We start from the raw sequence: 58,476 nt of genomic DNA on the forward strand, positions 1-58,476 counted from the left end.
CTACGTTAGGGAGGCAATAAGTTCGGTCACTTGTTACTCGCACAAGTATTCTGTGCATTGCCAATGAAGTTGTGAATTAAACTTGCAAAAATTGTCCTTTGATTTGATATGCAATAAAACTTTGCTGGCAAAGCGACAAACCCCCAAGGACTTGTAGTGGATCAAAGCGCGTTGTGCTGTGGCTGACTACAGCCAAAAAGCTTGCCAGTGGTGTCAGTGGTGTCAGAGTTGCAGTGGTTTTTGGCACTCAAAGCCAAAACTGCATACATTTTTCCGACACACTGCCATCCTCTTGGTTGGCTACACGACTTTTCACAGTGGTCTTAAATTGGACGTGTTCTTGTTTTTTTCCGCTCCAGCAACAACCTTTTGATGTTTTTCTTGCTGGTCGTAGACTTGGCTTTAAGCTATTTTAAAATGATTGGCTTTTATGTCAATATGGAACTTAACTACTCGTCTTTCCATTTTGTTGTGCTTGTTTTCGTGTCTGTTTTTTTATTTTTATTTTTATTTTTGCTTCAGTATTTTTCTTTATATATTTATTTTCATTTTTGCTGCTCAGTATTCTCTTACAGTTTGAATTTTGAGTGCCCCAATAACAGACAATAAATATACAAATAAATTTTTATACGCTTTAGCTGGCGTTCCGCCTGGAGGCGAATGTCGCGAAATTCCTGTCGCATTTTAATAGCGCTCAGAAATGTTGGTAAAAGCAATTTGGCAAGGGGATGCTATTCAGCTTAAATGGGGAAACTTTTGCCGGCACTTTAAGTTCGGTCAGTCCATGTGTGGGCCTTAATAAGTGGAAGTTCGTAAACGAGTTTTTTTTTCCTATATTGAAATTCGGCTTATATATTAAAAAAACATTTCGATTTCTCCCATACGTTTTCATCTCTGGTTCTCTGCCTCTTCATAACCTTCGAGCGCAGCCGGCGTTGGTAAACGGTCTGCCATAAATCTTCCATCGCACATGTAAAAGGCAATAAGAATTCACGCAGAATTAAATTAAAACGGCAGCTTCTGCTTCAGGGCACAAATCAAATTTTAGCACCGTGACGCCGAAAAGTAAAAACGAATGAATAACAGAATTTGGCAACGAAAATCACATTTGCGATAAGTTGTCGAAAAGTGAAGCGTAAAATAAGCATTCGTCACTAAAGTTTATTCTTTACATTTGGCTGCGGCGGCCAACTTGAAATAATTGTGTGCACATAAATTTAGGTCTAAAAAGACCTACAAAAAAAAGTTAAAAACAAATAAGGGGCGTTTGGATTTGGATTTTGAGTTCGATTTGTTGGGCAGCAGGTGGGCGGACATGGGGAGTGTCAGTTAGTCAGTCAGGCGCGTTAAAAGTAGCACGCACAATTGATTTATGAAAATGAATTGCACACATGTGGCGTATACGCAATGTTTGCCAGACCTGACGCCTTGTGGTATGCAACACATGTTGTTATATCCTTGCGAAGGATATAAGCATGCATATCACAACATAGCACGCCCAAAAACAGGACAATTAACGGCGACAGCTTTGCGGTGGAGTTTTAAAAATTAGAGCATATGGGGAGAGTATATACATGTTTCAGTAAGACCAGCAAACTATTAAAACATATTTAGGAAAATTTTAATTTGACATCTCTCTAGTACGGTAAGAAACTGGTTTTAAAATGAATTAAAATTAAAATAAAAAAATTAATATAGAATCTGGTATGTGAATAAGTAGCTTTCAGATTGGGTTAGCAAACTTTGTTCTCCTGTAAGTATATATAAATTTCGTTTGGATAATTAATTTGATTTTTGTGTTTCATTTATTTACTTAAGTGTTGCAACGAAATCATCTGAATAGCTACTATTGTAGTTTGGCATCCGACTGCTTTTTTAAATGTAAATAGCATGTTTGATATGTCGCATCCAGCGGCATGCCCCAAACATTGTTGTACATATGCGCAATAAAATCCGAGGCATAAAAGCTAATGAGCCCGAAAAAACAAACACAAATTCGTGGCTGTTGTTAGAGCAGCCACGCCCAACGCTGCCTTCATCACATCATGAAAATCTTTGGCATATTGCGGAGCTTACATTGCTTCATAAAATCGGGGACAGTCCAGGCTCGGGCAAGCTCATAAAATGTCGACGATCGGCGGGTTCTACGACTTAGATGGCATAAAATTTACGCAAATCGTTGTTGTTGTTGTTAGTGCTGTTATTGGTGTGAGCGTCCATAAATTTGAGACAAATATAAACAAATGTGCAGAGAATGCGAGTCAGCAGCTGATTTATGCGCTGATAATAAAATGAAATTGTTGCGCATACGCCTCGTTGAACGGCAACACAACAAGTGTGCATACTTACTATAAAATAGTATGCTAGACTAGGCACCATGGCAATGCTTGTCAGACAGACACTACTTAGGAGTACATTCTTCGAAGCACTAAATAACAATAATAGAAATTCCAAATTTTTTCGAATAAGCCGCAACATGGACACAGACGCAGACAGTAATCAGCGTGAGAACGGACCATCGCTGGATAGCTCCTTCTTCGAGACACTGTGGCCGCTGATACTGGACGATAATAAGTGTCGTGTGGAAAGCGAATCTGTTGATTTCTTTGTGCCACGTAAGCCATTTGATCAGCTGCGTTGGCATACCCTGCTGGCTAATGTGGGCTTCCCGGACTACGAGAAGCCGCATGATCTGCGCTGCTGTGAGGCCGCCAAGCAGCAGGAGGAGTCCGAGCAGATGGCCGAAAAGGCGGTTGATGAAGCCGTTGAGCGTCAGAGTGCTGTTGCTGCCGACTATGAACCAACTGGTTCGCGGGCCATCAGGCGTGTGGACAAGGAAGTCGAGTTTCTACAAAAGCAGCAGCACCGTCGACAGCACTTGGCCTATTGCTTTGCCAATCGCAAGTATCCGAGGGCCATGCAAACGCCCATCCATGAAGTCACCTTTGTTCTCACACGTGAGCTGCGCGCTGGCTTCCAGTGCCCCATGGAGCACGAGATCCTGGAAGGCATTTATCAATATAACTGCAAGCTGATTCTTATTGATGCGAGCACGGACGTCTGTGTAGATGACTTTCAGCGCTGGATCAAGTTCCGGCCTTATGCCCAAATGCTTTGTCTTGTTCGCTGTCCGCGTGTCGAGCGGCACTTGCAGTTGCTCAAGGTCTTTCACACGCTGCTGGTAGAGGAGGATGCCCAGAACTCTTGGCACGAGGAGCTGGAGTGCTCTATCCGTGCGGGTCTCAAGGAGGCCAAGAGGCTGGAGCTTTTCCCCAACTGTGCCGATGCATTTGTTTTTGTCTTCTCACGCTATCGTAGTCTTTGCACTTGTGATACCTACAAAATTTTGCGGCGCATTTAACTTTTGGATATGCAATGCAAAAATTTACAATTTTATCAGTTTTCAGATTCATGTTATAAGTGTTGCACAGTGTGTTCTTTCCCAGAAAAACGTTTTAAAATCTGTACGAGTATACGAAAAGGTATGATTGCTACAAACATATTTAGAGTTGCTAACTTGTCTTATCAACGCAGGTTAAGTTAATCGATTGCCAAAATTCTGTTGAAGAAAAAACATCATAACGAAAAAATTTGATATCCTTGTCAGTATGAGTTGGCGAAGCGGGTTAATTTAACAAATCCTGTCTGCATAACCATCCACGTATTTCATTTTGAAGAAAATTTTAAAGTGAAATGGATAAATTAACTGCTCGGAAATGATGAATGCATCTCATAATTCATATGTTGATAACTTTAAATTGTCATTTATACTTTGCACTTACTACGAATATGTATCAACTATTTTAAATGAATGTATTGATTATATTATATTTTAACTGATGAATATTTGCTTCTATTATAACTTATATATTTTATATTGCAGTAACAGGCAAAAGGGAGCATGTCCCACCGTCTTAAGTGTTCAGGCCGAGATCTGCTGCCTATTAATATGAACGCATCGATTCAGGGAAGACACTCATTTCGATACTGATAAATATCGGTTTGAGACATGGTTTTTTCGCATACTACTTATAATTCATAGATTATAAGAGCTAGAAATTTCAAACATGTTTTGCCGGTTCTCGTATAGAATACATAGTTTAATAAAAATGTTTAGAATATATGGCCCTATTCCTTCGAAAATTAAATAAACTCATTTTAAAAGGCAAGACCTACGCTTTGGCTTAAATACAAAACTGGGTGTCAAATGCAGCGAAATAGTCTTGAAGGTCTGACCATAATAAGTTGCTGGGCATCAGCAACTTGTTTGCTTATTGGTATGGACTTATGTATAATAATAAGTGCTTATGTAGTGGCTGCCTAATGCTCCAATTAACGTTTCCCATAACGCCTCAATGGCAATCAAAGTCCTTCAAGTGCGCACAATTTACAACGCGCATGCACTTCCTGCAGCTGGTAATAGGCAGCTGCCATTGACTGGGTGGCTGTTCATAGCGGAAGCAATTCACCTTGAGGAGCAGTCAAATTGGTCGGATATGTGCCGTACGAGAATGCGGGCTGTGGCTGGGACTGGAGCTGTCACGAGTGCCAGCAGCGCCAACTTTGTCGGCCATTAGCCCCATAACTTGGAAGCAAGTTGCGGGCCAACAAGTTGTATATTTCATTTCATTTATTTGGCAAAACGAATGAAATTTACGCGAAATCCCCACAAATTACCACAAAAGCTTAACAAACTTGAGCTGATTATAAAAGTTGCTGTGAAAAAAGAAGCCCTCTAAGCCTGAACAACAAAGCCACCCACCCAAAGGTGGAGGAATTTTGTTCCTTCAGCTAAACATCGAGATTGGGTGCGTTTATTGTTGTTCAAAAGTTTTGCCAACGCTTTGCTACTTAAACAAGTACATACTGACACACTCGTGTACCATTATTTTCAATATTATATTTGCATGCAAACATTGCGTTACAATATTAAAAGTTGCCTTATCGTGTGACAGGATCTTTAACTTTTCATCTAATAAGCGAAAATTGCGGTGCCAAAGCAAAGTTTTTTCAATGACAAAGTTTAGGGATAAAAGCAACGAATTTCCGTCTAAGGTGGGAATTGATGAAAAACGGGAAATTCATGGCGGGGTATATAAATATCTTTATTCGCACGATTACATAGCATGATTGCATCTGCCGCTAAACACGTTCTTCTCAAGTGCAACTATGCTGCAACTAAGAGCGAATTGATTGTACGCAAAGAGCGAGAAAGAGATATAGAAAAAGCGAGAGAGTTAAGAATTAATTAAACGAGTTTTACGGCAAGATAGAGATGAGAAAGGTTTTTATATTTATACCTGAATTGAAACGTAAACAAAGCGCCGTCATAGGCTTATTACTTTGAAAGTATACCCTACTAGAAAAGACGTCAATATTATCTATCTGTTCTGATACAGGTTCACACCGTCGAGGGGCTGACGGGTAAAGCCCGCAGGCCAGTTAAAGTATAAGCGCCGCCAGTCGCGCTTAGGTTCGGCTATTTCACAGCAAGCAGAGAGCTAAATGATGCCTAGCTTTGAGCGGGCATGTAAGGTTATCAACTTCAGATGGAATCTAGCAGCTCAGTTCTCGCTCAGCTGCTATCAGCAGCAGTTCTTATGCGACATTCGATGGCAATCATTGCAACTCAGATGTTTAAGCTGCAGCTGACGCTGTTACTGTTCAGCCTCAGTTTACGCATTGCGTTGACCCAGCGCCGATCACCCTACGGGTGTTCCAGTATCTTCAGATATCAGCAGCAAAGCGATCATTGGATAGGGATTCTCACGCCCCCAGAGGATGGACTGAAAAGCGTCAAATGGCTGGTGCGTTTTGCGTCTCATGGCATAGACCAGGTACGTGTGTAGGGAGATCCAGAGATTCTCATTCAAACTGACCCCGACCTGACTTTCTCTGCGCTTACAGAATGGAACAGTGAGTTCACTGGATCCTTATCCGGATAAGCAAACCGCTCTCCAAACAATGCACAACGGCGGACGAGCCGAATGCTTTGTGCGCTTCGATGGCTACGTTCAGCTGGTGCCCAAGGTAGAATACGTCGAGCTGAATGGGCAAGTGTTGTGCACTGGCAGTGGATGTGAGTAATCGATTGTGTATGATTGGCGATGCAATTATTTTGTCGAATGACATCAAAGCAGATTATTCGGTATATAATATATTGTTTTGATTATATGATTAGACGTAGACAGTAGAGGTTCAGCTGCTCATGCTAATTTTCTTTTGCATGTGTCCATTATATACAAAGGTGATACATTCAGCAGGAAACAATTCCGACTTCTAGAATTATAAATTCTTTAAATCAGGATGATAAACTGTACATAATGCTCCCCTATTTGACTTGATCGAACCATGTAGGGAACACGGTATTTCCAAGTTGATTTTGCTAGCGACTCCATTTTTGTATCGTACTAGCTACATTTTTTCAGTTCGACTCTCGTTTGATTGGACCTAGACTTGTTGTCACAATAACTAGTATTGGCTTAGAAATTATATATAAACTTGATCAGCAGCCCCTTTTCACGTCTGTGATAATGCAATTTGAAATTAAATTAGCTTAAATCATCAATATTTATTTTTGCTTGCACGACTTCAAATGCATCGGCAATTCCGGCCCACGGAATTTGCTCGTCAGTTAGTCTTGATCAGAGCTATTTTACCTGCTAAAATTACAACTAAGTCTCAATCTCTTATGTTTATCAGACGCAGCACCCTATTCATCGATGACGCGCGAGCTGCACATGGCTCTTACGTCACAGACTACGCATGAGCACAGGAGCACAGGATTAGTTAATGCACCCATAACTCCTAATCCGTGGACGACAACGACTACAGCAAGATTGGCTACATCGGTTGGGTCAAATGGTGGTCGCTGGGATGCCAATCCGTTTTTGAAGCCGCTGAAGAACAACAGAACAGAACCTGTTGTCACTGTGGATGCGCGTCGTGACCCGGCAGAAGAGGAGTGCGGCTTGGAGGGTTATGTTGCCTTACAGAATGGAGGTGAAATCGTGCCCAGAGGGCGTTTTCCGTGGCTGGCTGCGCTCTATCTCGACACCAATAGCGACCCCAATAAGATTGAGCTAATCTACAAATGCGTGACTTCACTAATCTCTGCCCGCACGGTCATAACGGCGGCCCATTGCATCTACGGCTATACGCCGGCCCAGCTGAGAGTCTATGTGGGACGTCATGACACAAGCTTGCATCCTGAAAAGGATGCTACTCTGATGACTGTGGAGAGCATGCGCACGCATCCCGACTTTGTAGGCAATGTGGTGCCTGACTGTGATGTAGGTCTACTCGTGCTCGCCGAGAAGGTGCAATTCTCTTATTACGTGCGGCCCATTTGCCTGTGGAGCAAAGGCATCTCGCTCGACGAAAATGAGACTACTGTCGCCGGCTGGGGCAATGATGCCAATTTTAAGCCAACGCGCTTCCCTGTAGCCGTTAATGTAAGCCTGGTGTCCAGGGAGAAGTGTCTGTTTGATTTGCTGACTGCCAGGGACTTTCTGACGCCTCGTACACTCTGCGCGGGTAACAGCCAGGGGCATGGGCCCTGCCTGGGCGACTCCGGAGGTGGATTGATGGTGCTGCACAATGATCGCTGGTACGTGCGAGGCATCGTCTCCCTGGCTCAACGCGCGGGACATGGCTGCAACTTGTCGCGTTTCGTCATCTACTCTGACGTTGCCAGTCATCTCAGCTGGGTGGAGCGTAATATTGTGAGATGATAAATAAAATTAAAAAAAAAATAATCAAGACGCTGTCCGTGTATCTAATCTAATGGCCACGCTTATGTGTTGTTTACACTCAATACGCTAGACTCAAGATTCACTATTGAAGATCTTAGTTGTGTTCTACTCGCTTCATTAGCCTCAGCACGATGCGGAATTTCCAGTTTGCTTAGCATACTAGCTTTGCAATGCCGTCGACGCTCACCGGGACTGAGCGCAGTCGATTGCAGTTATATTCGCCCATTGACGCTCGTCGCGTGTGCATTAAACAGACAAGATTTCAATTAGACTTTCGTACCTTTTGTTTTTAGCTCAGTTTTCGTTGTTTTTTCTTCTATACTATAGCTGGCGATGAGCACGCAACTGCCGCTGCTGCTTGTGGCCATGGTGTTAATGGCATCCGTGGCTCAGCGTCTGCCGGAGAACTCGTGTGCACAGTACTTCCAGTATGTCCAAAATGGCATTGGCAGCTATCAGGGCGAGGTGACGCTTGCCTTGCAAAATGGTCGCAATCGCATCGATGTGCGGTTCTCGATGCGCGGCATTGTAGATGTATGTACTCGATAAGCTCTAACTGATTGTCTTGTTACAATTCAAATACTGATCACTGATCTGATTGCGCTACCACCCCCCAATAATCGGCAGGTAACTGTATTTGGTGCCCTGCAGCCATATCCCGATGAGGCAACAGTGCGCGCCAGTTTGGTTGCTGCTAAGTTCCGGCTCAGCCTCTGGCCGGATGCGTCGGGTGTGCTGCCCAAGCTGACGAGGTTGGCATTCAATGATTTTACGCTTTGCACAGCCAGCGAATGTAAGTAATAATTCTTAAACAGTTTCGGTTAGAAAATACGCTGATATTGGCATTTGATTTTTAGATGATCCGCCCACCAGTTTCTTCAATCGCTTTTACGAGTTCCACATTAACACTCTGCCATCACCGCGTTGGCTCGTTCCCACACCAGTGGGGCAAACGTTTTCGCGGGGACAGACCGATGTGGAGATCAAAACAGTTATCTTTGATGGATCGGAGGAAGCAATAGCTCATATTCTGTCCGATTTTGTCAATGAACAGCGCTCTACCACTGCTGCTGCTTGGTCACCTTGGCCGACGGCAACAGTAGGGAGCACTACAAGCGCTGTTTTCCGACAAAGCTGGCCCCCACCGACAACACCAACCGTACCTATCGCAGCCCCCGCACCTTGGCCCTTAGCAACGCCTGCGCCGCCATTAATTCCAACTGCCAATTGGTTGAATCCTAAAGCCTTGCCCTCACCAAGTGCTCCCAAGTCAACATTCGAGTGTGGCCAAGACGACACGTTAGTACCCTTCATACAACGAGGTGAAGGATATCCGCGTGGCAGGTTCCCTTGGCTGACAGCTGTATATTACAAGCAGTCATTTTCGTTTGACTTTAAGTGCGGTGGCTCGCTGGTCTCGACCAGTATAGTTATCACGGCCGCCCACTGTGTCTACAATGTAAAGGAGGATCGCGTTAGGGTGGGGGTGGGTCGTTATGATTTGCGTGATGACAAGGAAGAAGGTGCTGAGGCGCGCGACGTATCACGCATCAAGGTGCATCCGGAATTCTCCTTGCGCGTGCAGCTACAGCCGGATTCGGATATTGCGCTGCTCACATTAGAAACTCCAGTCATGTGGGTGCAATCAACAAGTAATTGTATTCCAAACCCTGGCACTTAATCCTTTTATCTTTTTTTTTTCAGCTTCAATGACATAATCAGTCCAATTTGTCTGTGGGAAGCAGCTGGGAACGAAATTGCAGCCGAAGTCGGCTCCATTGCCGGCTGGGGAACGGATGAGAAAGGCAACGATGTGACACGTTATCCGCATGTTGTCGAGGCGAAGATTGCCAGCGAGGCGGATTGTGCAAATAGCTGGAATGGTCAGAGGGTTCTCGTCCGCACGCTGTGTGCCAGCAACCTAGATGGTTCTGGGCCATGTCTTGGTGATTCCGGTGGAGGTTTGATGGTAAAATACAACAACCGCTGGCTGCTCCGGGCTGTTGTGTCTCAGGGCAAGCGGAGCCCAACTGAGTACTGCAATCATACCGTGTATGTGCTGTACTGCGATCTTGCCAAGCATATGACCTGGATTAGCCAGAACATAAACTAGAGTCTACCAAATTGTTTTAGATATATCATTAAATATTGAAAGAGGCTATGCCATACAAAATTCACGCTAGAATCAGGTAAAAACACGTGCTGGAGGAAGGTTCCCAACAACAACAATAAACAAATGCAATACAACATTTTTTATATTGAGTGTAAATTACGTATTATGTTAAATGTTAAGCCGTACGTAGGAAAAGGTATTTGCAGAAAATTTAAAACGACACAACGACTCTTCTATGCTCTTATCTTTTGCAATTATTAATAATAATAAATAACAATACAAGTATGCACTACCTTTTATTAAAAATGTCATAAAAAAATCGAAGATTTTCATAGATATTGAGAAAAATAAAAAGTGTCTTATGTCAGTGAAATTGATGTCTCGAAACTTAAGTCTATAAATAAAATAATAATAAGAGTAAATATAATAATAATATCAATACTTATATTAATAATATAGGTAATAATAATAATAATAAAAATAATAATAATAGTAATAATAATAATAACAATAATAATAATAATAATAGTAAGAATAATAATACTAATAATAACAATAATAATAGTAATAATATAAAATAATAATAATAATAATAATAATAATAATAATAATAATAATAATAATAATAATAATAATAATAATGATAATAGTAATCTTTTGATGCTTATTACAAAGTTAAGTTTGAAATAAAAAAATGTAAGGTATTCCGAATATGTCATTTTTACTTATGCTGATAAAAAAACGTTCACAGGATTAAAAAACAAATAACATCACGAATCGAACCTAAGGGCGAGGTCAGAGCCATGAACCGACAATTATATTTTCCATTTATTCTATACAAAATAATTAAAATAATGAAATTAAAATAAAAATAAAAATAGTAAAAATAATAAATTTGAATAATCTAAAAAAAAGTATTGATATAAGTATAATTTTAGAATATTGTTTGAAATACGTTTGGACCAATATATAAATGCAAACGTCTTCAGCCAATTGGGAGAACTAACTAAAAAGAGTATTATTCTTAAAGAGCTGGTGTTCGCTATTTAAGCTATCCGGTTTCACCCGAGAACTCAGAGTGTACCACATCGATACTCGCTGATGGGACAGCCATAGAGACTGTGATTGATATTTAATGAGTAGAAGTAAATACAAATCATTCGTTCGTCGAAGTCCAGAGCGTGAGGTTCGGTTGCGGCTCTGCTTTGACAGTCGGTTTCGTTTAAGTGGCGAGAAAAGTTTGCGAATACTTTTTGTTTTGGTTTCGAGCAGTACAGAAAGACGCGGTAGATAATATGAAAATGCTGTTGCTATTGTCCAGCATCTTCTTACCTCTTCTTGGGTTAATATCGCCAAATTCTGCTCAGAATTTGCCGGATGTCGCCTGTCCGCAGTACTTCGAGTATTTGTCATTCAATCAGCAGTTTATAGGCCACATTTCGATACGACATGACCCTCAATATGAAATTAACGAGCTTTTTGTGGAGTTCTCACAGCGCGGCGCTTATCAATGGGTATGTACATAACTACGGTTGAAACAAATTACGGAGACCGTTTGCATACACATTTCTGAATCAGCGGAAGTTTATTTGTAGTTTTTTCCCAGCTGTGCTCATCTTTCTGCTCTTATCACACATTGACCCCAACAAATCTATTTACTCTGTGTGTTTTTCCCGCCGCCTTAACAATATTGCATTTGCAAACGCAAATGGCAAAAAATGTGCGAATCTCTATGTCGATAGCTGACTACACAATGCTCTGTGAGTGCAAAAATAAAAAACAATCGTTTGTTGTTTTTGTTTTGCGTGGTGAAACATGTTTCGTCAAATCGATTGGGTTATCCTCATTGAAAATGGGCATTCCGTTAACCGAATATATTCTGACCACCGTAGAGAACAGAGTATAAAAGCAAATCGTTGCAAGCAAAGAGAAGTAAATAAATGAGATGCATAATTGATTATGTCAATATGAGAGCGAGTGGGACCTTTAGGAGAACCTTAGAGAACAGTTATAAATAGCCACTAAGAGCAAGCTCCACAAGCTGAAGAGGTTCGCCAGTTTGCTTCTGGTACTTTTTGTGTGGTTTGTCTCGACGACATGGTAATAATTATGCATGTATTGATTGTATGGCCAGCCGTGTACACAAACAACTCGACCAGTTTCAATAAAGTTTTTTTTTTGGTTTTGCCAACTCAAGTGTGGGTTCCCGGCATCTTTAAAATTCAATAAAATTTTTAAATCGAAGCAAGTTTACCCTTTCAATTCGAGGGATAGCCATTTTTACATTCAATAATGATAGTTTAGTAGCAGATAAGTTTGGAATGCTCGAGGATTTCAGCTACTTACTCTATTGCAAGCAATTGTAATTTGCCTTATTTTATTTATGCTTAAATAATGTTACGCCCACGGTATTTTTTTCGTTCACTTAGGATTTTGCTGGCAATATAGCACTGCTGGACGATCAGGACACAACAAAATCGCGTTTACGCGATGGCGAACCCATTAACTATCGCGTTGACTTTCCCATACCCAGCTTGCCGCCCAAATTAACACAAATCAGGCTCAACAATGTGGTGCTCTGCAGTGCATCAGGGTGTAAGTAAAACCCGCAGTGGTTTGTACATCGCCAGGCAATAAAAGCATTTAAATTCTCACGCAGATCCGCGACCGAAAACAGCAATCACACTCATGCATTCATTGCGTTCCACAACGGTGCCGCTTGCCTTCTTGGACACACGGCGTGTTACGCCGGGTGCTAACCAACAGTGGCAATTCGGACCGTCCGTTCAGCCCCAAGAGCAGACTGTTTATAATATTGAGGAGACTCAAGTGCCGGAGTTGGCAACTCCCAGACCAACCCCTGTGGTACGACCGCAAGCTAACTTCAGCAGTAGAGTGGAGCCAAGGCCTGAGCTGGTTGACCAGTCGCTAAGTACTGTTTGTGGTCGCGAAAGAGCCGTGACGACGCCGTTGATCTTCCAAGGGGAGCAGCTGCAGCGCGGCCAGCTGCCCTGGCTTGTTGGTCTCCTTGAGCGTGGTACGGACAATGCCCTGATCTTCTTCTGTGGCGGCTCGCTTATCTCGTCCTGGACAGTGTTATCGGCGGCACACTGCTTCCGATTTCCAGGCCGCGATCTGCCGGCCAGCCGAACAATCGTTTCCCTGGGACGCAACACCATCGATATCGTTTCGGATGGCGAGTTGCGCGAAGTAACGCAGCTGCTTTACCACGAGGAATACATCCCGTTTAGAGCAAATGCAGATATGGTGCTCATCAGGCTAGCCAAGCAAATCACGTAAGTAGACAATAAGGTGCGGACTACGGTTGTTGTTTTATTTTATATTATTTGCTTGACAGCTTCAATGATTTCATTGTTCCCATTTGCCTTTGGAACGAGAACTTTCCGCTGCAGCTGCCGTCAGGCTATAAGACCTACGTGGCCGGTTGGGGCGCCGATGAGAATGGCAATGTCAACACGAAATTCTCTAAAATCACAGACACAAACATTGTCACAGAATCCGACTGTCTACGCGAGATGGTACGTTCCCTGGTTCAGCCGAACACGATCTGTGCCAAGCGAAATGGCGCCGGTCCATGCGCCAGCGATGGAGGCGGCGGCTTGATGCTTAGGGAGAACAATGTCTGGCTGTTGCGTGGGGTCATCTCGCTTGGCACGCATAAGAATAATACCTGTGATCTCTCCCGTCCTTCCCTTTACACCGATGTGGCCAAGCACATTGCCTGGGTGCGTCAGAACATGTGGGAATAGCTAACTCCAAAACAGTGCCAGAAGAACGTTAGGCTCTAGTTAATTACATAGCTTTAAGTAAAATTCTTCCTGTAGATAGTTCATAAATAAATCAAATTTAAATATGCACATACGTTTGATAAGCATACGGAAGATTCACGTACTAATGTACGTCATCGGCGGGTAATTTATATGTTAATTATTCTCATGGCATACGATCAATAATAGTTTCGGTCCAAGCTCTAGCTAATTTACAATACGAAACATCGCTCATTGCTAATCTCGACCAAAAGAGAAATTAAAAAATAAATGATAAAGAGAAACTTAATAAATATATTAGTGTTTACATAGATGTCAATCTAAACAAATCGAGAGAAGCTGTCTGGCGCGCATAACAATTGCTTGGCTGATAAAGAGAGAGAAAGAACCAGAGACAGAGAGAGAGAGAGAGAGTAGTCATCTGGTTTTTACCCAGATCATCGATTCTCGTCGATCGCCGATCAGACTATCTGGCCGGAATCCCACACATAACAGTCACCGATTGGCGCTCTCTCAATGAGGTCCGGACCGTGAGTGCGCTCAGTTAATTGTTTTCGCGTGTTCGTCCAAGTCAGTGTACAAAAACGATAACTTTGTGTGTTTAGAACATGGAACAGCTATTAGTGGTGCCCGGCATTTTTGTAACACTGCTGTTCTTAGCTTGGCCCAGTGCAGCTCAACGAGTGCCGCCCGTGGCCTGCCCACAATACTTTGAGTACCTGTCGTTCAATCAGGAGTACGTGGGCCGTATCTCAGTACGGCATGATCCAGAGTACCAGGAGAATACGCTCAGTGTTCAGTTTTCGCAGCGTAGCCGCTTAAACTCGGTGTGTAAAAATATGATTTTGATGTTTGTATTTGGATTTTCCTTAGTTTATTTGTTGTATACTCTTATCACTCACTGACCCCCAAAGAAGATTAGATTTGTGCTTTTCCCGCAGCAATGGCAATTGGCTTTGAAAATGCAAAAGCATAATTTAGTAGATGATAAGCTTTTGAAAACTAATTCAAACAGTTTCAATATAAAATTTTAAAATATAAATTAAGAGATTTTTTCTCTGCACTTCAAGCAATGTGAGCATCATTTAGACTCACACATGGGTTTAACTTATAGGCATTATATATTATTTATACTGTTATTGTTTTGTGTGTCAATATTGGAATATACAAAGGTTTTCCTATCATTGTTAAGCTCATTCGTTGTTTATATACTATTGTAGATTAAATAATAATAATACTACGCAGCTCTCCGCGTTGGGGGTTTAGTATCTGAAGTTGTGCGACCGGTTTCTTTTCACCTGTTTGAATAATTAATTTTACACTGCCGCTATAAATCTTATGTGTGTTTGTTTTAGTAACAAAACCACAAAAGTGCTGGTTTTACCAAACTCATATATATATATATAGCTTAGCTTGACATATTTCAAGTTCTTTTTTGTAAACCATTCAATAAAGTTGTATAATATTTAAAAAGCATTACCCAAATGAGCTGTCAGGGAATTACAAGAGTTCCTCAGGTCGCCCAAGGCGTGATGACTAATTAAAAAAATATTTTATAATATGATGCTGCAGAATTAAGAATGATGCAGTCGGATGCTACCGACTGAGCGCTACTCATTGTCAGCGCAGTGAGGTTAAATTGAGAGCCTACAAAATAAATGTGGTGGATTTAGCTCTTATAGTTATTGAGCTATGCCCAACATTGATTGTTACCGATATTTGGGATAAGTGTAAGGATATCGACAAGAAATGAAAAACTCGTTTTACGACTGTTATTGGGAGATTTTCAATTTTTCTATTGCTATTGTAGCTTTCGAGATCGATGGGTTCATGTTGATCAAGTATATATATATACTTATGGTGTCAGACATGCTTCCGTTTGTCTCTTATATTGTTATATATATCACTTGCATAAAATCAACATACATTTCCCATCTGAAATGGGTACAGTCTATAATGGTTAACATAAAATTTCTTGGATACCACGATTCGTATCTACAGACGACAGAATACGCGTGTATATATGCTTCTAGCTTCAATAGCTCTCAAAAATGCGATTATACTGACGGACGGGCAAGCGGACGGACATTGCACAAAACTAATATGCTCTTTTCACGTTGTTAACAAGTATAAAAGGAGTTTTTTGTTTTTATTTTAATAATAAAAATAACAACTCTTCTCGTTGTTCAGAATTACTTTGGCAGCCTCACACTGTGGGACGACGACCAGGTAACCAAGTTTAATCTGCGCAATGGTAACCCTATAAGATATCGCATTGATTTTCCCACACCTGAAGAATTGCCCAAGCTGACGCTGGTGATGATCAACGATGTCGTCTTATGCAGAGCATCGCCATGTAAGCGGTTCTCAGTAATTTGTGTCTAATGGTGTCCACTAAGAATTCAATGTCTTTTGCAGATCCTCCCAGCAGTGTTACGCTCTCCTTGTCTCATTCGCTGCACTCAACGACGACGCCGTTATTTACTCAGCAGCCTCAATTTGTACAGCAAACAAATCCCCGACCGGTGCAGCGGCCGCAGCGCCCATTTTGGCAAAACACTTTTGTAGAGCCCGAGCCGGAGGAGCGACCCACATTCCGAATCCCACAGCCAACTGCCCCGGTTCCAACAACACCAGCACCACCACCACCACAACCACCAGCGTCATCGCGTCCTCCAACTCAACCTCCCACAGCACAGCCTAGACCATCAGTAGTACCCAACACAGGTGGCCAGGGACTGAGGCAGCTCGGTGGAATTTGTGGGCGCGAAGGGCCCATCACATCGCCGCTTATCCATCATGGCACGCAGGTGCGCCGCGGACAGTTGCCTTGGATGGTGGCACTGTACGAGCGTGGCGGAGATGGTCTGCGCTTTTTCTGTGGCGGCACGCTCATCTCCGCCTCAACGGTGCTGTCGGCGGCGCACTGCTTCCTTTACACTGACCGAAATCTGCCCGCCAACCGAGCTGTCGTCTCTCTGGGTCGCAACACACTGGATCTGGTGTCAGATGGCCTGCTGCGGGAGGTATCTGTGCTGGTCCTACATGAAGAATACGCGCCACAAAACTACACGGATGCGGACATAGCGTTGCTCAAGCTGGCAACTCCAGTGAGGTAGGCGCTTCCACGCTCTGAGAATGCGAAAACTTTCTTCAAAGTGAAAAATGCATTATTTCTTGCAGCTTTGGTGAATTTATCAAGCCCATATGCCTGTGGAGCGAAAACTTTCAGCTGCAGTTGCCTTCGGGCTATAAGTCCTATGTGGCTGGCTGGGGCTCCGATGAGAATGGAAATGTGAACACCCGTGTAGCCAAGATGACAGATACGGATATTGTTACTGAGTCGGAGTGTTTGCGCAACCTGAGGTCGACCGAAGGCGTCAGACTCGTCACGCCGAACACAATTTGTGCGGGCAACAAACAGGCCGCCGGCCCCTGCAGCGGTGACTCCGGCGGTGGCCTCATGCTCCAGGAGAACAATATCTGGCTGCTGCGCGGAGTCGTATCGGCCGGCCAGGTGTATACCAACCGCTGTGATCTAACGCAACCCGTCATCTATACAGATCTAGCCAGGCATATTATCTGGCTGCGCGAGAAGATCTGGCTATAAGTCACGTCGTTTCTTTTAAGAGATTAGTTAACTTGTGATAGAAGAGGAGAGCTTTCAAATTGTGTGCCAAAATAAATGCTAGCTTAGCTTAATGAAATTGAAAAATTTGCTGTGCCAGTGCAATTTGTCAGTGCACGCAATTTAGTTTCATTACATGCACTTCAGGCTGTCACAATGGGCCGGGCAGTAATGAGGCTAAATTGAGAGCGCGGGCGCGGACGCGGGCGCACAGTTAAATCGCCTACGAAACGCGAAGAAAACGCGCCAATTTTACAATGGCACAACAGGTGCCTGACTGATAAGACCGTGTGTGTTTGCCCGCTCTGTGTTCCTCTCCCTCAATTCCCTCTCTATTTTTATCTCCCAAATGCTCTCTCCGTTTCTCGTTTGCTTACCTTTTCTCTTTCGGTCGACAAAGCTCGCTCTGCAGTGCGCGGCGCATATGGTTCGCCTGTGATACGAATTGGCACATCCTGTTGAATCGTCGGAGGCTTCGCCGTCAGTCGCGTATGAAATCGTCTCAAATTTGTTGCATACCGTGCGGCGCTGGCAAATGAACGCACGGCATTCGCCTGCGTTCCGCCCGCCATTCGTCTGCCTGCCCGCCACAGGGCTCAACGTGTCGCTCGTGCGTGTCTGTTAACGGGCAGTCAATGTTCAGCCTTCACATCGCACAGTTCGGCGCGGCAGCAGCTCCAGCAGCCGACGCAGAAGTTCAGCCATTCCGTGTGTGTGTGTGTATGTGAGCGTTGTGCGTGTGTGTGTGTGTGTGCGTGAACGAGTGTCGATCAATTGTCGCTGTAATCGTTGGCCGTGTTATCGCGCGCAAGTGCGCGTGCCCAAAAGAATCGAATACAAGTTACTTACTCAAGACGTTTAAGTTATTATTAGGCCCAATTGGCACAAAACGCGAACGAATAACGGTCTAATCCGCAATTGGCAACAATTTGATAATTTGCATGATTGCAACAAGGCGTGCCATAAGCAATCGTCTAACGTCAGGCTGCATGCACTTTATTTACGGGCTTTCAACACATAAATACATTTGCCACTGAATGGTCAAGTTTTGGCCATATTATAGTCGTGGCTAAAAATAAATGACTCTGCAGACTGTGCCACACGGAAAAACTGTTGAAAATATGCATTTTCCGTTTGGGAAATGTGGCATGACGCTGAATGGGCACAGCTCGACATACGCCTAGGACATGTTGATTTACATAGTGCAAACGTGAGCTCATGTGTTCCGCCAGCCAGTAAATGGAATATGCAAAATGCAAGGCAGCATGCAGCTTATGAATAGACCAATCGCCCTCTGCAACAATTTCGACAAATACTTATCGACAGGATTTGCATTAAGAAATAATATATAAGCGCACGGGAGAAGAATTATTAGAAATCATAATCGAAGCTTTAATGCCAAGCCGCAGTCGCTTGGCGAATTGTTAATGCTGATTCTGAGATTGAAATTCGAGCGCACATTACAACAAGCGGCGACTGCATAAGAACCACTCAATCTATTATTTTCCAATCCCCTATCCAATTCACCTAATTGCCCCACCCGCTTCCTCAACAACAATATGACAAATGCCGTGAGCGCTGCAACGGCCATCGCTGCCCTGGCCGCAGCAGCAGCAGCAGCATCAACTCATGGCAGCAGCAACAACAGGACCCTTGACCAGAGCAGTCTCCTGTCCGGCAGCAACAGTGGCAATGGCAGCCGACGCAACCACAGTGCGCTGCTATTGGCCACCGATCACCTGCCGCTGCAGCTGACAACCGCCAAAGTGGATCTGGAGTTCGAAATCGACATTCAACTGCTGACAAATGGCTATGACGGCACCACGGTGAGTGTGTGGGCAATAGGGGACAGCGGGGGGATGAGCATGTCAATGTCAATTTGTGCTCTTTCATTGGGCATCGATTGTACATTGGTTTATTGGCTTGCTTTCTGGTTTCAGCTAACCAGCTTTATGTCCATGTCGAGCTCGTAAAGTTATCCTTTTGCGCACAACAGATTCAGGTATCCGCTGCTGTTATTGCTGTTGTCTTAGATGCTCCTGTAATTTACTGTTTGGTCGACTGTATGACTATGTGAGCCATCAGCCATAAGCTTTTATGAACTTCGTTTTTATTACGCGCCCGCATTTCGATAAACATTGTAGGTTGATTGCATGTGGTTTATGGAGCGTATACGTAATAAATACGAACACTAGCCTTTAACCTCGAATGGCGAACGAGTTGTCAAAAAAAAAGACTACAAATAATAGAAAGTTTTAAAAAGAGTGCAGGCAAGGACTCTAAACATTTGTTAAGCTCGTTATGTAAAAATCGCCATAAGCATTTATCGAAAAAGAAAACAGGAGAGTGCCTTTTAAGGAAGGGAAAGAGCTTGAAAAGGTCGCATATATATTTAAAAAAAAAAAGAAATCTTGGATGCCATACGCAGATTTATGTTACTTATGTTTTTATATAATATGTAAATATGGACTTACCCACAAGTGTTAAAGCATTTGTATTGTATTATTTATATATTCCCTAAAAAAAAAGAAAAGGAGAGAGCGTATTAGAATTAATGACAGCAAATAGAAAGAGAAAGGGGAGAGACAGAAAAAGATAGATAGAGCAAGAGAAATAGAATTTAAAAAAGTATATAGATATAGTCTAAGAAGGGATGTTTTATTTTTGCGATTCGCATAGTAGGGCAAAAACTTTTATTTTCAGTTTTCAGCAAACAAGAAGTTATCTTTTGTCTTAATTTAGTATAGGAAACTATACTAGACGTACACATATGAACACATACATTCGTATTGCGAACATACAAATATACATACATTTCATTGGTCTAGAAATGGTGTGTGGCTATTCTTGTTAATGCTTGTAATATATTTTTCTTCACGTTTTTCACGTATTCTGCAATGTTCGTCTGTTCGTATGAACACATTTTTTTCGCCGCTGTGAATGTACTTTAGACAGTCGATTGCACAGAGAAAACATAAAAGCAAACACATCTTTAACCTTTCGCTATTCTAATCATGTAAATGTGAATATAAGAGCCATCATTTTAAGTTGAATGTTATGTTGGGGCTAGCTTTGATTTATTTTGGATCCATTCTCTGCAATTTTCAAATTTACATGTGCATACTGTGTAAGCTAAATACAAAATTTTTAATACCTATTTGAAATGCATTTGGTATTTATACATTTAAGAATGTTTATCACCTTGTGTTGGATTCATGCGACTGGCAATCAGGGCACATCTAAATTCATTTAATGTTGTACTACCCGCAGTGTATTTAATTGAAGTAATTATGAAATATGATTGGATGGGGAATACTCATATTTATATATATAAATATATATTTATTTATATATAGATATATATTTATTTCTTATTTCATTTCTCAGTAGCCAGGTGCTAAATGGATATGAATGCGGGACTCATTAGCAAAGCACGCACAAGCAAAACTTTTCCTCGACGCAAACACACACACACACACACACACACACATACACACACACACACAATGCATGTACCGGTACCTACATATGTGTATATAGATGCATAATCCACTTTTGAAAAGGGTGCACAGATGGTATGGAGGACGCCCAGTTACATCTAACTTTATCCTTTATTTGGCAAACAAAAAAATTACGTGCCACGTAAAGGATATGAAAAATACTGAGAAAATACAGACACAGGCACACAAATAAGAGTTTAGTATGCGCTGTATGGCAACCATAGCTGAAACTCATGTTTCAGGCGAGGAATGATAAAGTTTACACTGTGCAGAGCTGTTCGCACGTTTAACTTGCAATCGAATGTAAATAATGAGTAGCACATAAGTTGACGTGCAGCACTTAGAGTATCCTGCGGCACAGACGCAGCTGGCAAAACAAGCAATGGGAAGCTGGCAACAGGCAGCGGGGAACGGGCAACAAGGTTGTTTGACATTTTACGCGTATATTGATTTTTAGCTAATTTATAAAGAGCCCTGCACTAAACAGCATTATAAACATTGCTTACGTCCTTTATAACTGAATTGTGCCAATTTTGTAAACAATGTTATCGAGTTAATTGACAGGCGAGCATTTTGGCTCACATCAGTCGAGTGCGTTGAGTCGTGCATTTTACGGACAAATTCTGTGGAAATTTTTAATGGGAATTTCTATTCCGCTGGCACAGGCACTGACATTGATATTGCATCAGAGCGACATTTTTCATAATCTTTCGCCAGCACAAAGTCCGCTTGCATTAAAGTCACATACATATATACATATATATATATATATGCATTTTTCTATCTAAACTCGCTCGCTGGAAGGCACTTTGCATATTAAGTATAAAACGCATGCGACGCATTGTGCAATTCAATTGAATTATTAATCCACACGACCGACATTTCTATTGCCTTTGCTACACACACACACACACACACACACACACACACATACGCAAACACACACAAAAAGTCGCTTGGCTCTGCTATTGTTGCCATTATATATTAGTGTTTGTGTTTGAAATTAATTCCGTATTTTCTATTGCCCGGAAGCAACAGCAGCATAAAAAGTTCAATTTTCCCCATTGTTTGGCGTCTTGCATGGCCAGCAATAATCATAAAATATTAATAGTATTAAGTATTGTTGATATCGCATAACAGCGCACTGATTGCTCCACATTTGCCTCTGCTATGCCAATAGACCACTGGCCATTGTTGGCCGCAATACAAACAAAACTCCCACTCACCCCCATACATGTCCACAGAAAGCATTTGCAGCTATTGAAATGTGCCAACATTTCCGCCAATAATTTGCTGAATTCGGCTGAGATTACATCATTGCCAGTGGACTTGACAAATGATATCGATTACCCTGCCAATCGAAATGTGTCTACGAAAAGAGCAGCACAGACAAATTCGTAATCAAAGATAAGATAATGATTAAAGCCAAAACATATTATTTTTCTTGCATTTTTATAAATTCTTTTTTACATACGCCATATTAGTTGCTACCAACAACAAACAATATTGATATCATTTATATAAACCATATCGATTACCCGGCCAATCGGAATTTATGTACGAAGAACGCTGTACTTTATATTCTGGACATATATATTAATTATTTCGGATAATATAATAAAATATTTGATTTAATTTAAATGAGCACATTGTAGCTGTTCATAATTGGCCTTTGCTTTGATTTGATTTATAAATAAGTCTTAGTTGTTGCTGCCAAGGAAACGATATTAATGTCGTTCATATATAATATTTATAATAATATGAACAGACATTAATGAAGTCGTGCGCACTTGTCAAAAGACAAAATCCCAGCAATTGAATTTAATTAGGTGGAATTAAATACGACCAACAGCAATTTGCGTGTGTGTGAGTCTGAGTGAGCATATGAGTGAGTGTGTGCATGTGTGTGCATGTGTGTGCGTGTGTGTGCGTGTGTGTGTGCTGCTGGCAGCTACCTGCCATTATTTTGGGAACAGCCGCAAAACAAATGAGCGCTTCAAGCGATGCGCCCCGGCTATCCTGACCATAAATTGGGTCACAAATATAAACCGCAAAAGGGAATGCAAACAGAGACAAGTCCACACACACACACACACACACACACACACACACACACACGCACACACAGACAGCTTGGTGGCCAGATGCAGTACTCTGTGTATGTGTGTGTCATTTAGGGTAAGCGACTCGGGTTTTTTCACACCTCAACTTGCCCATTACGCGCAACCACAGTATCCGCAATATGTTTGTATAGGTGTTGTCAAATAATTGCACAGAAAATTATGTCCTTTGCCAGTCCATATATGTATCTATTTCCCTCCATTTCGCACTTTGGCTGTATAAGCCAGTCGTGTTGAGCGAATGAGAAGCGCAGGTACTTTCTGATTTTTATGTTGTCTGCATTTCAGTTTTCACTGATAGGTCGTCTCCTTTTGATGAGGGTCAGATGGCAGCAAAAGATTTTTCAATGCGCAGTCCAAGGGTTTCAATAAACTCAAAAGGCTCCCCGTTTTATTGACCATAAAATGTGCGCCAGTTTTTTGCTACTTTCATTACATTTTTTTATTATCCTGCTGGTTGGGTGCGCTCTTCGATTTCCAGCCATGGCTCTATTCAGGCTCGGATCGATAACTACAGCTACCAACTGCAGCTCAAGACTTGCAAGTTGAGCATGTAATTGCGGTACAACAATGAACGATTACATTACAGCAGACACACGCTATGATAAACACACATCACCTGGACTACAAGTGTGCAATAAAAAGGGCTGCCAGATGCCTTGTACAATTTGTATGTACACAATTTGTATGTACACAATTTGTATGTACACACTTGATTTTGGATGTCAATAACTATTTATGATTTCCTACTTGCCAGCCTCAATTGATGCACATCGTAACGATTCTAACACTTTCGAACTAAGGACAACGTCGTGTGTGTTTTTGGGTGAGTGCGCAACAATAAAAAGAACTCAGCCAACGGCAGAATCGAGCATATTCTTTTTTACTGCCACAAATGCAGCTGTGTGAGTATGGTGTGTGTGTACTTTGCTGGTATATCAACAGAGTACAGTTTATGGGAGTGTGAAAAGTTTGCCAAGCATACAACGGGCTGAGGTACAGACAGCGCTTGCCACTCGCCCAACAAGTCTTCCACTTGAAATTCGCTTGCATAGCAAGTGCAAAAAACGGCACATGGCATAAAATCGATTGGCTCTTACTCCTAGGTAAAGTGTGATGAACCAGCAACAGTATAAGCAGGAGAAGGAGCAGTACCAGGAGCAGGAAATGCAGATTTAAATCGACAATCGACGATTCGACTGTGTGACAGTGTGCAGTACGCAATCAGCTTAAGTCAACTGCGTTGGCTGTGGCTCCAGCTCAAGTAGCATGCAACAAGACCAACTGCTCCCAACAGCTAATTATCGTACCGTTGATAGCCCGAATATCTGCGGGCAATCTGGTAGCTTAATCTCAGAGAAGGTGACGCTCACAGAGCCAAACAATTGCACAGCAAATTGACAGTGCAGCACGGCACTTCCGTCACATACACAACCGCAGCACAGGACAATGCAAAATTAGCACTGCACTCCTGTTTTGACTGTCTAACACTCCCACACTCACACACACACACATGCATATATATATATATTTATATGCAAATGTATTTGCAATGAGCACGATTCTCAATTATCAAGACACAGCCAATTATCATGGATGGCTGAGGGTAGCACTCAATTTAAAAGATATTCTATATGGCTAAGCTGATGACACGATTCCTCGGCCAGATAAGCTGCAAATTGGGTCAGTTGACAGCTGCCAAGTTCACAGGCTCGGAAGGAGAGAGGCCACTGAGCCATAAGGAATCTTAATAACTTTAATGCATTAACAAGTATTCGGGGCACACTGTTGACAGGGCGCCGACAATCTTTTTAATTATTTATCTAGTGCAACATTTGATATGTACGCACATGTGGTGGGAGGCAAGGAGCACCGAAATTACTTCGGGTGTGGCACCTGCCACCTGGCAGACATGTTGTGCAACTCAAAAAGGTCAAATCAGACCCGAACGCACACCTCACGTGTGATTCTTAGCCCAGGGGCATTTAATGTTCATTTTGCGTGCTCAAGCTATTTTTGCAGGCAACAGATCTAATTAATGCTTTAATAATTGAAATTGCCATCAAGCATTCATCACATCCATTTTACACATCCTAGATAGATGGCCTTCTTTTTTTATCTAAATTTTTGGCCTTATCGTGTTGTTTGACATGTTATTTCTATCCATTAAATTTTCATTTGCATTTCGGCGCTGGCTCGTTAAGTCTTTTGGAAATTTCATAGACGCTCTGCTTCAATTATAACGATTTGCTACATTTTACACTTAGCAAATGTGTGTGTGTGTGTGGGGCTGCATACTTTAAGGCGTGCCCAAGTGCCGCAGCGCCTATTTGCGTAATTACAACAGCTACAACACTGTGTCTGCATGCGTGTGTGTGTGTATGAGAGTGTGTTTTTAGCCATGTTGACACGACTTTCAGCTGCGTTTAATTATGCCAAATGCCAACAATGAACACAAACAAGAGAAAAACAGTGTCAGACAAACATATGTGCACACAACTTGTTCCTTGACAATCGTAGACAAATGCAAACAGGGACAAATCGACGCAGACCGAGGCGGACTGCAGGATGACACAAGGAGCCGGCCTGCCAACTCTATGCAATTGTCAGCTGGCACACAGCCATTGACAGCTCCAACAATGGCGTGAAGCATACTTTGACAATTGTTATTTCAGTTTACATCTGCTTCAAATGAGTGGGCGTGGCAAACACCTTAGGCGTAGTAGTGACACAGTTGCTATGTACGATAAGAGTGTAATAAGTTTTCTCGAAGGTATAAGAGGTATATAAACACGCTAGTAACAAAAGCAGTTGAAAGGATGTCGTTAATTTGTTGTTTTGTAAGGTGCCACTAAAAAAAAAAAAAAGTGTTTTCAAAGATTTTCAAAAGTGTTGTTAAATTATCTTTATGATCTTTAGATTTGAACTAGATTGAATTAAACTGTTTCTATTAAATCTTTTTAAAATTTATACATTAACGTTATTTAACGAAAATCTCGATTAGTTTTGTTTTCATTTAATATAATGAAAATAAGATAGGACAAATAAAAACTTTTATTATATATATTACTTGAAGGTTTAAACGGGAAAGTAGTGTACATTTTTTTGATATTCATATTGAATTCATTGTTAGGTAAACTGTGTGACGTCTACGGCAAAGTTTCGGCTTATCTATCACAGGGTATTTCACAGACAAAAACCTCTTATGCCTGCTTATTAAATGTTTACGTTTTACAATACATACATACATATGTATATATCGTTAAGCCCACCCATGGATCGACTTAAAGTTGTCGGAGAAACTTTTTAAAGCCGACTTTGGAGTTTGGGCAGCCTCATCAAATATTTGCGCAGCGCATAAATCAGCATGTTAGCACTGTTATTATCGTATCTATGAGCAGGCCAAGCAGGGCCAGAGCATTTCAAACCATGCTGTGCATATACTTATATAGGCACTTCCTTCTGCCCAATTTCCTGAGTTGGCAAACTAAATACATGGTGCAAGTATAAGTGTGAGTGTGTGTGTGTGTGTGTGTGTGTATTGTACATAGAGCTGAGCAGAAAACGCCTACGAAATTTCTTGTTTATTATGCGAATTTAAATTTATGCTAATCATTGTTGTGGCTTGTCTGATCGTAAAGTGCAAGCCAGCCATGCCACAGTTTACAAGTCAGCCAAAATAACTAACTGCTTGGGCTTGTGGCTTTAAGAATAAATTCATATTGAATACGTATTCTACTGGTTGTTGTTAGCATATATAAAGTTTTGACATGAAAGCTGCATTATCCAGTCATTGCAGTCAAAGTTACGCTCCAAGCTTAAAGATTTCAAAAACAACTATGACAAAAGTTGCAAACTTTTATTAGCTGATTTCTATTTGGCTCAGTGCAGTCATCCAGCTGAATAAATTGCTTGTGCACTGTAAATATAGCTCCACGAAATGTGCCAATGAAATTTTAGAGAAGCCAATGCGAATGAAACTGTCGACTCAAAGCAGTCAATTTAATAACGAGCTTAGCTGCACTGGATTGAAGCGAAATGCTCATAGAAATGAAATAAAAGTCAACGGAAAGATGGGATATATTGAAGGTTGATTGCTGCCATGTTAAATACGGCATTAATTTATAATGTGAACAGCGTTTTTTCTTGCACAAGACCTTTCCTTTTTAAATGAAGTAAATAATCTTAAAGCTTTATTTAAATATTTGGTAATTACTATTTCCAGAAGGCTAGGATTCTCAAAAATGTATCAAGTAGTCACTGGGTGATGGGGGAAAAGTTTCGATAAGCCTACTAGCATCGGAGCATAAGAGCATGAGGAAGCTGAAAATATTAGATAAAGTAATCACATGATAAAGATCACGCGTCGGCGTTTCGCAGGATAATTTGATGGACTTCAATTTCCATTTAAAATATCGACACATGTAAGATCTAACCTTTGACATAGAGACAAATATTTGGGCCGGGCACTACCAGCTAGTAGAGAAGCTATATTATACTTTATATTTTATGACATTTAACTTAATATGTCTATTGGAAGCAAAGTAATTTCTATCAGTAATCAACGTTACTCAGCCGATTAACCAAAACTATTTATAATTGAAATACATTGTCAATTTTGATTGTTATCGAAAAACCAGAGTAGAGTGAGCTAGCAAAACCTCTTATAATAAAAAAAGAGTTGTTGGCCTAGTATAGCATTTTCCAAAAAAAAAAAAATAAGTAAAACTCTCGGAGAGTAATCAGAGCAAGAGCATGTACAGGATGTGTGTAGATGTTGTTTGCATAAAAGAACAGGAGTGGGTGCTCGTGAGTGTGCGAGTGTGGAAAATGCAAGCGGCGTGTCATTTCCTGTGCGGCAACACAGTTGGGAGCGGGGCGCCCCATAGTGTAACCGCGATGGATTCATAACATTTAAGTCACGTGCTCCGATATTTGCATCTGTGAGAAATGTGCGTAACACGGACAATGGGGAGTTATTCGCCGGATCTTTTCCAGCATTATATAAATCTATTCCAAGTACTTATATATGTGGGTACTTGTAAAATAGCTGAGTCCAAAGTTATTTCTCATTTTAATGGATTCTTGTGAAATACTTGAGACTGGCTTCTCGAAACCTAAGCAACTAGTTGCCCGCCTTCTTCGCTGTTTGTCCTGAAAATAAAATAACAGCAGTTCAAGTGGTGGAACTGCTCAAATGACACTGTAAAGCGAGTAAAATAAACAGGCTTCATTGGTTCTTTAAGCTGGCGAATGAAACGAAGATGGGGGCCCAGCTCGATGTGCCTGTTGCCTTTAGTGTTGCCGCTGCTGTTGGTTTTGCTTATTATGCGCGTGCTGTGTTGTGTTCTTGCTGTGCTTGTAAATCACACTACTTCCGGCGGGCGCTTATATTTACACTTATACACTTGCCTTTAAGGAAACGCACAAACAGACAGTCAGGCGGTCGGACAGACACTCCGTCAGATAAGCAAGAGGCGTGCTGCCGTTGGCAACAGTTTTCTGCAATTGTTTCTGTGTTTGTTGCTGTTATTATTGTTGTTGTCATTGTTGTTCGGGCACAGGTTTTGCGACTTGCCTTTTGCGCAATATTATTGTAGTCAGCTTTGTTGCGTTGCTCGCTTGGCCGCCGCTGGCTGCCAATTTGTCCGTCTCCTTGTTGTGTGTACGTAAGTGTGGGTGTTTTGACGTTTAATCAACGCATTGTGCCATTTAACTTTACAAACAGAGCCTAAGCGCCTACACACACGCACCACACACACGGTCGCACACACTCAAAGCAATTTCGTGCGGCCTGTCGTTTTGTGTCCCTGTTTTCTGTATCTCCTGGTGACCCTCTGCTTTCCCCCCTATATGTATTCGCCTGCCTTATCCGGAGCAGTTTAATAACAATGCGGCTACATAAAAACACTTTCAAGTGCTGTTTAAAAATGTATAAGAAGTCATATTGGTCACCGAAGTCTAACTAGCAATAAGAGCTGGCAATGTTGCATTCCAAATGCAAGCCACTTTTTCATTTCCTAAATTTAGGTTCTTTATATATTCATCCTGCTCAAAATGTTGCCCAAGGAAAACTACAAAGGGAATTACACTGAACGATTTCTAAGTATCAAATACTGTACTTGTACTGTTCTTGTGTGTAAAGCGTATTTGAAATAAAAAACAAAATACATTACTTGGAATTTCAAATTTCAAACAAGAAGTAATAATAATAATGTAGCGAAAACAAATTCTTTGAAAAGATTAGTATCATTGTTTTATGATGTTTATAGTGTAAGCTCTTTAAATTTTAGTCAAAAAAGAGACTAATAAGATTCCGTTGAACAAAGGAGAAAACTCGAAAGTGTTTATGTTGGGAATTCAGCATGAGACTTTTCCTTGTAGGAACTTAGTAATACTTCTCTGACTACCCTCTGCAGCTGTCTTCTGACATTTGTTGTCCAATTTTATTGCCAATTAAATGCAGCAGCTGCTATTCCCGTTCCCATGTATTGTGTCTAACCTTTGTTTATTATTCCATTACACACTCACACATATACAAAGTGCTGTGAAGTCTATGAAGCGAATTCTGTCAAGCTCTTTCCATGCTAATTGTTTCAATTGCAACTGTTGAAATAGTGAAAAATCAGAATTTAATAAAGAACGTTCTGAATGTGTTTAATGCGTGTAATGCCATAAAAAGTAGCTCTACATTTATTCCAGCGGTCATTTATCGAGGGACTTTTATTTTTATTTAATGTCCATTGTTGATTGTTAACGGGATTTTAATAATGTAAATACAAAAAAAGGAAGGGAAACACTTACCAATCCCGTAAGTGACGCACTGCTTGACTATGAGATACCCTGTGCTCAGACTTGATGGAATGATGTGCAGTATTCTATCGATTGTTCTTCGCTGAATTTTGATATTTTGGTCAAAATTCACTTAAAAATTGGTATAGCTGGAAAGTTTCAACCGAATCTTCTGCGATATAAAAGCTAAAGATAGTTACACAATTGCTGATCTCTATTAACTATTTTATAATACCAGATTCGAGCAGGCATTGTGTGCAGGGTGTGTAAGCGTTGTGATGTTTGACAGCGTTTAAAATGTGTTCATTTAATGAATTTGTTCCTGTCAGCCCGTGACACTCAAAAGCAATTAATGTAATTTTTGTATAATCTCAAGAGTCTTTTTTATTCACACAATGAGCTAATGATCAGCGTATGAAAAACTGAAGCTCTGCCTGCCAATTAAGCCCGTTTATTGTAAATTCAAGCGTAATCCTTAAATATTGCACTTAAATAATTATATAAATATTGATGAATCTACACTGGTAGCCGACTCAGTTGGCCATTTTCTGACAATCAATGTTGGCCAAGTTATGAATTAATAATTCATACTGCTTGAATGTAAAGCAGCGACACGAAGTCGAAGCTGAAAACACCTTTGGGCTCACTGTGAGTCGGGCAATTACTTAAACGTAATTATTAAATAATGAAATTTAACTAGAAGATTGTGAAAGCGGCGCACTGACAAATGTTGATTCAAGAAGCTTATGTTAATATTGAAATTGAAATTTAACCCATGAAATATTCAAATCAACTTAACATTGAATAGCACAAAAACAAGCCCCTAAACTCAACAAGTTAAATAATTTATACAAAATCACTTTGAATAACGATTTGTTTCATTCAATACATCTTGCCTTGCCCATATCTGTAATTCGAATCTCGTAAATCTGGCACTTTAGACGCTTAATTGGAATATCCATTGCACTTTTGACATCTTGTTATTTATTGAATTTCATTGACGCTCAAAGCCTTGAGGCATTTCTCATCTATTGGCATGAAATATGGGGCGAGCGCCGCCGGGTCATGTAATTAGGGCTGCGCTTTTCAAGCAATTAGCAGCTTTTAAGCAGCTTAAACAATGCGTCCACAAAAACTCAAAGGCGCACAGTAAAATTAATTTAATAAATTTAGCAGCAGTAAACAGGTGTACACATACTCCCTTGTTATTTTCTCTCGTCGGCTGCAGACAAGTTAAATATACTTTTGCAGCAATGGCAATTTTATGTTTAAATTAATTAATTGCATGTGTCGGCGGTTTTGAGGCTGCTTTTTAGCATTCTCATTTGCATTTTTGCTGCTTATGTTCTTGTATGCGTACATTTCTGTGGGAAATAAATGTTACACATACGCCTCGTGGGTCGCACAAAAAGAGCTGTCAAGTGTGCGTGTGCTGAGAACATTGAATACCCTTTATTATACAAAAATGTACACTGTGCATTTTGTTTCATATATTTACCTTTGTATAAAATAATATAAATCTAAGAGACCAGGGAAATTACGAAAATTTGGAACACACTCATAACGATAATATCATAAATAAAGCCTTTTAAATAATATGTTCTGAACATTAATTTTACTTTATCTCTATTTATATGGACGTTTCTAATGAGGTGCAACTGACAATAAGTACTTGATAAACAAACAAATTATTTAAAAAAGAAAATTTAAAAAGTGCAACTGATAACTGATTGTACAAATTTGGAAGAATTTATCCACATTTTGACTAGTCTTCTATTCCGAAAAGCCTAAAAAGTTGTTAATGCTTCATTTGTGATCGAAAAATCTCTGACTTAAAGTTGTCATCTAAGCTTGTGCTATCGTTTTGAAATATTATAAAAATAAAAACGAATTTAAAACTCAAATGAGTTTTCAATCAAACGTTTACGCAATTATAACGTTCCACTGCCAATAGGTAGTCACTAGTGTAGGAAATATATTTTATTCCTCTAAAATGAATACGAAATTTAATTTTATTTTTGTAATGAATGAAATTCAATTATTTTTTTTTTAATTAAAAACTGTATTTTTTTGCGGACAAGTCCTGCTGCTTATAAGTCTAGACCGTTGCAAACTTTGATTGAAAGCTATTATACCTTCGTCTGACGTCTGAAGAGTGAAAATCATTATTCACAAGGGTTGTCTGGCTTGCATATTAATGCCGCCGAGTGGTCATAACAGCAGAGCTGGAAAGCCTACGCATTCGTTATCCTTGGACCATTAAGACCTTCAAATATTTTCAACGTTTTAATTGAATTTTTTTTTTTTATTTGCATTGCATGCTGAGTTTTTGTAGCTGGACTCACAATTAATAAATTCATTCGGCCAACTCGATTCACATGTAGGAACAGCGCTCAGTTGTGGTTGGCAATCGAAATAAATTCATGCTTGTGTAGCATTGGCCACCTACCCGAAGGCAAAGATGAGCTAACCACAGAAATGCCAACATGGAAATACATACATAGCAGAAATGCCAAGCACACACACGAGTGCACCCGCACTCGCAGACAGACTTGCGGACTAGCAAAACCACATTGCAAATTCGCACTGACAGACACACATCCCAGCTGGAACGGTATCGGATTAGTTTTACAAATTAATTATATAATGGCCTAGAAATTTAGCATTTTAAGCGTAATAGAATAGAAGTTTGTCGATTTTAATTATGAATAATGCGGTTTGCTTTGCCTTCTGTCTTATGTCTTGGCCCCAACCAAGTGCCTTGCTCCTATGCAACCGCATACGCCGAATGATTGATAGTTTCTATGATAGGCCCAGCCAACCACAGCAAGACATGTTAACCACAGACAACAAACCAACCACGCACCACAAGGCTCTGTTGGTTGAAGGGGAGGCTGAGGAGGACACATCGTATTTGAACATCGGAGGCCAGCGAAAACTAATGCTTGTCGTTTAATTAGTGTAAAATGTTTCATTCTCGAGCAGTTTGTGTCACATATACAATTTATATATTTAATTAGTTTAGCGTAAGGACAAAGTCAAAGCCTTTGATGTTAATTAAAACTTGGCGTAGCCCCCGCACTCTGTTTATACTAAAAAGCCGCGTTGCCCCATGTTTCCATGTGGCAACTTAAATGGCAAGTAATTAAGAGGGAAATTCATAGAGACAAAGGATAATATGCTGGCATGGGCTGGCATAGCATATGTTGCCAATGCAGGGATAAAGTGCTTGGGCATAGAATAAGAGACATGTTAGTTTTGTTGCGGCTTAGTTAAAAGTCACTTAAAATAATATTCTTTATCTCCTTTTGACATTGCAGCTGACATCGTATTTCAATGAGACGAGCTGGACAAACGCCTCTGAAATGGATACAATAGTTGGTGAGGAACCGGAACCGCTCTCACTTGTGTCAATTGTAGTTGTTGGTAAAGTAAATGTCGTTGAACGTCTAACAAGCGAAACAGACACCGGCATCGTCACCACCCGCAACATTCGCATCCTCGGCACCACCACCACCTGCACGCGTACTTGTCCACTTTGCACAGTATACAATAAAATATTTGCTGTTCAATTAGCGCACAGAAACGCATGTGGCCTTATTATACAAACAAACTCTCACACGCGGACACACTTATGCACACGCACACATTCTTGTCATTGGTTCGACCCCCTTATGTATGCTATATTTATGAATGTTCACGTTTCCTTTCTACAATATACATGCGTCTAATCTGCCACTCTCTGCCCCGCTGTAGGCGTCTTTTTATCGTTGCTGATATTCCTTTCGGTTGCCGGCAATATACTCGTCTGCCTGGCCATCTATACGGAGCGCAGCCTGCGCCGCATTGGCAATTTGTTTTTGGCCTCATTAGCGATTGCGGATCTGTTTGTGGCCTCTCTGGTGATGACATTCGCGGGCGTCAACGATTTGCTTGGTAAGTACGAATATCATTCGCAGACAGTGTAACGGAAATTTGCAATTGAAATTGTCGAGCAATAAATTTATGTAAAATGCTGCAGGCTGTTGCGCAAATAAACCACTCGACAACATGCAAAAACTGCGCCTCCATGGGGCTAATGGAACCAGTTGGTGGGGTAACGGAGGCGTTCTTGTGAGCCCATTTGACATGCCTGGCAGCGCTTAAAGCGGGGATCTTGTGGGGCTCTGTGCAGTGCCTTTTAAAGTGTCAGCTGCACTGTCGCTCCGGTTGAGTGCTCACAAAGCCAGTCCTTCACTGGGTGCACAATACATATGCCACCGCATGCAGTCGCTTGCAAAAAGGTGAAACTACTTAGCCAACAGGAATTTTCATTTTTTGCCATGGCTCAGCCTCAGTTTCACTGCTTTTAGCTAATATACAAAGTTTACTTGCAAACCACAAATACATGCTTTATATAGGAATTATTATGCTTTGACTACACTCAAGCATAATGGCAGAACCCAACTGAGCTGCAGCTGAAGCCTTGAATCCTTGAAGTCTTTTAATTTGATGTTGACAAAGTTATCAGGTTATCAGCAGGCGGAAGCTAAGACTCACTGAAGCGGTTGTTCTCTTGAGAGTTTTGCATTTGGAGAGGTTAAATCGCGTTCCCTAAAATTTAAGTTCAAGCCTTGAATGGACGACTTCGTAAATGGCTGGCAAATTAGCGATAGGCCAAGACGCTTTGAAGACTTGTTGGCATTAACTGAGAGCTACCACAACTTATATAGACGACATGTTCGGCCTGAGACAGCATGCAGCTGGCCTCAATGCGTGTTCAGCGAGTACCCAATGAGAGGGCAAAGCACAAACAAATACATAGGTTGGAGGAAATGTGCTGAAGTCTAGTGATGCGTTACATCGGCAACAGAACAGAACAGAGATACAAACTGGTATATATGTGTGCCATATATGAAGTTGTATCTTTGTGATTCCGTTTGTCTGCTTGGGCGTAAAAATAATAAACGGCTTTGCTACTTCAATAAGGATTCCGAACTTGGTCATGGATTCAGACACTCTTGATGCTGCTGCTGCTGCTGCCTAAGCGGAAAGTGTGAAAAAATAAATAAAAATTCTCTGCTTGCAAGAGTGTTGAAGACAAACAGCATCTGGAGTGTCGGCTGAGGTGCCTAAGGGCCAGCATATATGTCGTAGTACACATGTGGATCGAGAGCTGTTCAGCCAAATTATTTTCGACAAAGTGCCGGCAAACATGAACCTGTGAGGGTGCCAGTAAAACAACATTCGGCACGCTCCAAGGCTGGCAAATCAGCAAATAAACGCACAAGCTCCAGAATATTTATACAAATTTGAGCAACAACAGGCCACAGGGACACTGAGAGGTGGCAACAGCTGCGCCAGTTCACAAAATACACAAGCAAAGTCATTGAATATACTCATATCGCAGATTGGGCACAAGCACTAAGTATTTATAAATATATATAGACCTGTATGCCCTGAAAGCAGCTCGAATTATTTGTCGATTCGTCGACTTGCCTTGCCAGTCAATGTAAGTGCTCGTTTCGAGCAGCCGGGAGCAATGCTTAAAAACTCACAATGCCATTGTCGAGAGATGTGAATGCGAATTCACACTAGTCTAAGGATGTAACCTGCAATGCTGTGTCATATTTTATATATTTTTTTTGTATGTGTATATAGACATATATATTTACAAATCATCCTTGTCGCAATATCTCATACAGCTTGACAGACAGCCTGAAAGGCATATCAAAACATTTGTCATCAGCTTTAAATTGTCAAAGGGTATGCATTAACGGAGCATAATTGATACCAATTCCCAACTGGATTGCTATGTGGCGTTCACAAGCAGTGAATAAACAGGTTGAGTGGTTAAAAATGAAAACTTTAAATTTATTTCAATTACATAACTTACTGGCATGTTTATAAAATATTTAAATTGTGGCTTCAATTAATTCTTTTTAAAATAAATTTAGTGCTAGTGGGGCATAGTATGTGTGACTCGATCGTTGAAATATATCAGGTATAAGCTGTTTGCAGTCGAGGATATTTCTTTCCACACATAAATGATGGAAAATAACACTGACCTGTGACACAAGGCTTCTTATTTATATTAAACTATCTACTTGTAAGTGAATTAAAAAGTGAAGCATATTTAAAAAGTCGATAAAGAAACCATTGAGAAGTCGTTATCTTGCAGCCAGATATCTGCAGTAGAGTGCGACGGCAGATAACTATTGAAAGCGGCTTGGCCTGTGATGATGGCAGAGCCTTTTTGCTTACGCGTCACACACTCAGCGCTAAAGAGCTATATCCTGTGCCACACATGGCGTAGCATAAAAGCCATCATAAGCATGATGTATGCATGTCATCAAATATCATGAAATCAGCGCCCATCCACGAGTAGTGAATAAATGTGTTTGGCTTTGAGATCTGATATTGAATTTATTGTGACCCCACATTTATGTATTTATGCGTGCGATAGTGATTTCCCACACGGGTTCAATGGACACAGCACCGGACATCCGTTTCGGTTGTTAGTTCAGAGCACGCCCAAGCCTTTCATGAGGTTCTGGGGGCTCGAAACACTTTCCGATTCCTTTTTCATAATTACAGCGTACTTACAGAAATGCCATGAAAAGGGCTCATTTTATTTCTGCCACAAAGAGTCATATGTAACAAGCGTACATGAACATATTGAAATACAGAGGCTGAAGCTGACAGGAAACGGAAATTAATTTATGAAATCGTTTAAACTCAATTTGCGTTGTGAATAAGTAAATAAAAACAGGCCTGCTTGCAAGACTACTATAGATTTGATAGCCTGATCGACAGCCAGATGCCGTATAATTTTAACCGGAAAGGGAACTCGTGCTCTCAGCTTAAAGCCGCTCAAGAAAAATAGTTGTAACGTTTCTGTTTTTGATAACAAACTGAATTCGATGCTTGTACATTTAATTCAAAGTGACAGCTTTACTTGTAAACATTTCCAAGGAGGAAAATATATTTGAAAATTTTCCAAGCAGATTCAGTTTACTTGAACAGGACAACAGGGACATTTAAAATATTCACATATATGCTTCACATGGAGCACTTGATAAGCTGCATGTTATACTAACATGCTAGCATGCAAGCCACTTTGCATTTTCTGAGCATACCCTTTCATAAACTAAGGGATATTTAAAGCGATGGACTCGGTGGCCTTTTTTTTTTTGTTGCTCGTTACATATGCTGTTGTTACATTTACTGGCGTTGTCGAGAAAATTAAGAGTTTCCCTCTTGCCCCTGTCAACCGGAACATGGCAATTTCCGCTCCAGCTCGTATTTATCCACTTACATTGCATTTACCCAGTGGAGCAGCCGTATGCAAAAAGTTATTAAGTATTTTTCACAAGCAATCAGTCCAGCAGTTAGTCAATCATTCGGCCAATCAATCAATCAATCAATCAAGAGCTCAACTATTACCTTTCTTTTTTTTTGTATTTCAGGCTATTGGATCTTTGGTGCAGAGTTTTGTGATACTTGGGTGGCCTTTGATGTCATGTGCTCGACGGCATCTATTTTGAATCTGTGCGCCATATCCATGGACCGTTACATACACATCAAGGACCCGCTCAGGTGAGTACCGTAACTAATCATGATGATGACAACGCTGATGAAACTGTCACATGCATGAATTACACAATTTATCAATAGGTTCAGCTGCCTGTCATCGCGTTCTCCACACGAATCTATCGAAATTAATTGTGCATCGGTCCCCGGCCAGTAGAATGTCCTGTACCAAACGAGCATGTATGTCCCTGCGCCCCCTTCTATTGATTTTAGCATTGAGTACCAGAGTTATACGTATTTAGAGCCGAAAGCAGCGCATATTTGCTGTCTGTCAGCAAGTGAGTGGAACATATTATTGATGTGACATTGACGCTCCAATGAAATCCCGATTAAATATCGATTTATTAAAAACAGACCTGCCAAGTGGCATAGACTGCCCCCCTGCCCCACTGCTATCTCATGCATATTGCTCATCCGTCGCGTTGCCATGCACGTCACGTTTCTCATTGCCAGCTCTTGGTCGTTCACGTTGCGGTGCTTCAGGCCCTCGACTTGTTTATGGCGCCGCCTCTCATTAATCGCAGCACATAATTGTTTCATTAGTAACAGATTTATTGGGCATTAACAATATTTTATTTATTTTTTGCTAGCTAGCAGGATCAGTACGCTCTTCGCATGGATGTGGCTTCATTTTTGTTTCTGCGCTGTGTGTTAAACTTTACTAAGCACTTTTGCTGCATCACGAGCCTCTGATTTGTGGCTTTAGTTAGCCAAACAGGCACTTAGTATATACTTCAACTTATTCCGCAAGTCATTCCAATAAGCCAAACGACTATCCTAATAGCTTTTCAATTGACCATCTACGGCGGAACTGAAAGAAAGCTGAACACAATTATTTGGGCACTTTTGCACTTTCTTGATTGAAATATCCAAATGACCTATTTCTTAAAAAAAAATAAGGTGTGCGAGTTACTTTAAGTAGAGCTCAATCTAACGATGACTGACTAACAAATATTAGTCAAATACGGTCAAAGAATTTATGCATTGATATTTCGAGGCCGGCATTGCAGTTTATATTTTAGCATAAACTGAAATTTTTAATTGTAGTTACCCAAAAACAGTCGAGAAAACAATCATTTTTTCTCAAAAACCAACTCAATGCATACGTATAAAAAGCCACAACCATTTCTCTTACCCTATTTTGTTAATGTAGTTTGTGTAAGGATTAGTGTGCAACTTTTATATAAAAATATGTTGGAGTTAAAAAAAAGTCTTTCCACGTTCATAAATAAGATATGCTCATAAATAGAACATTCAGCTTGCAAGCCCTGATTTGAATCAAAAGTGGATTTGAATTAAATCTCTGCTTGAACTGATTTTGACCATATACTTAACAAATTATTTATATATATATATTTATACATGCCAGAACTAAAAGTATAACCTACACGCGATTAGGCGAATGACAAAAAGATTAGAATTGAGAATAGACTTTTTAGCCTTATATGAGCTAAGTACTCTAGGAAATTGGCACTCAATTTTTATGTGCTTCCTTCGCTTAGGTCATAAAGAATTCCAGCCATTAGCGCTGTTCGAGTTCTGTTATTTCTTAAAGGCGCACGATTTTCACCTGCTGCCACCAATTTAAACTTAAGCTTCCACACACACACACAGATATATATGCCCTGTAAGTACAAGTGTGTGTGCTTGACAAACACAATGAAATTGTGCCAACTCAGCTGGTCTCCAGCGTTGCTGTGCCGTGTCTAATGCCTGGGTGTGACACAATGTCTTGATCGGCTGCTTATATTGCATTCTGTCAGTTGGCCAACTTGCGGGCCCTATGCAAGCTGCGTGTTATGTTTGTTTTGTGGTAGCAGAGCTTCCACTGACTGCCGAAACAAGTAGCGCAGGGACGGACAATGGTCAATACAGAAAGTGGAAACAACTTTATCAGCGTTTCGTTTGGGCCTCATTGTGGCACAACAATTGTGTGTTAATTAAATTTTTTTGGCAACGCCGCAACCGCAAAACGGGAAACCAACCAAAATTCGGAAGCTCAAATAAAACAATTTTTTGACAAAATCAAACGAAAAATGTATGACATGTCAGCGGCAAGCAACAACAAACTCTTCGCTAGCCACATACACGTGCCTCCCTTAGTTGTGTGTGGGTGTGGGTGTGCTACTGTGTGTGCGTATTGTTCAAAATGGCGGTGGCCAAGTCGCTGACAGCTAAAGACAAATTCACAGCAGCTATACAAACGAAATTAATGTGGCTCAGCGGCTGTTAAGGGCATTGCCAGTGGGTGGTACGAAGTGGTCATCGTTTGAAAAAAAAAAGATGTTGTCCACATATGACAACGAGACATTTCTGGCTGTGGGTAACACGCTGGCAGCTGCTGTCGCTGTTGCGAAGAGCCATAATAAATCCTTTGATGCTATTTTCAGCACAAGCCAAGAGTGACACAAATAAGAGTGTTCTAGTGGAGACTGCCCGAATAGGGTATACCCTGCAATCAGCGTCGAGCTGGCGCTACAATCCACACATACTCATGGGCTGGCATGCCGCAAGCGGAGCACGTTGGTGCGGCTGTGCTTGTTCTTCCCTTACCATAAGACTATGGGAAATAGTTTCGTGATTCACTGTGGTGTTCTCTGTTCAATCTTTCTGAAATTTGCATCTTATATGCAAGGCATCCCAATAGTAAAATATTTCGTGTTTCATACCATTCTAGTTTTTGTAAGCTACACGATGTGTTCAAAGAAGAGGATTTCGATATCGATTTATATCGATTTATTTGAAATTTCAAGTCTGACTGACAAACAAACGGACTTGGCTAAATCAACTAGGCTATTGATGATGACAAAAACTATTACATGGAGCTGCAGATGCCTCCTCCTGCGTCTCACATACATTTTCATAAAGTTATTAAACCCTTTTTTCTCATTTTCCATAGGTTCAGGGTATCAAAATATTTAGCCCATCATGACCCACCACATTCCTGCTGCTTGCTGTCCATCGTCTGTCTATTTATGTGCTTACTTTCTAGCTTACTGGCATTTGTTGCTCCACTTGCACCTGCCACGTCTGACATGCCGCAAGCTACAGTTTGGTCGTTTATTAAAAATGTTACACAACATTCGTATAGAATCGCCACACGCCCTCTTTGTGTGCATGTGTGTGTTTGTGAATTAAATTAGATTTTTTATTTGGAAGCCTTCTCTGAACATAACGAGTTGACGTACATCATCCACTTGCCAAAGTTGACTTGGTCGTAAACTGCGGATTTAGGTGGCATATTTTTTGCTGGCCAAAACAACGGAATGCACAAAGTTTGTTGGCAATTTCATTAATTTTAGAGTGATTCAAAGCTGCTTCAGTAGCTTCTCTTAATTAAGCCATGAAAAGTTTTTTATATTAAGTGAAAATTTATTAAGCCATCATTTTTAAGATAAATGGTTCAACCTAATCAAGCTGTGAATTCTATTGAGTTAACAGCTACATTTTGTAGCTAAAAATAATTTGTTGAAAGAATTTCTTTGCAGATTATTTTAGAATTTAATATTACTTTTCATTATCTCAAGCAAAAAATTGTTGTTCCTTAACTGAAAGTTGCTTGAGGAGAAACAAAAGCATTGCGCAGTTTTTGGTAAATTTGCATTTGACCTCCAGGCCAATTTAAATACATTTAAATCTAGTTTGGCTACTGCGTACCCCTGCGCCTAAGTCCATTATACTGAGGCCCGAGTGTGTCTACGGCCCTCATTTAAGTCGCCAAAAGCCTGCCTAGCACTCCTGCGAGAATGCCACGCCCAACTCCCTAGTGATTCTCTTCGGCAGCAAAAATACCACGCGTAGCAGCATATTTATGACTCTATTTCTTTTATACTCTTTGAAGAGAGCATTAAAGCTGCGTACTAAAGAATGTCAAATATATAAAATCAAAAAATAACATAACAAGCAAATCAAATTGATCGAATGTATAATGTTATTTAACTTAATTTGATCTCATGCGATCGAACTGCTTTAAAATCATCTAAGATAGTCTAATTTAAAAAATTTAGGACACAATTGATAAAATCTAGGAATATAAGATGATTAAAAACTTTCAGAGCCTAACTAAGAAAATGCATTTTTCTATAAATTAGATAAAAAAGAAAAAATTACAAAATAAATCAGAAAAAATGTAATATTTTTCAAGTCATTTTTCTAAGATTTATTTCTATAAATTTTTCTTTCTTAACTACGTTTTAGAATTTACTTCAATGATTTTTTCCCACCTAACTAATTTAAGAACAACATATGTTTCTTAGACTACGCCTTTATAGTTGTCAAGCCTCTTATAATATAAATATGTGATGATGCCTAACTTATTTTACTCGGTTTATAAACTATACTATAGAAAGACAATGTAAAAACTCTAATTAAAAGCCCAAATCTTCAAGTGTATTTAATCTTCGTCACGCCGAAGACAATTTATATTATTTTTACGGCCTGGATGTTGATGGGCGTCTGCGTCTGGTTCTGAATACTGCGTGTCTAGCGGTATTACTGCTGGCCCAGCAGGCGTTGGTCTTTATGCAAATCTGATTTATTTGCATGTCAAAGTGGGGACACCATTTGAGCTCTTCAGTTTTTCATGATGCTGCCCGACGTGCCAAAGTTCGCGAACTGACAGCGCTGGCGTCTCATTAGGGTGGCCAACTCTGCAGCTAAAAATGTTGGCGTATTTTCTGAGCGTCTTAGAATAATTGCAAGCGTTTAATTTAATTGCGCCTGCCAAGATTTGCGCGCGGCCAGCAAAAATTGGCAAAAAAAAAAAAAAAACGAAAGGCACTAAAAAACATAATTTGAATGAAAAGCGCGTGCAAATCTAATTAGAAGCAGGCGATGACAAAGTTAAAATAATGGTAGATTAAGAAAAAAAAGTTGTTTTGTGCGATAAAGTTAAAGCTGGCAGCGTCTGTTATCATCGTAACTGTCAGGCCCAGAGCGAACATATGAGTGCATGCATAAAATTCACTTTAAACTGCAATAAAAAGGGACGCCAACTTTTATGGTGGCCAGAGAGAGACGGCGAACTGAATTGGTTTTGCATGAGCGAGCGAGAGGTACAGTACAGTTAAGCGACAAAGGCCAACGAGAATGTCGCTTTGGGGAATGTTTGTAATTGTGTGTTTTGGCCTGGTTGGGTGTGGATTTGGTTTTGGGTTAAGCACACTGTCATATGCCTGCAACAGCAACAGCATGTGCTTGCAACATTTAAGCACGCTCGCAAAAACTCATAAAACATCACATGACAAGCGGCAAACAAAATAAACGCCCAAGTTAACCGAACTATGCAGTCTTACCCGTCCACAAACATAAGCAAAATAGATGGTTGTCATTGTGCGTGCCTGACTGTAATTTCTTAAGTGCGTGTGGCACACACACACCCCCACACACACACGCACACACACTGGCAACATTAAATGCAAATGCGGCCAATTTTGCTCTGAGGCTGAGGCACTCACACACACGTTTTCAATTAGCTCTTTGAGGCACGATTGGCTGCTCTATCAATGGGCGCGTGTGACGCCACTTGGCACTTGCATAGCAAAGTCTGATGGGTGATATGGCTGATGGGTGCCAGGTGTTTGCACTTTCAGGCAACGCCTGTGCCTCTCTCTGCCTCCGCCCCAATAGGGACCGAATAGGCTTTGGGCTAGATGCCAACTAAATGGCAACCGCTGCGGGCTGCTGCCGTTGCTGCTCGAATGGAAATCAATTTTGGTGCCATATGAAATCGAATTTGTTTGTGAATACAATTACCTAAACTTCCTTTTCCGTTTCGCAACGCTCGTCGCTTGTCATCTGTAGTATTTTTGGTCGGCGCATTGGCTGAGTGCGTCTTTGTATTGAAATCGAATTATTCTGTTTGATTTCCTGCCCCATGTCTATCGCACAGCCAGCGGTTACATTTGCACAAGCCAAAATGCTGCGGCAAAAGGCAATATATACACACACACACACACACACACACGCACATAAAATGCCAACAGCCTTAGGTTTCTGCCTGCTCATTTCCGCTGCTGTAAAAGCAAATTGTGCGTCCGCTGTCAAAATCGAAGTGCTATGAAAAACCGCACACCATGATTTGCATACGTCACTAGCACCGCCAAGCACCACATTGCGTTTGCGAATGCTTAATTTCGTTGGTTTGTGCTGCGGCTGGGTTTCGGTTTAGGTCGATTTACCGCAGACTGTTCTGTTCTGTTCGGGTAATTAATGACATGCAACAAGGCCGTACCACTGTGCGTATTACACGAACGCAGCTACGCCTCATGCACACCTTGGGCTAACTGGATTCTGGCCGCTGCATTCCAACACTTGTCACACACGCCCCAGAGCTGATGTCGCCCCAGCTGCCTCCAACACGCAAAGCCACAATCACAACAAGGCCCATTTTCTAGTGATTGTTGCTCTTGCTGCTACCATGTCGAGTTCTTGTTTTTGTTGCCTACCCTTTGCTGCTGGCAACCGCAAGGAACAATCACAATCACTTCCTATACTCCAAATTGATGTGCTCCTTTCCCTCGCTTTCATTGCAGATACGGACGATGGGTGACACGCCGGGTGGCTGTTATTACCATTGCAGCTATTTGGCTGCTGGCAGCGTTCGTCTCGTTTGTACCCATCTCGCTGGGGATCCATCGACCCGACCAGCCGCTGATTTTCGAGGATAATGGCAAGAAGTACCCCACATGCGCTCTGGATCTGACGCCCACGTATGCTGTCGTCTCCAGCTGTATCAGTTTCTACTTTCCCTGCGTGGTCATGATTGGCATTTACTGTCGGTGAGTATGGACAAAAAAGGCCGATGGATGTCATAAAGTGCTCTGAAACATTTGCACATAAAGTACTTATAGTTGGCCCAAAAGCCGCAAGTGCACAATTATTCAGCGCTAAAATATGACATTAGAAACAAAAAGAAAAGCCACAAAAGAAAATTAAATTCCTGGCAATAACAGGAATGCGAAAAGTTTGAAATGATATTTGCGTTGACGGCGCGTATCGGAAACGACTCCAACGCAAGGCCAAAAAAATACGTTTACCTTAAACATTTATTTGACCTGTTATAATTTTGCTAAATATTTAAAATGTGCTACGGAATTAACCTTCATCTTATACAAATTATACGTAACCTAGTTCCCAGGAACAGGTCTAACTAGTAGACCCTAACACATTTAATTAGGCTCATTAATCTCAAAAACATTAGTTGAGAATAAGGTTAAGTTTCACCGTGCCAACTATCAAATGGGGCTCAAGGAAAAAATAATAAGAATTTGAATATTTTTATGTGTTTCGCAAAGTCGTAAAACGTAAATAATAAAATGTGGTAAACACTTTCGAAATTGTTGTCGCAATGCTGAAAGGCCGCAAGGACTTTGGAGCTGATGTTGCCCAGGCACGAGAAGGGATAACTGCGAGCTGGCAGTTGCGAGAACGGGAAATAAGGCAAACAAATAAGCGCACGCATTAGTGTCCAGCTAAGTAATCCCCTAGCAGAGCCAAAGGCGGACCGGCGGTCAAAGACTGGGGCGTGTGCAAAAAGGGCTAGACAAAACGACCAAGGAGGGCAACAGGACGCCAACATCATCAACACCAACAGCAACAACAGCAAAAACAACTACAACAGCAGAGCAGCACTTCGATATAGCTGCTCATCAGCAATATACCCGTCGGCGAGTGGCACGTTGCCATTTTAGCTTAACGAGATTTGCGGCCAATGGGCGAACGCAACAAATGGACACAAGCTGCTGGCTACACGCCCATGAGCGCTTTCTACCGCCCATCAAGTTCGGGGCTCATGACACCGACTAGAGTGTCTGTCTGGCTGCTGTCATTGGAATGTTCTATCAAATTTCGGTTAAATTACAGAATAAATAGACTTTTATCGTCATAATTTGTGCACAGCCTTGTTATCCTTTTCTTGTGGGGCCAGAGCATATGTATCCTTGTTGATCAGTAAACGAGCCACCAAGCACGTGCCCTGTGTACGCCAGCGCAAACTACAAACACTCATGTCAAATATTAAGTATACGCACTATGTTATGTGCCCCAGACATTTGTCGATTGTGAGCGAATAAGGTGGCTAGCCCAACAGGACTTCCCTGGGGCAGGCTGTTTAATTGGCATGCCAAGACAAGTAAATAATTATCATATCAGTTACAATAACGCCAGACAGACGCAAACAATCAGCTGACCTACAAATAGACAGCTAGCAATCGAAGAACCTTCACTGCACTCACACAAAGTGGAGTACATTTCATTAGATAAAAGCAGCTTAAGGGCAATATCCATATTACAAAAAGTATTTTATGAATAAGCAGAGCTAAAACAGAGAAATTTACAATCAGAACAGAACTCAAGCCTGAGCCTTTAATTAATAAAACAGAAATCAACATCGACTAAATTAATGAATGCACAAATCCAAATGATATAAAATCATTGAAAATTAAATTAAGGCTAATTTCATTTGATTCATTTACCTTTAGTTTTATGTCTGATATTTAGGTAATATATATTTGCATTTGAATTACCTAAACCCTGCCTTTTCCCACTTGTCAGGCTCTACTGCTACGCCCAGAAACATGTCAAGTCTATTAAGGCGGTAACACGACCCGGCGAGGTGGCCGAGAAGCAACGGTACAAGAGCATACGTCGACCCAAGAATCAGCCAAAGAAGTTCAAAGTGCGTAACTTGCATCACAGCTCGCCGTACCACGTATCCGATCACAAGGCAGCGGTCACAGTGGGCGTCATAATGGGCGTCTTCCTCATATGTTGGGTGCCATTCTTCTGTGTCAACATAACGGCAGCCTTTTGCAAGACGTGCATCGGCGGCCAGACATTCAAGATACTTACCTGGTTGGGCTACTCGAACTCCGCTTTCAATCCGATCATCTACTCAATTTTCAACAAGGAATTCCGGGATGCGTTCAAGCGCATACTGACAATGCGCAATCCGTGGTGCTGCGCCCAGGACGTGGGCAATATACATCCACGCAATAGCGATCGCTTTATCACGGACTATGCCGCCAAGAATGTGGTAGTCATGAACTCGGGCCGCTCCAGCGCCGAGCTGGAGCAGGTCTCTGCAATTTGACCAAAATGCTGCTGCAATGCAACCAGTTGGCTCTTGTGCAGCTGCTGCTGCACCGACAGTGGCCTCAATGTGGAGGATGATGATGATGGCGCATTGACCAACCGTTACGTTCCATGAGATTCGGTCGCGGCGGCCACAACAACCATCGTGGAGACCGTGGAGGCCGCACAAATGGAAACGGAGCTGGTCTAAAATTGGTCAGAAATTGGGTTCCTACACGCATCAATAAATGCGTAGCAATCCCAGCCCAAAGCACGATTAACTAATCCCAAAGCAAGTGAAAAACCTGTAAGTATTATCAGCGCATCCTAGAATCCTAAGCAATCTACTAACCGTTATTTCTAAGAGTGTTTATACTTAACCGTAGCCATAAGTTATATCTTCATAATTGTATGAAACTAATTGCTAACTAATAACCGAGTCGTGATTAGGTCTAAGATCCCCACACCAAAGAGCTTCTAAATAGTTGAACTGTTAAGTTTTTGTTACGATTTAGCCATGCTATGGTAGCTATCAGTAAATGTTATAAACAGTATAATGTGAATGTGGCCAACGCTCGAACGGATTAAGTGTTCCTTTGACCCCTTGACAAGGTACAGCAGCTAAGTCAAATAATGGCACACGTCAAATATATATTTCTGAAAACGGACAATACACACTCACACTCACACTCACACACACGCACACTCACACTCTCTACACACACGGTATGACATAGTTCCCATTCACAAGTGGCAACAAAACGTAGCATACAACTCAGCGCTCACTGGCAAGGGCCATATACGGGTGGCAAACAAAGCTTTAGATTTGAATTATTGATGGGAATTTATGTGCCATTGAGCAGCGTCGAACATTAAATGTGGCACAAAACTGCCAACTGCAGTCATAAATCAGTCAAAAAATAATAACGATTTACGAGCATTATAAGTATAATATTTAAATCCCCCCCGCAATACACAATGCAACGTTTACCGTTTAGCTTATGCTGGTATCGAGTTTCTCAATCGGATTTATGTTTATGCAAATTTATAGCGTTTATTTGTGCATAGATTTATTTCTATTACAGAAATATTAATAAGAGTTCCACATAATAGTTTTGATTGACGATAATTGCAATCATTAGATTTATAAATTTAAATGCCGTTATTGCCAGTTCCGATTTCAAGTGATTTATTGATTTGTTTAATTATTAGGAAAAAAAAGAAATATGTTGGCAAAAAAATAATAAAACATTCCAGCGTGCATTGCATGGCTCAAACAAAACATTTTCATCGATAGTTTTGCAGCAGAAATATATTTAATTATATTCCATAATTACGAAGCACACTTCAACGTCAACTTGAAATTTTAATTAGTATTCAACTGTGATTGGCAGACGCGAAATTTGAGCACAATTGGAAAGCCAAGTTGCTGAACAGGTCGTTAGAAAGGTTAACCAAAGCGTTGGGCTCTGATTACCGAATGATTTAATGAGCCTCACCTGAAGCGCCGTAATGCGAACTCGCATTGTTGACGGCGAAAACACCTTAGCTGCTCCACTCGCTCCCCTACTGTCTGTCTGACAGCCAGAAGATAATGAACATGTGGCCCCCGCTCAGTCCCTGCCCGACAGCTGAAGTGAAACAAATGTAAACAGTTTGCTTTTCATGCCAAACAACACCAACTGCTCTCAGCCCTTAGTCATATAATGAAAAATTACGCTGCTAGAGCTCAACATTTCTACTTCTTTGCTTTGCCTTCGGTTGAGGCTTCAGATACATTTTCGCTTAAGTATTTGTGTATGCTGAAATCCCTTGCGGCATCCTTCAACCGCCTCTTTTGCGCAACTCAACTCTTTGCTCTGTTAATTATGTGTAGTCCCTGACAATCCGCTCAAATATTCGCAATCAAGCTTATGTCTTCTTTTTATACCCAATAGCAATTAAATTGGCCCAGCCGGGTATAAAGCAGTTCAGATGTATTTAGAGGAATATTCCGTACTTTTCCAAAAAATCACATAGAACTTCCTAAAGTCCAAAAATTGGGTAAATTTTATTCCATTTTGTTTTTCTTTGTGAATGATGTTTAATTATTTCTTAAGGTAAAATATGATGATACAAATTTCAGTATCTCTCTAGTGTCAACTTCCTTCACGCTTTCTTATCAAGTGATATATAAGCTACAGGGTATCCTCTCGGCAAGCTTTTATTGCTTTTTATCATTTTTGTTTTGTTTTATATTTGTTTTGGCAGTTTATTAAAAGCAGCTGCTGTCGTCATTTTAATTACAATATACTTATTTATACTGGCTCGTACAGCAAAGGAATTCACTCATTCATTTAGCCACGCCCACCGCCTTTGTGCGTATGGTAAGGGTTTGCCAAAGCTTTTTGGCTCATTTCCTTTTAACATCTGGCACGCAATCAATTCCACTTTTGTTTGCGCCGTGCATGTTGATCGCACGTGCCAACTTTTCCGGCATCGAAGTTGGGAGCTGTTGCTGTAAGTCAGGGAAAGGCTTGAATTGCGCTGTTCGACTACTGTGCCCATCACGCACCAAGGTGCCGGCAGGAGTTGCGATGGAGACACCATTGTCAATGCTATTGCCGCTGCGATTGGCATTGACATTGGTGTTTGTAGCCCGCCCAAATGGCAAATGGCATGATAAATATTCTAAGCTTTGGCGTTTTTACGCCACGCGCCAGTAATATGTGGTTATATTTAGAGGCCGCATTGCTGTGCTCATTTCTGGTTACACAATTCGATACAAGGTTGCATTGCGTTCACCCCTTGGAAGTGCCACGAATGGGACAGAAGTTGGCTTTCGGTCGCCTTTTGTCTTTGCCAAACCCTTTATTGATGTATTGTGCTATTAGGGGGCGTAAGAGCATGTCAACCATCTTTAAGGTATCGTGCTCCTCATTCTGCCTCTTTTTTCCATTCTTTTATAGTCTTATTTTTTGGCTGTTTGAACGCCAATCTCTTCAATTTGTTTGAAGATTTCTATCTGCTTACTTCCCTGCAATTTTGAACCTTTCTCCTTGGCATTGCATTTCGCTTGAAGCGCTCTTAGCTTTTGGCTTTTCAGGCGTCATGGATTTTGGGCATTGATTTTTTGCGACGCTTAATTGAAACATTTGTCGTTTTGTTTTGTTTGAAAACGATTGGCCAGGAAGTTGGCCAATTTCAGTGTGCGTGTTCTGTAATTATGTCAGCGAGCACCATGCTACTGTGTACATGCATATATTTGTACTTACTTCGCTACGTGCCGTGCATGATAAGAGTCGAATGGGTCCCTGGATGCCTAGCTGGGTAGACCTCAATCAGCGCAGCGTTGCGCAAAACAAACCAAAGATGCCCGTTCATTAGCATATTTGGCGAACAAAGAATCGGTCGTGCTTTAACAGTCTGTCGACAGACGCTGCTTGATGGCCCACTAGCTGCATTACGTATACGCACCGTTGCACATGCTGCTGCTTAAACAAACAGATTTCTTGTAATTGCTTTCGCAATTCAATTATTTGCCACAAAGACTCAAAGCAAGCCTCGGAAAAAGAGAAAAATATATACACAACCATCAGTGTCAACAGCCAGAGCAAACAATTAAAATTTCAATGCAAATAAAAATACAATTCAATTACTGCGCGTGCTCGATTTACAAAAAATAAATAAATAAAATAACACAAATGAATGTTAAATAAACATTTACCTGCAATTAAAGCAACATTTAAAATATGGTTCTCTTGCATTAAGAGCTTTACGCAATTGAAAAGTCCTTTAATTGAATTCGAGAATCAAGAGTGTCATAAATAAAATAAGTTTACAAGTCCTACGGATTCAATTAATATTTTTTTGAATTTTTAACTTAATATAAAGCGTCAAAGTCGTTACACAATTAAATCTTTCTTGACACATTTTATCCCTACGAATTACATTCCTTTCGATGCAATAAGACTTGTCAGACAGGACTTCTATTTAAGAGCTGGCTACCATTAAATTTTGAATTTTAAATTCAGCCTAATAATCTGAAAAGCTAACAAGGGGCAGCCCTTTGAAAAATCCTTTAAATACATATATCCTTTGAGAGCCTTTCAATGTTTGCATACAATTTATTTATATTTACACTTCGGGACGCTTTTCGTGCGCTTTGAGCAAAACTACAAATCAAATAATGTGAGTGCACAGAGTTCAAAATGTCAGGCGATAAATGTCAACGTTTCGCATAAATTGCATGTCGATTGCGAAGAAGCCAACGAACTTGGCCATCAGGCTTAGGCGCGCAAAGCGCACTGATTGATTGATTGATGGATGGATGGATGAATGAATGGCTGACGTTGCCACGAGCTGACTGGCAGTTACATTTGAAACATTTTTTTCGGGAGTTTTTAAGTGGTTGCCATTTTGCACAGATTGACATTTCATTTGCAAAGTGAAACGAACTGAACAAACTGAACTGAGAACCTTGCAGCTGCCACTAACCCCTCCTATGGTTGGGCTGAATGCTCCCATCCACTGCAATAACGTAAGTCGAGCCCACCGCGCAACAGTTGTCAACAGTTGTCAACAGTGGGCAATAACTCACGCAAAATGTCGCCCTGAGCTCTAGTTGGGTTTTAGTGAAACTTTAGTGGCACGCAGACCCATGCGAAACGCCCTCCACTCATAATACCCGAATAATACCCGCCACACCCTCTGGGCGTTGAATTTATTTTGGTGTTTTTATGACTTTGCGCCTTAAAGTGTTTATTTCGTTTTACGACTTTCTACAAATTCTACTTGGTGCGTGTCATTCGGCTGCCTACTTTCAGCAAAAGCGCTGGTCGCTCGTATTACGTTTACGTAGACGTAACGTGCACTTCTACGTATACGTAGCTCAAAATGTTTTATTACCAGCGTTGTGGGGCGTGCTAATTTATACATTCGCTTGGGGTTCCGTTTAATGCCCTGGGTCACGACCCAATGCTTCATAAAAACACGCTTTTAATCACAATTTTTGCTTATGCGCCTGGATTTTGGCAAAGCGTTTGATGGATGTCAAAAATTTTGCATACACGGGCCAACTAGATAAAGATGATGTTCAGCTAGCTGGCTGCCCGACCTACACCTTGACCTTGTGGACGGCATTTTGTGGCCGAGTGCAGGGGCAGCTGCCCCGCTGACCTAGCAATGCAGCGACTTTGACTTTTAGCAAGGGCAACTCTGCGTATGCGCAATTTTTGACATTTGGCAAAAACTTAAAGCGCTTCAAGCTGGCCCAGCGAATTTTCAGCTGCCACATAAAGTTTCCTACTGTATGTCTCTTTTTTACCATTTGTGGCAGTGCCCAAGTTTGTGACGGCAAAAGTTTCCCGAGCTGCAACAATAACAGTGCAGTAAAGTTTTGACAACAACTCGCTGCCACCCACCACACCTCAGCTCAGTCGGCTTAGTCACATTCAGCCACCTGGCTAACGGGCCACGCCCTGCTTTAGCTATTGTCTGGGAAACAAAATGCTCATAGCCTCCGCCTATGGCCAAAAGTTTTCAACGCTACTGCGAATTTTCATAATGCACATTTGGACTGGATTCATGATGCTTTAGTCTCGATACTCGGCTCTCGGATCTCGCCGCTCCGAGCTGTTTGCTATTGCCATTTTGTGTTTGGCTTATGCCATTTCAATTATGGCAATTTAATTGAAAAACAAATTCAATTTCCAAGCCGACTTTTGGTGGAAAGTTTTAGTTGCTTTCTGGGCGCTCCGCTCCAGCTGGCTGACTGATGAATGGCACGAAACTTTTACTGAACGGCTCCAAATCAAAAATGTACTGCGAAAGCGACAAGAAAGGCATACAATTGTTCGGAGCGGTCACAGAGTGTATTTTAAGCCAAGTGGACTGAACTTTGGGCTCTTCATCTTCTGCTCCTCTCCGATTGCAACTCGCACTCAAAATAACAATGATTAAATTATCCTTCATTTGGATACCACCACTCTTTTCATGCTCTGCTTACTGTCACGGCTTACTTAACTTAAACTGCACTCAATCGATTTACAAGTACACGAAAGAGACTTGCATGACGTGCATTTTAATTAAAAAGCCGTGATAAGAGCAGAGATAGAGACTCCTGGGTATTTCTCTGCACGCACCAACTGCATGCCATTCCATTTTTCATTGGCTACCGATACTTTTATATATATATATATGACAATTTATGCATGTATATGTATAGACCTCTGTTAAGGCAGAGTTTCGCCTCAACATGCAGGGACACATAGCTTGCAATTTTAAACCCAAATTGAATTACCGCGTCATCGTAGCCGTCCCGAAGGTACATTTCTCTGCAGCGCGCCTTTCATACCCTGCACTCTATGAAAGATAAAAATTGAAGCAGATCTACATAACACTATGATTGAGAACTTGCCAAGATGCTACACTTCATCGATCGTGACATTGAGTAGAGCCCCAGGAATTACTTGAGTGAATATGGGAATTCGGATACTCATTTTACTTATTATGAAGTGTCTTCTAGTCGGCCCTGTTTTTATTATCTTAGTTTTTGCAGCAACCTTGTGTCTCTGCCGGTTATCGTGTCTTTTGTAAAAGCTGTGTAAAAGTCATAAAGCATATTTTATGACCTGTAACTAAAGTTATGCGCTAATGAAAAAGCGGTATAGTTTGTGTGTTGTCTTTTACATATTTATATTTCAAACTGATTTTCAAAAAAAAAACGTTGTTTTATTGCAACTTCATGTTTTCAGACAGACTATGCTACCTAAAAGATCTTAAATTATATAAGCAACTTTTGAGTTTAAATGTAAGTCCTCAGCCAAACCTTTTAAAATCAAATACCAGACGCATTTTATTTCGACAAGACACCATTCTATCGCACAAAATGTGATACTTTTTAGAAGTAGCACTCAGACAAATGTCCAAAACTTTTAAGTCCTGGCAAAACATAGCCATAAGTTTTCGGTGACGTAGTTTCAAAGTATTAAAGACCTATACCAAAAACTTTTGCACATTCAATAAAATTGAAACTTTTTCCAACTTTCGATTCTAAATACATAGCAGTCTTCAAAATATAAAACATTTAAATTTATGTGAATGAAAAGTTTGCTGTATATGCTCTAATATTTATTAACAAACAACAAACCACTATTTATGAATTATTTATTAATAAAATTCATACAGTCCAAATGAAAAAATTGTATTATTCATAAGCAGCAATTATTATAATGACTCATCAATTTGAATAAACTCCAATAATTATTATAATTGTTGCAGTTTAATTCACAATTTCTAAATAATTTTCACAGCCAATTAGCTCGCTTTTATTGTGCGTGCCAAATAGGCAAATTATATTTGACAGTTTGCCAAAATTTCATGATTCCCCGCCAGATTGTGTTTATGCTTAGTTTATATTAGACTCTCATTAATTGATAAATATTTTCATTAGCCTTCCTAGCATTTGCTCTTGCTCCTAAATATAATATAAACAGCCGTCAGCTGCGACTATCCCCACCATAAAACAATTCGAGCAATTATTATCTTAATGCAATATAAGAAAAAAATTTAACGATAGTCTTTTATTTTGGTTCACATAGTAATATTTGAATTCCAAACAAATGCGAAACGGACCATAAATAAACGAGTGTGGCCACAGCCACAGTCTAACGCCAAAGCCCGGCAGCTCGTGGGTATGGGCATGCCCCTGACAGGCAACTGGACGAGGGTGAGAGCGTGAGTGTTGGCCAGGCTGTGGGCCAACAATGCAGGCGTGAACGTAAATTTCAGGCTTGAGTGAGCCCCAACTCAACTTCTGGCTTCGCAATTCCGGTTGCATGCCGTTGTCGGGGCTTTGCAATGGCTAAAAGTGCCAAAGTTTATTATTAAATAATGTTGTTCGAATAAAACTGTTGAAGAAAAATCAATTTCGGGCAGCAGGCTAACGGGTTGTGTCCAACCTGTGTGTGCTTGTGTCGTGCGAATGAACCCAACTAATCAAATTATGTTTATTTTTACAAAATTTCACCAGTCCAAAATTCGAATCAGCTAAACAACAAACCGAAACCCAAACCAAAGCCCGTTGCTGGGCAACGCAAATTACCGAAAATTCGATGCTGGTAATCGAATATTTTTGTCAATCTACAGCCCCAAGACGAATTTGTAGCCTTTGGGCTGGCTTGCTGGCCAAGCTGTAAATAGCCCAAATGCCCCAAAAAATCGATCGCTCCTTTGTATATAAGTATATATATACTTATATTTGCAGCTAGCGTATTTCTATATTCTATATTTCAATTTAGTATTCGCAACCAAAATAGCATGGCGCTTGCAGCAGCATCAACCACACCGACCAAAACACCGGCCTTCAGCAATTTTCAACAGGAAAACTAAACAAGCCATTCAGTTCAGTTAGACAGAGCCGGATAGATATCGTGTGACAGAGAGGCATGTAGCTACTGGGCTTTCTTTATAGAATTACTTCCGGCGCAATAAGTTTTCCAGCCGAACGAGCCGTTGATGGAGTCGCTCTGCTGATCTGGTGGTGGTGCTGGTGCTGGTCCACAGTGTCTGGTATTGTTTCCAGGAGTTTGTGCAACCCTTTGGCCATGCGTCAGTCTGAATGGATGATATCCATTCATTGATTTGCCTTCGCCATGGCCAACTAGCTCGGAACAACGTGCGGCACGAGGCACAGCCAACCATTTGCCAAGCTATTAAAAGCGCCTGTAAGTCACGTTGTTGTTAATATTGTTGCTGCTTCTCCGCTTAGCTGTTTAGTGGCTAAGTGGTCGTGTGATTGACCACTCGACTGCCGTGCCGTACACCCCACAAGACAGCAAGGTGCGGCTGGACCGCATGTTGCGTCTTGTGCAACGATGTCGACATTGATGTTGATGTTGATGGTGATGTCTTGACCGTGGCACTGCTAATAAATTACAAACGCCTGCGGCCCAAGAAGCAGACTGAGGCCGAACTGGAGGATCCTTGCCTCGCCTCGGCTGGCCATCGCCTGGACGTCTGTCGGCGGATGATTAATTACACTTAATTGTAATTTATACGCGCCGTCAAGTTCGCGCTCAATGGGAAGTCCTTCGGCGCTGTTCGCGCTGCATTTCCATTGAAGTTTTATTGAAATGTAAAACGCTCGCAGTGCTCCTTTATTATTTTGGCTAATTGTCTATTAAGCCGCACAGATCTTTTAAAATGCCTCATAATGCGCCTTGCGTGTGCTGGCTTCTGGTTAGGCCAACATCCAGGGCATGTTCTGCAAATTGACGCGCCTACAATTGTTTCGTGCCTCCATGCTGGCTGCTGGTCAGCTAAGCAATGGCAACACCCTGGCATTCTCTCTCTTTCTTTGTATATGTGCGTGTGTCTTTTGTTTGACATAAATCATTAAACTCTTGTCTGTCTGTTTCGTCATTGCCATTTCTTTCCTGTTGCTTCTGCGGCAACAATCATTAATCAAGTCGGCTAATAGCAGCAATGCTTCAAGTAGCTCATTTTGCTTGACCTTTGCCAAGACGAGGCATTAACTTTTCATTTGAACATTGGCTATTAGGCGTAGCAAAATTTGATTGGCCGACTCTAAGTGGTGCTTAATAAAGACCATATTTATTTCAAGTGCCAAATAATAATTATCGGCAGGCATACTTAGCTCTGGCAGGTCTCGCAGCTCTCAAGTATTTATTTGGAATTTTCGTACCAATTTAAGTAAAATTAAAATCAAATGAAGCAAAGCTAATTTAATGACATTCTCTGACAAATTAATTGTCCGTAAATTTCATTTTCACCCCTCAAAGCATTTACTATTACTTGCATTAACCAATTTGTAATAGCAAACTTGATAGAACTTTGTTTTATTGCTCTTGAATTGATTTCTTTTGGCCAGCAATAAACTAATCAATAAACGTCATTAAAAAGTTTCCGATGCGCTTCTACTTGCACTTTTCCAACCAGAGTTTTCCACTTGAAATTAAATAAATTATATCATACCACCATTCAATTCAAACTAAAAGCGTTAAGAAGATTTATCCCGTAACTGACGGCCGCAGCACGGTATATATAATAATCAGAACTTGCACAAGTATTTAGCGAGAAGATCAAAGCGGGATAGAATAAAATGATGTTCACATACATTTGTTTTCTTAAAGTTTCTTAAGTAGCTCCTTGACATCAACTAATATAAATGGTACAAATAGTCATGTCTGATGTAAGGTGTAAATATTTTCACTAATTTTCGATTCCGAAAAACAAACGATTTTATATTCATTAACTGAGAGTCACAAATGAACATGGTATGGAAACAACTCTTGGATATCTCATAGCAGACCCGTAAAATCCTTTTGTACTTTTCAAGCCCTTTGAACGAATGAAATGGAATGAAACTTTAAATTTTCTGCATTCTACGTAAAAAGACAAATAAAATACAACAGATCCAGTTGCACTGCCGAGCTTTAATTCAAAATAAGGCATAAAAAAGTTTACGAATCTAGCTGAGACTATTATGCTGATTTTGCCATGACTTCTGGCTCGATGACCTGCGCCGGCAATGAGCTGGTGAAAATGATTTGGCTTAAAAATTTTGCACTACTTTTCATTTTAACGATGGCATGCAATGAGAAAGGAAAAAGGATTTTTGAAATGTTTGCTTTTCCGCCTCTCCAAGCCGGGCGATTTCACCTCTATTTTCCTTTCCTTTTGTGTGTTTAATATATGCGATGCACTTTTTTTGCGCTGTTATTGTTTGTGTTGCTGCAATTGTTGCAGTAAAAAACTGAAATCGGGGCAACGCAAACAATGCCGTCTGGACTGCCAGCCACACCTTGGTGTCGCTCCACCCACTTTGCATCCACTCTACGTACATAAATTAATACTGCCGTTTTTTTTTTTCATCCTATTTTTTTTTTTAATTTGTACTTTATTGTCCTCCCAAACAATCAGTTGGCTGTTAAGTTTTTATTTGAATAGCGTATGCTATATGCCCGTTAATGACATACACCTTTTGCACTCAAACTATACTCTTTCAACGGACTTTATTCTTAATTGTTGCAGTAATAAAATACAACAAAAGGCTTTCATGGATTTGCATCAAAATGGTAAATGGTTATAAATAAATAAACATAAATGCTGCAAACTGTGGATTTTAAGGAAAAAATATTTTTATTTCGAAAATTGCTTTTTTTTTGAGTGAAAATATTCAAGACAACATTACTGCGATTGAGGTTAACAGTATTTATATATTTATTAACAACAACCTGCATGCCAAAAAAGTTGTTTATAGCCATGAATAATCTATGAGACCAGCGTGGTGGCCTTTTATAGACTCGGCAGTTAAGGCAACAATATATATACTTAATGTGGTCGTAGATGCCCATTTTGTATATATTTTATCAACATTTAACAACATTTAAATGAGTGTAGATAACAAAATGATGAGACCTTTACGAGATTTGAAGATACACTCAAAATTCAATACTTTCCATTTGTATACACTGAACCCATTCAAAGTGCAAAAAAAAATGCTTGTGCATATGTATGTAGCAGGGGCAAGGATGTTTTTCTGACCGTATAAAGTACGCAGGACGATGAGCCAAGTCGTCCTAGCCAGAACTCAGTTCGTCAAACTTGAAATATATATTCTAATATTTCAAACACAGAACAAGTTTATCATTATTTTAGCAAAATCTTTTCCCATTTCAAAACCATAAATTAATATCGATCTTTGCAAGTTTTTGAATGCAGTTTTTCATATTCCAGACTAGGAACGTTTCTTTCATTACCTCTTCCATTCAATCAAAAGTTAAAAATCTCATTGCGCTCTGGTATAAAAAATCACGTTGGTCATATATTTGAGTCCTTAACATTTCAAGAGAAACTTAGTATAGGCCCAAAGCTTTTCATGGATGCACTTTTGGTTTTTTGCGTATTTATGAATTAAAAATATGTTAGAGCTTGCATTAACTCTTAGTCGGTAACTTCCGACCGTAACACTTTCAGGTGCTGTCCTTTTTACCTGAGTGCAGTCATTGGGCCTTGCTCTCTTAATTACGTTAATAGCGAATGCCTTAGTTGACTAAAGTTTTCTTGACTTTAAATAATTTTCCTTTCTTTAAATATAATACTAAGCCGAAAGAAGATGATTATCTGCATAAAGT

The 58,476-nt window shown here is 40.7% G+C and overlaps 6 protein-coding genes across 7 annotated transcripts; all 6 read left to right on the forward strand.

Annotated features, from left to right (window-relative positions):
* Positions 1-2,396: 2,396 nt before the first annotated feature.
* Positions 2,397-3,812, forward strand: LOC115764801. The gene is made up of 2 exons (XM_030708048.1): positions 2,397-3,482; positions 3,535-3,812. Exon 1 carries the CDS (start codon positions 2,477-2,479, stop codon positions 3,359-3,361), a length of 885 nt encoding a protein of 294 aa, XP_030563908.1. The 5' UTR covers positions 2,397-2,476; the 3' UTR covers positions 3,362-3,482; positions 3,535-3,812.
* Positions 3,813-5,534: 1,722 nt separating this feature from the next.
* On the forward strand, positions 5,535-7,741 carry LOC115764789 (CLIP domain-containing serine protease B15). The gene is made up of 3 exons (XM_030708032.1): positions 5,535-5,837; positions 5,908-6,079; positions 6,703-7,741. The coding sequence occupies exons 1-3, from the start codon at positions 5,550-5,552 to the stop codon at positions 7,731-7,733; spliced, it is 1,491 nt and encodes a 496-aa protein (XP_030563892.1). The 5' UTR covers positions 5,535-5,549; the 3' UTR covers positions 7,734-7,741.
* Positions 7,742-7,976: 235 nt separating this feature from the next.
* Positions 7,977-10,272, forward strand: LOC115764667 (proclotting enzyme). Its single transcript, XM_030707855.1, has 4 exons — positions 7,977-8,288; positions 8,382-8,547; positions 8,612-9,389; positions 9,459-10,272. Exons 1-4 carry the CDS (start codon positions 8,088-8,090, stop codon positions 9,865-9,867), a joined length of 1,554 nt encoding a protein of 517 aa, XP_030563715.1. The 5' UTR covers positions 7,977-8,087; the 3' UTR covers positions 9,868-10,272.
* A 781-nt stretch (positions 10,273-11,053) lies between these two features.
* Positions 11,054-13,749, forward strand: LOC115764661 (serine protease gd). The gene is made up of 4 exons (XM_030707847.1): positions 11,054-11,381; positions 12,297-12,462; positions 12,527-13,163; positions 13,226-13,749. Exons 1-4 carry the CDS (start codon positions 11,163-11,165, stop codon positions 13,635-13,637), a joined length of 1,434 nt encoding a protein of 477 aa, XP_030563707.1. The 5' UTR covers positions 11,054-11,162; the 3' UTR covers positions 13,638-13,749.
* Positions 13,750-14,172: 423 nt separating this feature from the next.
* LOC115764744 (serine protease 42) lies at positions 14,173-17,341 on the forward strand. Its single transcript, XM_030707960.1, has 4 exons — positions 14,173-14,482; positions 15,846-16,011; positions 16,074-16,770; positions 16,839-17,341. The coding sequence occupies exons 1-4, from the start codon at positions 14,264-14,266 to the stop codon at positions 17,263-17,265; spliced, it is 1,509 nt and encodes a 502-aa protein (XP_030563820.1). The 5' UTR covers positions 14,173-14,263; the 3' UTR covers positions 17,266-17,341.
* A 1,501-nt stretch (positions 17,342-18,842) lies between these two features.
* On the forward strand, positions 18,843-46,358 carry LOC115764745 (dopamine receptor 1). Of its 2 annotated transcripts, none has more exons than XM_030707961.1 (6): positions 18,843-19,109; positions 33,016-33,121; positions 33,452-33,631; positions 37,144-37,273; positions 43,801-44,046; positions 45,821-46,358. In XM_030707961.1, exons 1-6 carry the CDS (start codon positions 18,843-18,845, stop codon positions 46,356-46,358), a joined length of 1,467 nt encoding a protein of 488 aa, XP_030563821.1. The 2 variants fall into 2 exon arrangements, with proteins under 2 accessions (XP_030563821.1, XP_030563823.1); XM_030707963.1 differs by having other exon boundaries at positions 33,016-33,076.
* Positions 46,359-58,476: the final 12,118 nt, after the last annotated feature.

The sequence above is a fragment of the Drosophila novamexicana genome, unplaced genomic scaffold (genome assembly GCF_003285875.2).
Source record: "Drosophila novamexicana strain 15010-1031.04,08,12 unplaced genomic scaffold, DnovRS2.1 tig00000870-arrow-arrow-pilon, whole genome shotgun sequence".
NCBI classification, from domain to species: domain Eukaryota; kingdom Metazoa; phylum Arthropoda; class Insecta; order Diptera; family Drosophilidae; genus Drosophila; species Drosophila novamexicana.

Coding starts and splice junctions, on each gene's coding strand:
- LOC115764667 (XM_030707855.1), top strand. CDS start 8,088: ATGAGCACGCAACTGCCGCTGCTGCTTGTGGCCATGGTGTTAATGGCA. Junction 8,548..8,611: donor GCTTTGCACAGCCAGCGAAT/GTAAGTAATAAT, acceptor TTTGATTTTTAG/ATGATCCGCCCACCAGTTTC. Junction 9,390..9,458: donor ACATTAGAAACTCCAGTCAT/GTGGGTGCAATC, acceptor TTTTTTTTTCAG/CTTCAATGACATAATCAGTC.
- LOC115764801 (XM_030708048.1), top strand. CDS start 2,477: ATGGACACAGACGCAGACAGTAATCAGCGTGAGAACGGACCATCGCTG.
- LOC115764789 (XM_030708032.1), top strand. CDS start 5,550: ATGGAATCTAGCAGCTCAGTTCTCGCTCAGCTGCTATCAGCAGCAGTT. Junction 5,838..5,907: donor CGTCTCATGGCATAGACCAG/GTACGTGTGTAG, acceptor CTGCGCTTACAG/AATGGAACAGTGAGTTCACT. Junction 6,080..6,702: donor GTTGTGCACTGGCAGTGGAT/GTGAGTAATCGA, acceptor TATGTTTATCAG/ACGCAGCACCCTATTCATCG.
- LOC115764745 (XM_030707961.1), top strand. CDS start 18,843: ATGACAAATGCCGTGAGCGCTGCAACGGCCATCGCTGCCCTGGCCGCA. Junction 37,274..43,800: donor CACATCAAGGACCCGCTCAG/GTGAGTACCGTA, acceptor CTTTCATTGCAG/ATACGGACGATGGGTGACAC. Junction 44,047..45,820: donor ATGATTGGCATTTACTGTCG/GTGAGTATGGAC, acceptor CCCACTTGTCAG/GCTCTACTGCTACGCCCAGA.
- LOC115764661 (XM_030707847.1), top strand. CDS start 11,163: ATGAAAATGCTGTTGCTATTGTCCAGCATCTTCTTACCTCTTCTTGGG. Junction 11,382..12,296: donor AGCGCGGCGCTTATCAATGG/GTATGTACATAA, acceptor TCGTTCACTTAG/GATTTTGCTGGCAATATAGC. Junction 12,463..12,526: donor GCTCTGCAGTGCATCAGGGT/GTAAGTAAAACC, acceptor ATTCTCACGCAG/ATCCGCGACCGAAAACAGCA.
- LOC115764744 (XM_030707960.1), top strand. CDS start 14,264: ATGGAACAGCTATTAGTGGTGCCCGGCATTTTTGTAACACTGCTGTTC. Junction 14,483..15,845: donor AGCGTAGCCGCTTAAACTCG/GTGTGTAAAAAT, acceptor CTCGTTGTTCAG/AATTACTTTGGCAGCCTCAC. Junction 16,012..16,073: donor CTTATGCAGAGCATCGCCAT/GTAAGCGGTTCT, acceptor TGTCTTTTGCAG/ATCCTCCCAGCAGTGTTACG.